Source organism: Panicum hallii, chromosome 6 (genome assembly GCF_002211085.1).
Source record: "Panicum hallii strain FIL2 chromosome 6, PHallii_v3.1, whole genome shotgun sequence".
In the NCBI taxonomy this organism is placed as follows: Eukaryota; Viridiplantae; Streptophyta; class Magnoliopsida; order Poales; family Poaceae; genus Panicum; species Panicum hallii.
Genome location: NC_038047.1, coordinates 33,914,412 through 33,984,946, shown reverse-complemented (window position 1 = coordinate 33,984,946; position 70,535 = coordinate 33,914,412). Strand labels below are relative to the sequence as shown.

Here is a 70,535-nt window from a genome sequence, read left to right as displayed (position 1 = left end):
GCGAAGCCCTGTTCATTGCCACCGGCTTCGCGTTCTGCGTGCTGGGCTCGGGCGGCGGTGAGCTAGGCAAGGCTGCAGCCGCTACCTCTGCTCGTTCCGGTGCGCTGGTTAGCTCGGGCGAGGGCTCGGGGGCTGGAGGAGCCAACTCGAGTCCTGGCTCGTCCAGCACCACTGCTGTTGCGGGCCTGTTCCAGACAACATAAAGTTTTGATATTTTGAATCTCATACATGGCTAACGACGAGATCCAAAGCAGTGCTTACACGTGAGATCGGGTTATTGCTGGATCCCTGAACGCCAGCCTCAATGGCTTCTTCACCATGGCGTTTGCAGTTGGAGGTGAAGGCGTACAAGTCGAGGGGGCTGGCAATGCCGACGTGATGCTTCTCGCGGTGATAGCCACAGCACTCATCGTTGGATGCTGGGCAACCCCAACCGAGGGCGCCAGCAAACCGGGCGTAGCGCCCGTTGTGGCAATGGCCACGGAACCCACCGCTAGCGGCGGTGCTGCCTCAGCTGAGGGCGCGAGCTGCCCCGATACGGCGATTGTTATGTCATTTGCGGGAGAAGGCGACGGGTCCGCCCCATCAGCCTCTGTGGATCTGGCTTTTAGTGCATCATTCCCGGTTGGGGGTGTTTCGACTACCCTCTGTCGCTGGGGGCTAGGCAAAGAAGACGAAGGACTACAAAACAGAGTTGTCATCAGTATTCAGCAGAACAACTCGATACCTTTATAGTTTGACAAGCACTTACCCGGCGAGGTCGGCGGTGCTGGCTTTGCGTTTCCGCATCTCCCGGCGCCGCCGGGGGATTAGAGGCGCGTCGTCGGATAACTCCACGGATGATCCGGAGGAGTTGTTTGCTTGCGCCCTCTCCCCGGTTGCCCGGCTGCCCTCGGCCGACTCGTTGCTAGCGGTTTTTGCTCTCTTTGCTTCGGCCGCGGTGCTGGGCAACGAGTGATAGGGTCAGGCAGATCAGGTTGCGGCGGGTAACTCTGGTACAAGGCCATTTGATCCTATGTCAAGTTAATCAATCAGTCTTAGCTCTCCATATCAAAGAAGAAGTCGAGAAGTCGAACACTTACCGACGGTGGTCGATTCTGGGCTGTAAATCACGCTGGAACATAGGGGACGGTTTCCACATCCAGCAGAATTCACTTGACGCGAACAAGTGCGGCATTGTCTCCAAGTTCCTCTGCGCACATACGAGATGGGTCTTCAGTACCCATGTACTCGAATCCTAATGTATGACAATTTTGGATGGGTTGAATTCGGCGTTTGAAGAATGACAACATCACGGATGCCCCGGTTACCCCCATCTCTTTGTGTGCGGCGATCAACTCTAGCAGCTCATTCACTTGGTCCATCTCTGCTTCAGCGGGCTCTAGTGTCCATTCGGCGTGCTGAACAGGAGATTTGCCTGAACGCACAGGGAGTTGGGGTGCGAGGTTCCACTCGGGGATATTGGAAGGAAATTTGTAAGATATGTATTTATCACTGGCATGTTGCCTAAGTTGGATACCAGCACCCCCTATCACAGATGGATTTTTGGCGGTTGGCTGGGGCTTCATGCGGAAAAGATAGCGGAAAAGAGCCCAATGGGGCTCAATTCCAAGGAAGGCTTCACAGAAGTGGATGAAAATTGAGATGTGGCAAATTGAGTTAGGGTTGAGGTGTTGCAGCTCAATCCCATAGAAATAAAGAAGGCCACGGAAGAACGAACAAGTGGGGATGGCCAGACCCCGTTCAGAAAAAGAGCAAAAGGATACGATCTCGTCGACATTTTCCATCCGGAAAGGATTGCGAAGGGCAAGGCGCCAATTGATGAGATTTCTCTCTTGAAGCAGACCCCCCAGCACTAAATTTTCGAGATGGTGGCGAGAGCACTTACTAATTGACCACTCACTGGTTGCCGCTTGCGCCTCTTTCAGTTCCTTCCGGTTGATTTTCTTCGGCGCCATTTCGGATCTGTTAAGCCATGAGTTGTTCACGAGACGCTCGGGGGCTACGGTCGATGGCTCGAAGGATTTTGACTATGCAGGGCGGTAGAGGAGTGGCAGCAGGGTGAGATTTAGTTGAGGTTTTTGTTTTTTCTCTGGCGGCGGCGTGAGATCTGAAGGTACGGGAAGAATCCTAACTGACTGCGAGGTTAAATAACCAGCGGTCAGGCAGTGGTTTACTGTGCAAAAGGTGAAGCGTCGCACAAGGGGAATACTTGGAATACGAACGGTTTTTTGGTGGATTTTTTGCGCAGTTATTTGATTAACCATTTTTTCAGGGTTAATTGTCCCGAAAAAAGAGATTTTTTCAATTTTGAGTTCAATTTTTGCCAATTACATCATCTTGAACCATATTTTCTCAACAGGGAACATTTTTTCCACAACTTTTGGGATCCTTTTTTCCAAAATTTGAGAGATTTGGATTCAAGGCTCGGGGGCTGTGAGACACGTGGCATCGACTACTTATTTTTCGAAAGTACTCGAAGGATAAGAAGAAAAGACTCAAGACTAGTTTGATCCTCAGCTTGATTTTTCGATTCAACCTAAGGCTCGGGGGCTACTCCATATGGAGTGCGATTATTCATCGCACCCCATACAAAAGAAAGAATTCGGGGCATGAGCACCTAATAGCTTCGATGCAGTCAGAAGAGTACTCGAAGAGAAATTTCAAGATGGAGCTTCGAAAGAAGTCGAAGACTGCTTCACATGTACTCGAAGAGCCTGCAGTACTCAGCTACGAAGAGCTCGGGAGCCTGTGTACATCAAGGAGTCCATATTGGGCTAGGGGATAGGACGTGTCATGTACCTTATTTATGTTGTATTCTACCCGCAAGCGGAGTAGAACTAGTCGATATAGAAGGAAACTACTCGAGTTGTACTTGAGTACGATTCCTAAGCTAGTATCAGGCTAGGATTCATGTAACCCTGTCCCCCTGTATATATAAGGGCGGGCAGGGACCCCCTCAAAACCAAGATCACCAGATCAACATCAAAGCAATACAAACCATCATACAGGACGTAGGGCATTACGCATATTGCGGCCTGAACCTGTCTAAATCTTGTGTTGTCTGCACCTTCGAGTTCCTGATCTCGGCGCATCCCAACCCAAAACCTACCACCTTGGGTATACCCCTCGGTGGGCAGCCGGATAAAACCCGACAGGAGGTATATACTCATTCTAGTTGTATAATTACTTGAAAATAACTATAATTTAGGAAATATTTCTTAGGGTAGTTATGTTTTGAATAGTTTTTAGTATTTTCAATTGTTTTTAGTATAATTTATATTCTGAATAGTTTAGAATCTGGAAAATGTAATCTGGGAATTGCTGAAATTTAGGATCGTTGTGTATTAATATATAGTATAATTAGTTTATTAATGATTGACATATATGTCTTCCGAGAAGGGTATTTTCTGTATATATTACGGAGAAGGAAATGTGATTTATGGGCCGAATGGGGTAGATTTAAGTGAATTCAACTGTGCGGTCAGAGGAATTACCAGACCGCACGAGAGGACATTTGAATCACTATGCAACTAGTTAATGAGGGGATTAAGGATTAATCAGGAGACATACACTGTGAGTGTTCAGTGCGTCATAAATCGTACCGCTCACGCATTAATCTGGGAGCTGATGCCACTTGCAAGCAACGAGGACTGGTTAACTTAACTGCAAAATGCAAGTCATTGGCAATGGCCACTGGTACTCCTTGTCAGTGTGCACCAGAACTCTTTGATAGACTTTGAAGCTGCTCTGGGGGATGAAAATATTGATGAAGAAGTTGAGGAGCCAAACATTGAGGCAGGTGGCACCGCAGCACCTCAATGCGTGGCTGATGAGGGGGAGAACATACCCTTTATTGTTGAATAGCTGCAAGACGAAGAACGTGAATTGGATGAAGCAATGAATACCGATTCATCTGATGATGATGAGGATGTGCCTGAAGAATGGGTAAGCAGCGACTTCAGTCATCTTGTCGTAAATGAGGGATCCAACGTGCCTTCAGATTGCAGGGAGAACGAAGTTGTCCAGGGTGCGAGGTACCACTCAATTGATGAGGTGAAGGAAGTTGTTAAGTGTTGGTCTCTCTCTCTTATGCGAGAGTTCAAAACAGTCGAGTGCAAATCTCGTAAGTACGATGTGGTATGTGTGAAGGAGGGCTGTCCGTGGCGGGTGCATGCCTATAAGGGCAAATGGAAAGATTATTGGGAATGTTCAATTGTCACTCAGCACACTTGTCATTTGCCGGGCGTGCAGAAGACCCATCGCAACCTTACATCGCAATACATCGTAAATGAGATGTACGGGATGATAGTAGAGAACATGTCATTTAAACCAAAGTCTATTATCACGCATATTCAGGAAAAGTACAAGTATACCATCTCGTACAGCAAGGCATGGAGTGCAAAACAGAAGGTGTTGGAGATGAGGTTTGGGATGTTCGAGGCTGGATATGATAATATTTCTCGATTGCTGGCCGTCTGAAAGGATCCAACAAGTGGCCTAGAGGGGGGTGAATAGGCCTTTTTCTGAAATCAACAAACTTCACACAACTGTCAGACCGCGGAGCCTCCGGGCCAGAGCGCGGAGCCTCCTAGGGCATGGAACCTCCGGGCTTATGCCTGGAGCCTCCGGGAAACAGAGTTACAAATCGATCTACTGCGGAATTTAATGAATGAAAAATAGATCGAATGTGATACCAAGGTTCCTACGAAGTATGTCGATCTTTCTAACCAGTAGGTTGCACCAAGATGATAGAAGCTTCATAGATCGAATGCAAACCCTAAAAACAAGTGAAGAACAAGTAATAACAAGAACAATCTCAAGCACAAGTGATGCAGGGATTTTTCCCGTGGTTCGGCTCGCCACCAAGGCTGACCTACGTCCACGTTGTTGAGGCACGCCACAAAGGCTGCCGAGTCTCTTTCAACTCGACCCTCTTCTCAACCTATCACCAAAGCAATAGACCGAGAGTTTGCACTAAAATATAGGGTAATACAAACTTCCCGGTGCTCAACCACAGCGAGCTAGGAGCTACCGGGCAACCACTAGCCGTCTAGGAGCAAAGCTCCAAGAGTAAAAGACACACCAAGAAGCTAGGGTTTCTCCAAGTGCACGGGAATGGAGGAGCACGATCCTTTCTCACAGTCTCACAAGCTTAATCCCTCAAGGAATCACTGAGATTTTAGTTTAGGAGCTTGGGAGCTATGGAGTTGGGAGAGAGAGCTTCTGTTTTTCGCGAGTCTGGAGGTTGATGAAAAGAAGATGACCGTTGGGGGCGACAGGGGAGAGGTTTTTATACCTCCTGTCACCCACAAAACGGTCGGGTCATTGCAGACCTCGGAACCTCCGCGGTCAACCATGGAGCCTCCGCGCTTGCCAGAACAGAAACGAGTTGAGCTTTGCTGGCAATTTGTGGCTGGGAAAATTTGGTATGTGGAAGATGTTTTGTGCACTTGGTTCCATTCCTAACCACCATTAGTATCCCCCTTGATAGTACGGCTTGTCCTAACTCAAATTCAAAGTAGAAAATGAAGTAAACTAGCACTTGAGTCCTTGAAAGCCATCCATTCGAGTTGGTGGGTCTCCTCCAATGCTTAACTATACTCATGATCAAAGATACACTGCAAGCACTTGTCAAAAGTCATTAGTCCTTTATTTGTACCGTCAACATCACCAAAACCCACTTAGGGCTTGATTGCACTTACAATCTCCCCCTTTTTGGTAAATGTTGACAACACAATTATAGCTTACATTTAATTTAAAGATTGAGCTTTTGACATCATGAATACAAGAGCTCCCCCTTAATATATGCAAGTTTGATTTGAATTCAAGTGTATGTCTCCTCAAGACATGCTTTGCATATATTAAGAGCAAAAGTGAATAAAAGCATTGTATTCATGTCATCGTGGGGTGCAAAAGAACTGTGTCAAATAATATCCGTGATGCATATGACAGAAAATGCACAAGTGAAAACTTTTTGGTTCAGCAGACCCTGGAGCCTCCAGGCCTAGGCGTGGAGCCTCCGCGTTCTGCAGCCTCAAAGAATTTTCAGCAAGACAGGAAAAAGCTTCAACCATCACACAAAGCTAAACATGCTAGTAATAGATATAAAAGAGTAGTTCTAACAACCCATTACAAGCATTAAGATCCACATCCATGTCCATAACCACAAATCACCACAAAGAGAGTTCGAAAACAACCTCGACTCTCACAGCTCACACACATAACTACACACGAAGGTGAATACGACATCTCAAAAGATACTCTCAATCTTGCTCTTCTCCCCCTTTGTCAACAAGTACCAAAAAGGAAAAGAACAAGATAGAAAAGGCGTTGCAGCCAGCTGAAGATCACTCGTCTCTGCTCCAGTCACTGCCAATATCGCTGTCTGAAGGAGTAGCTAGCTTCTTCCCACTGGAAACTATCCTCCTCTTGGACTCATCCTCGCTGTCTGTCACAATAGCCCGACCTGCACGATGAGTAGTAGCAGTGTAGCGTTGTGGTCTAGCTGGCCTTCTCTCAGTCCTCCCCACATATATATTCTCTGCAAGTGTCTCCTGATCAGGTGGAATAGGTGGAGAAGTAGAGTTGTCATCGGAGGACGCCTCAAGACTAGGAAAGGTAGGAGGAGGTGTAACTTGTCTAGTCTTAAATCCCATATCCTGCCTCATCTCATTTACCTCTTTCCTGCCCTTATAAGCTGTATTGGCTGCGTATTGGCATAAGCAAAAGATATTCTTGATCATGGTCTTCAGTTTGTCGCTCCTGAACTTAGAGCGAGACTCAAAGGGTCTGCTCCTGCTGCTATGTCTCTGAGAAGTGCCTGGCTCATCTTCTGCAGCTACTGTTCCTGTACAAGAAATGAGTGCATCCCAACCACTATGCTGCCACTGAGTCAATTTTTATGGCTTATGCTCCACATCCTTCTTGAACACAACTCGTGAGACTCTCTCAATGACATACATGATGTAGGGAGCATATGGGAGATCATATCTAGCATCATCCATAGAGTAACTCAGCTCATCCCAAATAAATCTGCTAATAGAGAAAGCATCACTCCCAGGAGCCATTCTAGCAAGCAAATTTGTGGCAAACTTGCTAAGAGAGGGGCAATCGCCATCCTTTGGGTTGATAGTCTCTCGAAATAGGTTATTCATGGCATAGTAAAAAGGCTTCAACCCAACTGTCTTCCCACCAGCAAATTGCTTCCTTGCATAGGCGAATGCAATATCCTTACCCTTCTTCCACTTCTCCAGAGTAATCCTGTCAGCATACCTATCTCCACTCCCAAAACCAAGAAGGCGGGCAAAAGTGGTGAAATCCACTTTGTAGTGAACTCCTTCTGTCATCCAGTGAGTAGAATCTGCCTCAACCTCATGATGATAAGTGGCATGGAATTGACCCAAAATCTCCCTGTTCTAGTCATACTGAAAGGCCATGATGTCCCTCAATCCATGCTCTGTCACTGTAGCTAACACTCTTTGTGACTCTGGAGTGTCCACGCTCTCAATGTGATTCCAATCAATGTACTTCATCTTCACTATCTTCTTCTCCTTGGCAAGAATCATTGTCTTGTAGAAATCAAACTGAAACACTGACCAAAACCTGTAGTCAATGCCTTTGTCATTTATCCACACATATGGATTCTCAGCCCTTGCTTTCTTCACTTGAATATATAGACCCTGATAATTGATGTGTTTTCGCTGCACATCACGATTGTAAATTACAGGCTCTCTCCTCACAGGTGATCCCTGAAACTGCCTCAAGTAGGATGGATCATACTCAAGAAGAAGAGGAGGTGTCTCAGGTGCACCAACAGCAGGTATGGTTTTCCCTTCTCTACCTTCATCATCCGCAGGGCCTTCTCCCTGTCTGGCTGGACCAGCAATGCCATGGTCGGCACCACTGCCACTAGCTTGGCTGCCACCAGTACCACGCCTAGGTGTAGCTTTCTGACCGCCTCTGCCTCTGCCTCCCCCTTTCTGCAGACCACCACTGCTACCAGCAAGCTCTTGAGCTACCAAGCTGCGAATATGCCTGTCACCCGGATCATGATCATGCTTGGATCTCTTTTCATTCCTTCGGCTCGAGTCGCAATCCATCTAAGATGAAGATTGTAGAACGTATAAGGCACTACTGTCAAACATACAAGAACATTTTGAGAGGTTTTAGTTGAACTTTGAATTAAAATCATGGCTTTCATCTCTCAGACCGCGGAACCTCCTCACAGTAGCCCAGAGCCTCCGCAGTCTGGCAGTTTCAACACATGAACCTTGATTCAACTTTCAACTAAATACTAGCCCAATGTACTAGCATATTCAACACTAGAAGACTAAAGCAACATGGTCTACTCAAGGAATTGGCAGAAAGATGCCCCAATATGAATCCATGGTGAGATTTAGGGTTTCACCTTGGATGTGGAAAATCGAATCGGAGACAATGGAGAGGAGGAGGCCGCAGGTGCAGAGGGTGCTCCTCAACCACGAGAGTGGCCAAGGAGCCAAGAGGACGATCGGCGACGGACTTCCTCCAGACGACAAAAGGAGGCGTTTCCTTCACTTGCTTCACGGGCTCCCCCTGAGCCCCGGCTCCATGGAGTTGGATGCGGTACCCCTGAGCATCAACAGGAGAAGACGACGACGGTGCGACGGCGAGGGAGAGGAGCAGCGCGACAGCAGGATGTCGGCTGTGCTGGAGAGAGGCGAGCAGCGCACGGGACCGAGCGAGAGAGGAATGTGGCTCGAACAAACAAAAAATGTCCTAGTAACTTGGAGGGGTAAAAGAGGAAGGATGAAAACGATTTTAATTTTACCCCAAATCCTAACCGTTCTGCAGAGCGCGGAGCCTCCGGGCAGGGATGCGGAGCCTCCGCGGTCTGAACCGAGGGCAAAACATGATCTGTATTTCAAGGATATCCTAAGTGTTTTGATTATGGTCATGGACTTCTTGTCTCTTGTAGCTAGCCAGCAAATCAATCAATATGTAACTATAGCTACTGGAGACAAGATATGGACATAAGAAGCAAAATTTTGAAACACTTATAAATATTTTGCAAGCCTAGCCAGTGAGTAAACAGTAAACAATCAGAGGCGTGCATGATTTCAAACCACGTTACGGGAGTCAAGAATATTTAGTTCACTCCTCAAGAAACAAAACCTTGACTCATCAAGCGGCTTGGTGAAGATATCGGCTAGTTGCTTTTCGGTGCTCACATGGCGTAAAGCGATATCTCCTTTGGTTTCATGGTCTCTCAAGAAATGATGACCGATGTCTATGCGCTTGGTTCTTGAGTGGCTTACGGGATTATTTGCTAGCTTGATTGCACTTTCATTGTCACATAAAAGCGGAATATGGGTAAATCGACATCCATAATCATTGAGGGTTTGCTTCATCCAAAGTAGTTGGGCATAGCATGCACCGGCCGCCACATACTCGGCTTCAGCGGTGGAAAGAGCTACGGAATTTTGCTTCTTAGAGCTCCAACACACAAGAGACCGTCCAAGGAATTGACATGTCCCCGATGTACTCTTTCTATCTACTTTGCAACCGGCGTAATCTGAATCCGAATACCCAAGTAGATTGAAATTGGAGCCCTTAGGATACCACAAGCCAAAGTGAGGAGTGTGCACTAAATATCTCAAGATTCTCTTAACGGCCATTAAATGACACTCTTTCGGGTTAGCTTGAAATCTAGCACACATGCACACGCTAAGCATAATATCCGGCCTAGATGCACACAAATAAAGTAGAGAACCGATCATGGAACAATATACCTTTTGGTCGACGGCTTTCCCTTCTTCATTCAAGTCTAGGTGCCCATTTGTTGGCATAGGTGTCTTGATGGGCTTGGCATTCACCATGTCAAACTTCTTGAGCATGTCTCTTGTATACTTGGTTTGACATATGAATGTCCCTTCCTTCATTTGCTTGATTTGAAAACCGAGGAAGAATGTCAACTCGCCCATCATAGACATCTCAAATCTCTTGGTCATCACCTTGCTAAACTCATCACACAAGGTTTTATTAGTACTACCAAATATTATGTCATCGACATATATTTGGCATACAAATATATCATTTTTAATCTTTCTTGTGAAAAGAGTAGCATCGGCTTTGCCTATTTCAAAGCCTTGCTTGAGCAAGAAATCCTTAAGGCATTCATACCATGCTCTTGGAGCTTGTTTAAGCCCATAGAGCGCCTTATGGAGTTTGTAGACATGGTGTGGATGCTTGGGGTCTTCAAATCCCGGTGGTTGCTCTACATAGACTTGCTCGGAGAGTGGTCCATTGAGGAAGGCACTCTTGACATCCATTTGATATAGCTTGAAATCATGATGGACAGCAAATGCTAGAAGCATACAAATTACTTCAAGCCTTGCCACGGGTGCAAAAGTCTCTTCAAAGTCTAGCCCTTCAACTTGAGTGAACCCTTGAGCAACCAATCTCGCTTTGTTTCTTGTCACCACACCATGTTCATCTTGCTTGTTGCGGAAGACCCACTTGGTGCCAATCACATTTGTCTTGGGTCTTTCCACCAACTCCCACACTTGATTTCTCTCGAAATTGTTCAACTCTTCTTGCATAGCCATCACCCAATCCGCATCCCCGAGAGCTTGTTCTACCTTGAGTGGCTCTAGAGAGGAAACAAAAGAGTAAAATTCACAGAAGTTTGCTAATCGAGATCGTGTTGTTACCCCTCTTCTTATGCTCCCAAGGATGTTGTCAACGGGATGATCCCGTTGAATACTTTGATGAACTCTTGGGTGAGGTGGCACGTCGGAAGGTTGATGTAGGGGTTGGTCTTCATCAACATCATCAGCTTGAGGCTCATTAACTTGTACTTGATCATCCTCTTGCTGATTATAGTCCCAGACCTCGGAGCCTCCGCGTTTTGGTGCGGAGCCTCCGCGTCCTGTAGATCAGCAGGACCAGAGATAGGTGTTGGCCCTTGGATTGGTGTTGAAGCTTGAACTTGTGGCTCATCTTCTTCATTAGCTTCAACTGGTCTTACATTACCTATGGCCAAACGCTTGATTGCTTCACAAGGCGGCTTTTCTTTACCTACAACATCTAGATCAACTTGCTCTACTTGAGAGCCATTAGATTCATCAAATGTCACGTCTACCGTGATTTCAATTCTTCCGGAGGAATTACTGAAAACACGATAGGCGTGCTCGTTTGGACCATAGCCAAGAAGAAAACCTTCATCAATTTTAGGTGCAAATTTAGAGCTTCGGGGATTTTTGTTAAGTATGAAACATTTGCACCCAAATACTCTAAAGTATGACACCTTAGGCTTGTTACCGGTCAATAGCTCATATGAAGTTTTCTTGTATAGCTTGTGAAGGTAGAGGCGGTTGATGGCATGGCAAGCGGTGTTGATTGCTTCGGCCCAAAAGTTGTCCGGAGTCTTGTACTCATCAAGCATTGTTCTTGCCATGTCGATGAGTGTGCGGTTCTTCCTTTCAACCACTCCATTTTGTTGAGGGGTGTATGGTGCGGAGAACTCATGCTTGATCCCCTCTTCATCAAAGAACTCTTCTACGTTGGTGTTGCGGAACTCGGACCCATTGTCACTTCGCACTTTCTTGATAGACATCCCGAACTCTCTTTGTGCTCTTCTAATGAAGGTCTTCACCTTCCCTTGAACTTCACTCTTATCATGCACAAAAAACACCCACGTGAAGCGAGAATAGTCATCAACAATAACAAGACCATATTTGTTACCGCCAATGCTAATGTAGGCGACCGGTCCAAAGAGGTCCATGTGGATGAGCTCCAACGGACTTGTAGTGGTGACGATGTTCTTAGGTGGGTGCGGTGCGCCTACTTGTTTTCCAGCTTGGCATGCTTTACATATCCTATCTTTCTCAAATTGAACATTCGTTAGTCCAAGGATGTGTTCCCCCTTTAGAAGTTTGGCCAAGTTCCTCATCCCAACATGGGCTAGTCCGCGATGCCATAACCAACCCATGCTAGATTTTGCCACTAAACAAGTCTCAAGCTTTGCTTCACTTTTGTTGAAATCAACTAAGTAAAGCTTGCCCTTCAAACGACCCGTAAAAGCAATAGAGAAATCCTCCCTTCTAGTGGTGGTCACACCCTTATCCGTAAAGTGACAATCATAGCCCATCTCACATAATTGTGAAACGGACAGCAGATTGTAACTCAATGGATCAACATGTAAAACATTTGAAAGTGAATGCTCTTGAGTCATAGAGATTTTACCAACACCATGAATTCGTCCTTTTGAACCATCCCCAAAAATGATGTTTTCATTTGAGTCATACATTGGGGAGTATGATGAGAACATACTCTTCTCTCCGGTCATATGATGTGTGCATCCGCTGTCAAGTACCCAACTTGATCCACCGGAGGAGTATGCCTACAAAACAATTTTAGTTCCTTCTTTTAGGTCCCCAATTTACATTGGGGCCTTGAGCGTTAGCTACCAAAAACTTAGGTACTCATAGAGATCTCTTCACATATATGTTGGACTGATTTCCAACATACGTGGCAACAACTTTACCAAGGTTGTTGCGTCTCAACACATAGCTAGTAGATGTACTCTCTTGGGATGCATGGGTCTTGGACTTGTGGACATACTTGTTTCTCTTGGGCACAATTGGATTCTCCTTAACCTGTAGACGAGTGTTAGATGCCTTAGAAGCTTGCTGCTTTGGTTGAGATTGTGCCTTGACCCTGTTTTCCTTCCAAACCCCGGAGCCTCCAGGCTTCTTCCCGGAGCCTCCGCGTCCTGGAGCCTTCATGGTCTGCACAGACTGCACTTCTCCAATAGTCTCTTTCTTCTGAAAGTTGATGCAGGGCACACCATTTATAAGCTTCCTTTCACCAGTTTTGCCACCCTTCTTGTGGCCAAGAGCATCCTTGATGAATGGATGTCTTCCTTGGATGTACTTTGGCTTTTTTGCTTGCATCATCCATGCATCCACTAGCTATGATATTGTTGAGTCTTGCTATTTCCTTCTTCATAGCTTCCATATTAGCAAGGTTAGTAGCATAAGCATTTATATCAAATTTATAACATCTATCACAACCTTTGCTAGTAGAGGCACTAGAGATCTCACTTGCTTTCGGAAGATGTTTGGTGCTATCCCAAAGGATGCTATATTGCTCCTCAAGCTCCTCATTTCTGTTTTTGAGGGCGTTGTTCTTTTCTTGGAGAGCATTAAGGTTATCCTTTAGGGTAGCTTGGATAGTCTCCGCTTGGTCAAGTTCCAAGCGTAAGGCTTCCACCTCACTCCTCTCCGAAGCAAGATTCTCCTTGCAAGTGATGTAAAGTTTCTCTTGCTTGACAAGGATGGCCTGAGTCTTCTCTAGTTCCTCTACTAACTTGGCTATGAAATTTCTAGATTTTTTATCCATTTTACTAACCAAGTTATTTATTTCATCATCACTAGATTCATCACTAGAGTCTATGTCTGAGAGATCACTAGGTGGTGGGGTACTCTTAGTTTCAAGTTTAGATTGTTTTACCTTTTCTCCTTTTGCCATAAGACAAAAAGGAGTGGTGTTGTCCTCATCATCGGTTAAGTTGGTGAAGAGCCTTGGTGAAGAAGACTTGTTCTTGATAGCAATGGTTGCAATCTTCTTGCCTTCTTCTTCACTTGAGCTTTCATCATGTGAGTCCCATTCATGACCAATGTGAGCTTGACCCGAGTAACTTTGCTTCTTCTTGTTGCGGTTCTTATCTTCTCTCTTGTAACTCTTCTTTTTGTGTCTCTTTTCTTCTTCATTGTTAAGAGGACACTCGGCAATGAGATGCTCTGTGCTTCCACACTTGTAGCATGTTCTCTTCTTCTTGTTGGTAAACTTTCTCTTTGTGAACATGTAGCCTTCTCTTTTCAATACTTTCTTGTACTTCCTCATGAACAAGGCAACATCTCCAATTTCACCGGAGGACCCACTATCATCTTCATCATCACTTGAGTCACTTGATGAGACATCTACTTTAACTTTGCTTGATGCTGGTCTTGAAACACTTGAAGTAGAGGCTTTGCTTGACTTGTTTGCCTTGAGAGCTACCTCCTTGACCTTGAGATTTTCCATCTTGGTTTCAAGCTCCCCAAACTTCTTTCTTTGTTGTATTTCCATCTCCATAAGCTCATGAGTTAGAATCCTTCCAAGTACATCACTTGGAGAAAACTGCTCAAACCTCTTCTTCTCTCTAATCAATGTGACAAGTGTTGGATTCCTTGGTGCAAATGCTTCCAACATCACCTTCACTACATGATGATCCTCCAAGTCATCTCCACCCAATCCTCTAATCTTACCAACAATTACCATCAATCTATCAAACATCTCTTGAGGCTCTTCTCCTTTCTTGATCACAAACCTATTAAGTTGAGCCATCAATAGATCAATCTTGGACTTCTTCACCTTGCTAACCCCTTCATGTGCAATATGAAGAGTGTCCCAAATTTCTTTTGCTATCTCCAACCCAATCACTTTGTTGTATTCTTCCGCACTTAATGAGCTTAGAACAACACTTGTGGCTTGAGCATTGCGGTGTATGCTGCGGATGTCTCTTGGAGTGAGATTGTTGGGATCTTCTGGATCATCAAAACCTACACACACAATGTTCCACAACTCCGGGTGGAGACCGGTGAGATAAGCCTTCATCAAATGCTTCCACTTGGCAAAGTTGGTCCCATCAAATGGAGGCAACTTGCCCGTGGGAATATTTATGTGGTTGTTAGTAGGCAAAGCAATGGAATCATAATTGAAGGATACATTAGAGTAGGAATTTTTCTTGTTTAGTTTGAGAGCTCTCTTTGGAATCCTTTGCCCATAGTACTCATCATCATCATCTCCATTCTCTGACTCGCTGCTTGGTGGAGGACTTGGCTGCACCTTCTTCTTTCCTTTGCTTTTCTTCTTCTCTTTGCCCTTATTCTTTTCCTTTTTCTTGTCATCCTTGGAGGATCCCACCTTACCTATCTTGAGCCTTGAAAGCTGCTCAAGTGCTGCTGTGGGATCATCATCAGATGACTCTTGTTCCTTTTCGCTGGGAATATCTTCAAACTCCTCACTCTTGTCTCCATCTTGTGTTCCTCTAGGACTTGTCATTTCCTCACACGGTTAAGTGCTTATCACAAGGAAACCGAGCTCTGATACCAATTGAAAGGATCCAACAAGTGGCCTATAGGGGGGTGAATAGGCCTTTTTCTGAAATCAACAAACTTCACACAACTGTCAGACCGTGGAGCCTCTGGGCCAGAGCGCGGAGCCTCCTGGGGCGCGGAACCCTCGGGCTTATGCCTGGAACCTCCGGGAAACAGAGTTACAAATCGATCTACTGCAGAATTTAATGAATGAAAAATAGATCGAATGTGATACCAAGGTTCCTACGAAGTATGTCGATCTTTCTAACCAGCAGGTTGCACCAAGATGATAGAAGCTTCATAGATCGAATGCAAACCCTAAAAACAAGTGAAGAACAAGTAATAACAAGAACAATCTTAAGCACAAGTGATGCAGGGATTTTTCCCGTGGTTCGGCTTGCCACCAAGGCTGACCTACGTCCACGTTGTTGAGGCACGCCACAAAGGCTGCCGAGTCTCTTTCAACTCGACCCTCTTCTCAACCTATCACCAAAGCAATAGACCGAGAGTTTCCACTAAAACATAGGGTAATACAAACTTCCCAGTGCTCAACCACAGCGAGCTAGGAGCTACTGGGCAACCACTAGCCGTCTAGGAGCAAAGCTCCAAGAGTAAAAGACACACCAAGCAGCTAGGGTTTCTCCAAGTGCACGGGAATGGAGGAGCACGATCTTCTTGAGCTTTCTCATGGTCTCACAAGCTTAATCCCTCAAGGAATCACTGAGATTTTAGTTTAGGAGCTTGGGAGCTATGGAGTTGGGAGAGAGAGCTTCTGTTTTTCGCGAGTCTGGAGGTTGACGAAAAGAAGATGACCGTTGGGGGCGACAGGGGAGAGGTTTTTATACCTCCCATCACCCACAAAACGGTCGGGTCATTGCAGACCTCGGAACCTCCACGGTCAACCGCGGAGCCTCCACGCTTGCCAGAACAGAAACAAGTTGAGCTTTGCTGGCAATTTGTGGCTGGGAAAATTTGGTATGTGGAAGATGTTTTGTGCACTTGGTTCCATCCCTAACCACCATTAGTATCCCCCTTGATAGTACGGCTTGTCCTAACTCAAATTCAAAGTAGAAAATGAAGTAAACTAGCACTTGAGTCCTTGAAAGCCATCCATTCGAGTTGGGGGGTCTCCTCCAATGCTTAACTGTACTCATGATCAAAGATACACTGCAAGCACTTGTCAAAAGTCATTAGTCCTTTATTTGTACCGTCAACATCACCAAAACCCACTTAGGGCTTGATTGCACTTACACCGTCCTATGTCAGAGAAATCCTGGAAGCTATTATGACCTGAAAAGTCTAGACAGAGGAGAAGGTCCGCCCTTCATATTGCAGCAGGGCTTTTTCAGCTTGGGTCGATGCAGTAACGCATTCCAACATTGTCGGCCTCTCCTGTGCATCGATGGGACCTTTCTCACAGGAAAGTATAGATTGCAAATGCTGAGAGCTATTGGAGTGGATGGAAACAATCAATTGCTTCCTGTTGCTTTTGCTTTTGTTGAGAGTGAGAACACAGACAGTTGGTACTGGTTCCTGGAATGGGTTAAGCTTGCAGTCGTTCGGGATAGGGAAGATGTCTGCCTGATTTATGATCGTCACGCCGGCATACTAAGGGCAATACTAGATTTGCAGGAGGGGTGTGTGGAGACCGGAGAGCCGCCCAAGTGGCGTGATGTTCGCAGTAGGTGGTGCATGAGACACATCGGTGCAAACTTTTTCAGGCAATTCAAGAACAAGCACCTTATGGATATGTTCAAGAGACTATGCAAGGAAACAAATCAACAAAAATTTAACAAGCAGTGGCAGAAACTTGATGAACTGACCGGGAAGAAAAGAAGCGAGGACGCAACAAAAACCAGAACTGCACAGGACGAAGCAGAAGCTTTGTGTCCTTTGCTAACAGATACTGCATGTACTCGCAGAAGGTCTGGGTCAGCGGTGAAAACCTTTTCTGAATGGATTGAGAACGAACCGAAGGAGAAGTGGGCGTTGCTTTACGATACCGATGGTGCAAGGTACGGCATAATGACCACCAACTTCGCCAAGGTTTACAATTGGGTGATGCGAGGTGTTCGTGTGCTTCCACTGGTTGCAATTATGGAATTCATCGTCCGCGGGTGTACCGATTACTTTAGAGATCGGTTCACTAGAAATTAGGCATATATGCAAGATCCTGACAGATATTTGGGAAAATGATGACAGAATATATGACCAAGAAGGCAGCTAGCGCCCAGCTACACCACGTATGGCAATGTGGTACACAGGAGCTCAAGTTTGAGGTAGGTTCCAAAGACAGAGCACGACGTGGCATGAGATGTCAAACTCCTGTAAAGGAGTGCATCCTCAAGTTTGATGGAACTTGTTGTTGCTCATGCATGAGGCCAAAGTTGCTGCACATACCTTGTTCTCATGTAATGGCTGCTTGTGCGGATATTCGACATCCTGTGGATATATATATTTTCCATTACTTCAGAAAGGAGATAATTGCCAGCACCTGGCAGTATGGGATCTATGGGTTCCGTATGGTTGGATCGTTCACTGAGACAGCGAATCATGTGATATATATTCCAGATCCGAGAACAGCTCGGGTTAAGAGAGGGCGCCGTCAGACACGGCGTATTCGTAATGACATGGATGAGTCAGAGCTCCATCCGAGGATACAGCGCTGCAGTGCATGTAATCAGAGTAGACACACGTATAAACGTTGTCCAAACAATGATGCTGGGCCCAGTTCTGCTGAAGCTGGCCCTACAGGTGATGCTACAAATGGAAGACCTCCAGTTGCATCAAGGAGTGGGAGACGTCGACGATCGAGTGCTACTACGACATCAGGCATCGTTTAGTTGTAATTTTATTTCAACGTTGTTTGCTCATGTGTAATATTTGCCGCGTTGAGTTTGTATCAGACCTGCATGTGTATTTGTAATTTTAACAGATCATTATGTGTATTTGTAATATTTGCCGCATTGACTTGGCATTTGTATATTTAAACTTTTTTGTTATCATACTATTTTATTTTTAATAGATTGATGTATCGTACTATCGTAATATTTGAATTCTACGTTGCAAAATATTATCGCTTAACCATCTTCATACGAGCTTTACATACCGTAATCTTCTTCGTAAAATTGAACTAAATTCTATCAAAACCATCAAAAAACATAACCATCAAAAACCAAAATCAAAAAACCAAAAACCATCAAAAACCATAACCATCAAAAATCAAAATCAAAAAACCAAAAATAAACCAAAATAAAAAAAACCATCAAAAACCATAACCATCAAAAACCAAAAATAAACCAAAATCAAAAACTAAAAATAAACCAAAATCAAAAAACCAAAAATAATAAACCAAAATCAAAAAAGCAAAAATAAGGAACCTCCCGCCCAACGGGCGGGCGGGATGCCTCAGGGGCCTCTTCGCGAATAAGAAAAATTTCTTATTCGTGAAGAAAAAAGTTTGGAACCTCCCGCCCGTTGGTTGGGCGGGAGGTCCCCGGCCCCGTACCTCCCGCCCGATCAACGGGCGGGAGGTACCCATTTTTCGAAAACTTCCGAATCGGTACTTTTTCGAATTTAAGTTTTTTTAGCTTTTTTTAAAAAAACTCCGCTGAGCGGCCATCTGGGGTGAATTGAACGGCCATCTCCTGGAGGCTGGATCCGATCGGAGAAGACGACAACCCGCCGAACATTCTACACAAGACCAAGCGACGCAGCGCGCGCGAATCTCAGACAGGTTTCCTCGCTAGCAGCCACAAGATTCGTCTCCCCGAGCGCTCCCCGCCACTCCCGACTGCCGCTAACGGATAGCAACACCCGGGCGAGCTGAGCATCAGCAGCAGCCAGCAGCACAAAGGAACACCTGCAACAACGTTCATCTTCTTCTTCGGGTCCGAGAAGGAGCTCCCGAGGGAAAAAAAGAAAAACAAAATGCAGGCGTTCCTCTCCTCGTCGATCCCCGCCACCTCGTACTCGAGGTCGTCCTTCCTGCCGCAGCCGCCTCAGGCTCCCGCGAAGCTCGCCATCCTCCCGTTGTCGGGACCCAGGGCCGCCGCCGTCGCGAGGAGAACGGAGGCGGGGCGCCCAGCAGGCCGGTGCGTTGCGGCGTCCGCGTCCTCGTCCCCGGCCGCGACCGCCGCGGCCACGGCGGAGGTGCCCGCGGCCATGAAGGCCTGGGCGTACGACGCGTACGGGGACGCCAGCGTGCTCAAGCTCGACGAGGCCGCGGCGGTGCCGGCCGTGGGCGAGGGCCAGGTGCTCGTCAAGGTCGCCGCCGCGGCGCTCAACCCCGTCGACGCCAAGCGCCGGGCCGGCAAGTTCCAGGCCACCGACTCGCCGCTCCCGGTCCGATCGGCTCTCCTCCACGGATTGGAATTGAATTCACCGTCGCTTTCGCTCGCTCCAATTCTCATGCATCCGCTGACCTTGCTGGTTCATCTCATGAGCAGACCGTGCCGGGGTACGACGTGGCCGGCGTCGTCGTGAAGGTGGGCGGCGGGGTTAAGGGCCTCAAGGAAGGCGACGAGGTGTACGGCATGATCAGCGAGAAGCCCCTGGAAGGGCCCAAGCAGTCCGGCTCGCTGGCCGAGTACACCGCCGTCGAGGAGAAGCTGCTGGCGCTCAAGCCCAAGGGCCTCGACTTCGCGCAGGCCGCCGGCCTGCCGCTTGCCATCCTCACCGCCAACGAGGGCCTCGAGAGGGCGGGGCTCGCCGCCGGCAAGTCCGTCCTCGTCCTCGGCGGCGCCGGTGGCGTCGGGTCCCTTGCCATCCAGGTCAGACACCGACGATCGCCGCTGCTGGATCGGAGTTGTGGGTACTGAACTGAACTTTCTGACACGATGCTGCTCTTGATGTGGAACGAAGCTGGCGAAGCAAGTCTACGGCGCGTCGAAGGTGGGCGCCACGGCCAGCACCAAGAAGATCGAACTGCTCAAGAGCCTGGGTGCCGACGTCGCCATTGACTACACCAAGGAGAACTTCGAAGAGCTGCCGGACATGTACGACGTCGTCTTCGACGCAGTTGGTAAGAATGCCCTCAGAAAACCTGACACAACCTGACCAAGTGAGATGTAGCCCTCGGTTGAGCAATCTGCCCTGCATTTTTTTTTCGTGGTTTCAGGTCAGGGCGACAAGGCTGTGAAGGTGGTGAAGGAAGGCGGCAGCGTGGTGGTCCTCACCGGCGCCGTCACCCCACCAGGGTTCCGGTTCGTGGTCTCCTCCAACGGCTCCACCTTGGAGAAGCTCAACCCCTACCTCGAGTCCGGAAAGGTGAAGCCGCTCATCGACCCGACCGGGCCATTCCCCTTCTCGCAGGTTGTGGAGGCTTTCTCCTACCTTGAGACCGGAAGAGCAACCGGCAAAGTCGTTATTTTTCCCGTCCCTTGAGAGCTGTAGACTGCAGAGAGTTTGTTCACTGGCCATTTGAGTGCCGGCCTGAGATTCTCGAGTGTCAAATAGTCTAAAGGGACGTTTATTTCAGCACAGTCCATAGAATTACAAAGAGGTGTACCTTGTGCTCATTGCTGAGCCACTTCTCAAGGTTCCAGTCTCTGTGTGAAACAGATAAATACAGTAAGGTCCCTCTGTTGTTACATGAGTATTCTATAGCTATGAAATTGCTGATCCTCGATGATTGGTTGTCTCGCTCACTGATGAAGGGCTGAAAAAGTTTATTGCTTCGGGGACAACCTGATTGGGCAAATTGCAAATGCCATCCGGCGTGCGGCGAACGCCAATGAAAATCGCTCATCCTCAGTTAGCTCCCTTTCTATTACCTTGACAACGGTTGGGTCCTGCAATGAGATACCAACATCTTTTACTGTCTGCTTGCTGGCTAAAGCATAGACTACTGATTCCACAGTTTCTACACTACTAACTCAAAAGAAAAGGCATGTATGGTTCAATGATGGAGCGAAACTGAGAGAATGTGCCTAAATTGCAAATGAACAGGCAGGTGGCATAGCTATAAGCTCAATCAGAGCCACTGAAGCCAGAGGATTTACATACCCTTATATGTAGCTGGCTAGGAGCAGGACGAATATGTGCAATGTCACCAACTCTGATCACGTTGTTGACATTCCCATGTTCATCTGTTTCTGCTGGCAATGCAGTCGAATGCCTCCACTGGCCCCCAACTATGAACTTGTAGTAGTACCTGAATGAGTAGGGGATTAGTTTCAGTTAACTCCATAACCATCAGCATTACACATATATTAACAAATGTTTCAAGAAAGAACAAATAAATGACAACTTACTTTCCATGTCGAAGTCGAACTTCAGCCTCATATCTTGACCCACCCTTGTGGCTGCACTTTATTTTGTCTTTCCAGTTACTTGTAAAATCCCCAACCAATTCTACATCCTCACCCTGGAGTAATTGATTTGTCAAAACATATCGTGAATTATCACAGTGAATTGAAGAAAGGAATTTTCATGTCAAACACTCACTCAGTAACACTTCTGCACCGAAGGAACTTACCTCCCGACCACTATTCCAAACAAAACATACTGAATGTGTGGGACTACCATCGTGCCTTCCATTTTCAACTAAAGCAATAAGATCCCAAGTTGCCCAAACAATTGCAGCTCTGCATGTTAAACAAATCCCTTAGTTCCAAACTGATAATCATAACAACTGCAATAGCAATTACAGTAGGCTGCTCTTTGAATTAGTATCAAATCAGTTATCAAATATAACTTTTCTCAACAATAGTTACCTGTCAGGCCTACAAGAGTGCAAACCAGTGATGAATTTATGAGCAATATGGAGAGGTGTATCTTGAACCCAGTGTAAGTATGATATCACACATGCTGGTGATCTATCATATCCGGTGGTACAAGTCACATATATACGGTAGTTCTTCCTTATAAGGCGCAACAGAAGACCAACACAGAAAGGAAGCTTCTTCCTAAGGTCCATGGAATCCACCTCTCTGAAAAAAAATCCACCATCGACAGTTTAGTGAATATTGGATTGCAGAAAAGGGTTTTAGGGTTTCCTATCATATCTAAGGACCAAGAAAGAATTTCACCAAAAGTCCATTAGAACCTCCTTCTGTTCAAATAAGAATTAAGGTGAAACTGGATGAGCTTGCAAGCTTGAAAGAAATAGTACACATAGAAATAACAGTGAGCAATAAATACTACAGTGGTGAAAATATCAACTAGACTATTGTGTGTGTAGATAAACAATAATTCTAACCTATGAGAAACTAAAGCTTGTTTGGCAATCAAACGATGTTTTCTTTAACTAGACAGTAAGGGTCACATAAACAATTAACAGTAATCGAAAAGAAAGCTACTGCGGTTATTCAGATAAAGCTACAGCTGGTTCAATGTAACTGTTGCAAAGATCAAGAATCAAACTTAAACTATCTTCAAAACAGAGTGAACTACAGCATACCGTATAGGATAGTTAACCATCAAGATGTTATTCTCGCGACAAGAATTGTTGATTGCCTCAGAATTGATTCCCCAATTAACACGCTCACTTTCACTTTGGAAATTCAGAACAGCAGTAATACCCTGAAGCCTTTTGAAGTATCAGAAACTTAACTGGATAATAAACAAAAAGAATGTATAATTGCAACAAATCAAATCATCAATCTGACAAATTTGCTTATTGCATATGTCAAGAACCTACCACAGTTTCTGATAGCATCTTCACATCTCTCTCTGTTTGTATGCATGATCCAACAAATATTTGTTCAGTAATCTGTCAAAGACACCATAAAAAATAAATGGCATCATTATCGATACTTACTGATAAAGTAATCTTGATTCCTGAGCTGCTTAAAGCATATTGACGCGCCCTTATAGAGGTACATATCATGCAAAGAAAAACAATAAAGAGCGCACACAAGCAGTCATCCCTACCTTACTGAATTGCATACCAAGTGAATGATTGTAGTATAGTTCACCTTTAGCACGGTCTAGTGCTTTAATGTACTCCTCCAAAGGAAAGCTACCATGCGCCCATTCAGCATTGGCATCATCTTCATCAGAATATAAACCAACAATCTCACTGATGCGATTTGAAAGGTTAGTGCTGCTCTGATTGAATCCACCTTTCTCACTCGACAGAAAAGACCATCCTTGAGAACTTAGCAACCTTGGGGAGAATATAGCAAAACCAGATTTCCCGTCCCCCCTGGAAGACTCATTCAGCTTTGTGGACAAAAGACCACTGTTCCAGGAAGCAACAGCGACCCGCCCTCTGTTAAATAGGATGTGGTAATCTTCATTTTGGTGTAACTGATGGATCGGAAAAGGAGCAAATGGTCTCTCAAGGACAAGGCTGCATGGTCCTGACTTGTCCCTCAGCGCAATCCTGGATAGAAGTTAAAAGAACATATGAGCAAAGTGTAACCATATAGTGTTATGACCGGCATCACATACCAGCGCCGCGGCAAGCGTCAGCGCAGCTAGAGGCCCGAGGTGCACGGCGCACGGAATCAGCTTGTCAGCTAGTTGTTAGGATATTTGGGTTCTTGATAAACACTCATATTGGTTTGTTAGGATATTTGTTAGCAGGTTAGCTCGTGGTTTGTTAGGAGTGCTTGGGCTATAAATAGCCAAACAATTGCATCTGTTATCTTTAAGCAAGAATCAACAAGTTGTTGCTTCTTTGCAACCCTAGCATCTACGTTTCCATCTCTCTCTCTCTCTCGCCGGGCGACAACACGGCACCACCTCGCCGCCGGGGGTTCAAGCCCCGGCCTCTCGTCACGCACCGCTACACCCTTCGCAACATCCCCAGCTCTATCATATAGTAGTTCCATCACACATTTAAATCGTGTTTATGAATTTTTCTACACTAAGAATTTCCTGAGCTAAGTGCATCTCAGGACATTGTCACAATAGTTTAACAAAAGTGTTGAACTACTGATGTCTTGACTTTGAGGAAGGTGCTTCTCCAATGGTAAATACTTCCTGAAGGAATTGATGAGGGCTTGGTTACCCAACTGCTACAGTACTAAGGATTTATTTGCTTCAGTATTTGGGAAAGCACAGAGCTGAAACTTGTTGTTCAGTGCATTGCAATACTACTGTGTGCCATGAATTTTTTTTGCTGTAAATGATTTAACATTTCAACTGAGCCATTGAAACAGTCTTAAATCATTAGTTCCAAGTACATTTTAAGGCTCCTTTGGAACATAGGAATTTCTCTACGGCATTATCAAAACCTTATAGCATAATAGTTCCAGTTTGAAATAGCAGAGGCAACAAACTAACACAAGTAGCAAAAGCACCTCCGATCCCAAACAAACTTATATAACACACTGACGGAAGGCGATACGGAGGGATCACCCCCTAAATTTAAAATTGACCCTTGTGTATGGACGAATGAAACATAACGACATTACTGGTGCCGTACTCCGTGTCACCTAGGTCTTTGATGGTGACGAGGCCCTGTTCGCTGGCGCCCGCCTTCTTGAGCGTGTCGCCGACCATGATGATTCTGGACTTCTCGGCGTTCCCCTGCGCCACATGCAGCAACCGCAAGTCAGTCGGGTCGGTCAGTCACTCGCCCGCCGAAGGCTCTCTCCCCGCCCACCCGGGGCCGGGAAGGACTTCCCACCGCGCGCTTACCCCTTTCCTGAGCGAGTGGACAAAGACGCGGCCGTCGACGCCGAGCGCGAAGCGGACGCCGAGGGGGCGGTCGACGGCGACCATGTACTCGTTGAGCCGCATCGCCCCCGCGGGCCCGCCCGCGCCCGGGTCCGCCCCTTCCGCCGCCGCCGCCGCCGCGACGCGGAGCCTCCTCCACCTCCGCCCCCTCCTGCAGGAGACGGAGGAGTGCGCGCGGGCCCTGGGTGGCGCCCGCGGGCCCGCCGATCCGGCGCCGGCGCCGCCGCCGCAGCCTCGGGCGGCGGCGGCCGTAATGGTGAGGGCCGGTGGGGTGAGGAGGAGCAGGTGGGGCGCCATGGGTGCGGAGCGGGATGGGGATCGGGTCCGCGGCGACGGTGAGAGCGGTGCACGGCAGCACGGAGGAATGGCGGGCACGGGATCAGAGGCGGAGTGGAGTGTGGGGGGGTGTGGGGATGGGAAGTGTGTGGAACGGAACCGGAACTGGGAGGCGGAGGCGTTTGGGAGTTTGCGCGGGCGTTTGGGGGGGGGGGGGGGTGGGAGTGGGAGTGGGACCCACGCCGCGGTGCAGTTAGTTTTGATATTTTTTTCCACCCCGCTCGGGCTCCTCACTGACTCGCGGGCCCGCTCCACGCGAGCTTCACGTGACGTTGCGCTCCAGCGAGCGCTGCTGCTTTTTTTTTGGCAAAGCTTTGTTTTGCTATTTATTACTCGTACAAATTTTTGATCGGATAAGAAGTGCTTTTGGTGTGCCGTGACTGTGGATTAGCACAGCACAAAAGAAGGAATCTGCAAATAAACATGTTTACGGGATATTTCTGTTATGCACATCATGTGCCATGTGGATGATAGCTGATGTGATGGGTACATGATAGCTCATGCCTGATGATAAGACTTCTGAGAAGAGAATTGATTGGAATGCTTGTGACAAGGATAGGGTTGGAAAAATTGCTTATGGTTCACAGCTAGCTCGGCTCGACTCGATCCAATTCATAACGAGCCGAGCAAAATTTTATGCTCGTCAGTATAACGAGCAAGTAGGAGTCAACTCGTGAGCCTAACGAGCTACGCCTCCATATTATCTAGAAGCCCAAATTTGTGACCTAATAGGTCCAACTTGGTCAAATCCCCAACCTCCTCACTCCAGGTCCCAATCCGCTCCCGCACGGGCGCACGGCCGCATCCGCACCCGCACCTGCCGCCCTTTGCCTGGCCCCTGATGGCCAAGCCCTCCGTACGGGCGCACGACCGCACCTGCACTAGCCGCTCCCTCCCCGACGGCCAAGACCTGCCGCCCTTCACCCAGCCCCACAAACCAGCTCCCTCCCTACCGCTGTGCCCCGAGGCCCTGCCGTCGTGCCCCTGCCCGTCGATGGCCTTGCCTGGCAGCAGATCCACTTATCGATGGGCCGTTCCTGATCTCCGAAGGCAACTACCTCCTGCGTTGCCGCGACCCTGACCCCTGCCCCGTGCTGCGCCGGCGCGCCGCCGTGCCCTTAGCCGATGCTGCGTCACCGTGATTCCAGCCCCGACCTCTTCTTGCGCCGCGCGCCGTGGATGAGGACTCTGCTATCTTCAACATAGAATTAGGCAGCGGCTCGCGAGCTGCCTGAGCCAGCTCGCGAGCTAGACTGAGCCGAGCCGAGCAGGATTTTGTGCTCCTTACGATAACGAGCCAAGCCGACCCACCTGGTTATCCACCCATAGACAAGGAGCTCGCGGACTGAACCAACGAATTTCTCCGGCGTGTGCCAGAGTAAGAGGCAAGAGCACGATGAACCACATGAACATCCTTGGTGGCTTTGGTCTCTGGCGTGGCATCAACCCACGCTCAAGTGCTTTCCGCTCACCTTCTGAGATCTCGCACACCACGTTGCCCTTCGATTTGCCTCTCAAGCTAATGGCAAACAAGTAAAACTGCAGCAGCAGCAACTATTAAGCAAGGATTCTCACGCGCAAGTTAACTTGTGACTTGCTGAAGGCATGCCACTGAATCTCGTTCCGGGTCCGTGGGAGCCTGGGAGATATGATGGTCATTCGATATTCAATGATGAATAAAGTTTACTGAAACGATATGCTATATGTTACCTTTTTACTACCATTGCTCGACTCTGAGCTAATTTAACATCTGGTTCGACTGAGTTTTAACTTCGATCAATTTTTATATATTTCTTCTGATTTTTACTGACTTCTAAATTTACTACATCACTTACTAAAACAGGGGATGGAAGTGCCGAGAAGGAATGATCAAAAGAAAATGACGTCGAACTGGACATGCCTAAGAAAATACTAGTATGTCAGAACTCACATGCCCTTGGGGGCCATTGTAGGACATTAACTTGTTCGCATAAGTCCACTATTTTTTTTTCCTAATACAATGCTACATACACTATGCTATGGAAATCGTATTTGCAGCTTCCGTCATGCCATACATCATCCTATGGAAATCTTCATTGAAGTTTGCTTCATGATGAATTGATGACCCACCGAACACAAAACATAGAACGTCCGAGAGGGTATATCCATTCTGATGCTTGGCAGACGCACTGTATAACCTGAACCTATAGCTTTACGGGCATAAACCTAAAAGTATGTACAGAATCTAATAAACTGACACCTCTCTGTTTATACACACTGCCGCAGACATCATGATCTATAAAGTCAAACATACTGCATGAATACTGACTGTACAATTTTTCACTCGGTACCATCTTATACCACTGGCATCACCAATTCTGAGTTAGTTTTTTGAACTTGATCGCGGTACTGTGGGTAATACAGTGTCCTCGATATTTTGTACACGAAGAATGGGAGCAAGGCCGTGACCACAATCATTAGAGTTGATAGCCAGTACAGAGGGCTCGATGCACAAGCTTCCAAGAAAACGTGATATGCTGAGGTTGATATTGCCGGGGGGAATAGTCCATAGATTACCAGAAATGCGTACCAGATTAGTATGCTGCCCCAGATGACAAAATGCTGTATCCAGGTGAAATAGCTGATGTAGAGAGCTAGTTGGCAGTTCACAGTCCACACTACGCAAGTGTACATGGTCACTCCAAGGATGTCAAACCCAGCGACGCGACCATCCTGTCTGACAGCCTGAATCAGAACAGCATTGAGGGAACCAAAGTATATGATTATTGAGCAGCACATCCCATTTAACATCCAGCTGAGTATTCGGGACCAACTGAAGAATACATTATTCACACCTTCTTGATGTAATGAAGGGACCTGTGATATGCAAGGGAATTAAAAAAATGATTAGGCAAAAAAGAAATGAACCAGTGCAAGGCTACAAACATTTTATTACAAGACCAAATTATGTATGAATCTGATTGGAGATTACAAACCTCAAGACAAACACGGGAAGAGACATCCTTGTCAAAAACACCAAGGGCGATGACAGGGAGAGATGTGAAGGCGACATTATAGAAAGAAATGAACCAGTCATTGTATGCAGGCTGGGCTGAGAACATAGCATGGGCCTCGAACCAGAAGAGTGTAAAGCCGAATGTGATATTCTTGAAGAAAAAATAGCATATCTGTTCATAACACAAATAAAATGCAGATTGTCAAAAAAACAAGAGCTAGACTAAGAGAACATTGCTACTTAGTGTTGAATAATACAAAAACAACATGAGAAAGTTAGATATATTGCACACATAGGAAAGGTTGATATCTTTTTTTCGCAGCACACAAGCTTAGCCAGATACACAAATAATATTCTTTTGGGAGGTAAAAGGAAATACGAAGAGAGACATGATCATATTGCAAGGAAATCAAGAATTTCTTTGCATTTTTTAGGTGAATATGTTATAGCATGTTAGATTACAACCTCCAGTCTAAAACTAGTGTCATCTTAGGACATGTACAATCAGCCTTTTTAAATGCAACTGCATTTGATTTTTAACATTAAAATTATATTAGTATATCAATTATCAAGAGTTCTTCTACACCAATAGAATTAAATGTACCATTACATAATGACAAAAGCTGTGTCGTGGAGACCATGTCAATGCCCGAAAGGTGAAAAAAATGAGACTGGAGGGACTAGTTCACTGAAGAATTAAAAGAAGCAGAAGAGGCAGTGCTTTACCATAGCTGCAATCCGACGATAACACCAATGTCCATGCACAAGAAGTAACCGCTCTAAGAAACGAAACTGTGCTATTGCAAAGTCACTTGCCATCACAGCCTATAATAAAAGCACCATGAGCTGATAGATAAACATAAAGAAAATAGAAAATTCAGCACTATGTGCTAAGAAGGGAAAAATGAATGAAGCTAGTTTGAGTAAAACTGTTGAAATAAAAGGACTGTTGAATATGATTCTATCGGATATTGCTTTGCAGTTTCAATGCATAACAATAGCTCAAACATGAAAAATATGAGCAGGTGATTTTCAAAAAAAAAAAGTTGGTAGACAACGCTGCTCGATTCATGCAAGAAGTGCTCTTTTCACAACACAAATATCTAAAAGGTAGGAGGTCAACTGGTCATCAAGATATTTAATATGATCTGTAGCACTGTCCTTAAATTTAAATACAATACAGGAAAACTTGAGGCAGCAGGGAAGTTCCTTCTAACTTGACTTTCAAGCAAATAATTTTGTTAATTGTCATAAGTAAAAAACATGATAACTTATGGTTGTAGTTCTTTTTAGTCCATTTCAAGAATCAAAGCAAAGGCAAAATTCGTAACAGTAGAATAAGTGACAGATCCAAAAAGGAATGTAGTGCACAAAACTACAGACCTGCATTCCTTCAGCGCCACTTATTCCAACCCCAATGTCAGCCTCTTGTAGCATACCGACATCGTTTGCTCCATCGCCAATAGCCAGAGTAGTTTTACCTGTCCTAATTTTAACCAGCCTGGTGACCTGAAACATACCAAGTAGCTATTGAACTTACAAACCAGTGCTTTCTGTTCTGGACAAATTTAAACACATGTGTGAACTTAAGAAGTAGTCAAACAAATGCAATATCTTGTGGTTGTTACTGACCAGTGCTTTCTGTTTTGGAGAAATCCGACAACATAAAACAGATGCACAGTTGACTGCTAGATCCAGAAATGAGTTCTTAAGGCTGCTCGTGAGAGCATGTGTCAGAGCATTGCCATCAATGATAAGAGCAAATGAAGTTGAAGTTCCTTTCTGGGAAATTATTGCGCTAGCATCTTGTAATTTTCTATCAATTTCGTCATACGGAGCCTGTATGAAAAGATACAAAAAGTTACAACAGTGGAGTTTACATGACATAAGCTGGCTTTATACAGCCCATCTGTTTCCCCTACACTACTCAGATGATCTAATAATATTTTTACTTATTGGCATCATGTATGTGCATTGAAAAAGCATCTTATGAATTTGAGTGCATTTCAAAAATGGTTTAAAAATTCAATATTATTTATATTTTATACATAGATGCAAACAAAAAGTGTCTCCTTTTCTTGATTCCATACCATTCTGTTTTCTTCTCCACTGCACCCCCCTGAAGCACTTGTACTTGAGTTATCCAGCGTGATAAAAATTTCCTCCATCTCTTTCCTCAGTAGGTTACATGAGTAACTAGATACCAAGCACCAAATATACATTTAACTTTAAGGTAGTGAAATATCAGTTTTGAGATATGTAACAGCATATCGAACTAACCCTATGTTGACAGCTGTCTCCAACTTGTCTCCAGTTAGAATCCAGACCTTAATTCCAGCTTGTGCAAGTTTGTGAATACACTCAGGAACCTGAAGGAAATTAGAGTTGATACGAGCATTGATCATGTACTGTATAAGATTTGAATATTTGTAAATTTTCCTCATCGAATATCAAAGGAAGAGACAAGTGAAACTATATGATAGACTATCTAGAAAACAAACAAACTTTGTGACAGTAACCAGATAAAAGCCCAATAAATGTTTTTTTTTTGTTGGCATAGGAGAGAGGACAGGAGAATCTATTCCTCAACAGGCATGGAAGCATGCTAACGAATCGAAAATAGAAAACAGTGTGTTATTCAGATAAATATATTATTCAGAAAATAAGAAGCACAATGTAGCAGTCAACACACCCCGTTTTGCAATCTGTCCTCCACTGCAGTAGCACCTAAGAGAACCAAATTCTTCTCGATATAATCAGATGCCTTCTCCACAGCTTCATCATGATCAGTATGTACAGAATTCTTGGCAGCTGAGTACTCTTCATTCCATAGAACATATTGTTCTTCAGTAAGTTCACGATATGCAAGTACCAGGGTCCGGAGACCTGCCTCAGAATACTCATTGATATGACACTTCGTTTTGGTCAGACAAGCTTTTCCAGTATCTTTGGAGAGCCGTTCGAATATTACACTGAAGCACAAAGATGAAAAGACAATGATACACATTTCAACAGAACTTGGAGAAATCTTTAAAATATTAGCATGTGAAATTCGCAACTTCAAACGGAATAGTTCGAATATGTGCCAAATTTTAAGGCTAATACTATCATGATATGTACATTAAATAAGATTAAAAAAGTAAATACAGTGTCGAATATAAAATATTTCCATCACATGTAAAAAAGATTATCAAACCTATCAGCTCCTTTGCAGAACAGGAATAGCCGACCCTCTTCTGTCCTCACAATAACAGACATACGCTTACGAGCACTGCTGAACTCTAAGATGTTGAGTAGTTTATAGGTTCTGAAATGAAAATAAGGCATCATGAACGAGGCCATCTTGACCGTTTTGAAGAGTAATCACTAAGAACAATGGAAATGATAAGCACCTATCCACCTTTCCACCAGAAACAGGATCATATTCATGCACTGATAAGGTCGTCTGTGTCCTATGATAAAATTCAAAACCAAACTCTCTTGCAGCTGTAACAAGAGCTCCTTCATCAGGAGACTCAGCTTCATAAGGCATACCAGCAGAATTTTTATCTGCCACAGGAATTGCAGTATGACAAACAGCTAACACTCGGAAAAACATCTCTACAGCATCCCTAGAACATTCTTTGGCCCATCTTCCATTCATCAAACGATCATCAGTGAAGTTGAATCCCTTGACTAATCTCTTGAATTCAGTAGCATCCTTGTGCTCATACTTGCTAGTAGTTTCAGCTATTTCTCCATAAGACATCTCAACTTCTGTAGGACTACTCCCATAAGCAACACCAGCGATGGAACATTTCAAGAACTCCATCGAGTTGCATGTTAATGTCCCTGTTTTGTCAGACAGTATAGTATGAACTTGACCAAGTTCTTCATTCAAATTGGAAGTGCGAGCTCTTGCAGGTTTATCAGACTCTGCACAATACATATTCTGGTCTTGATTTATGAATGTGCTCTGTAACACCTTGACAATTTCTATCGATATATACAATGAAATGGGCACCAAGCACACATACAACATAAGGCTTGTGAGAAAATGGCAAAAGGCTGCAAATGATGCTCTATTTGGATCAAAGAATATATTTGCTTGATCTGGTCTGAGGTACCATGCATAGTTTCCCGGACTTATCTCATGCTTTGTTTTCATCCCAAACACAATCGACCCGAACGTTGCAATGACAAAGAGGATCACAAAAAGGAGATATATTATTTTATCCATTCTTCGTTCAACTGAACTCCTCTTTGACGGTGGCTCCATTGCATTTTGCATCACCTTGGTATCATGCCCTGTGAATATTACAGTGCCATATATATAGCTTGTATTGCGAAGTTTTGAGTCCCTTAGCAGGATCTGTTGTGGAGACAAAGGATATTGTTGCTCATTGTAGTACAATGTCCCTAAGAAAGAATACAGTTTCTCATTCGGATCCTCGCATTGAATGAAAGCCTTGAAGCTATGGAAACAGTGCTCGTCATTCAAGCTCAGAGTCACCTCTAATGCTTGTTTCCTCTTCAAGTTTGTCTCTCCATCAAGGTTCATCGTCTCAACATAGCATATTCCATCGTCATAGCTAGACGAGAGAAAAAGAAGATCAGCAGGGAAGAACTCATCCTTTTTAACTTTCACTATATCACCAACTCGAAGCTTCTTCCATTCTGTCTCATGAAATGATTGGGTCCCATCATACACCTCAACCTTCCTATTGTTCACTTCTATGTCCTATGTAAAAGGAGATATGTAAAAGGAGAAAATAAGCTTACTGCAGTAAATATTTAAGAAAAGAATGTGTATACATTGCTGAAAAAAATACTCCAGCACAATATGTTTCCGCCTAAATTTCATAATAATTTGCAGTAGAATCATGCAGGTTTAAAGAAATGTTTGTGTGGGCGATTTTACAGTTTGGTTATTGAGAAAAAAGTACCCACAAATAAGCCTTGTGTGGGTAACAGAAGATTCCGCAGTGCATGAGGCAAAGAACATTTCACTGTGGCAGTTCTGGAGGAACTACTGAACAGAATGCCACCAGATCACTACCCCGAAATTTATGGTAGCGAAGATAAAAAGAAAAAACATAGTATTTGCTGAAGCCCTTGTCACCAGCAGCTTGATAATAGAGAATTATCACGGACATGTGAACAAATATGTCCTGGCCCAAGTGCAATGCTACGGTAGGCAATGAGTAAGCACAAGTAAACATACAGTTGTCTCTCTCTCTCCCTCCTACATTGTGACCACAAACCAACCATTCCCATTGTGCCACAGCAGCTATTAATACCAAGCCCTTGGATCACAGGCACAAACTAAATATGGCCCTCCGCAGTCCCGTGCACATAAACATGCCATGATGGCAATGATAGAGTGTTCGCAGGACTTAAATAGCAATTGACCTCTCTAAGTACCTAGAGATCTAGACACTGTACGTCAGTACATGTGAGTCACAGAAGATGCCTCAGAGATCAACTAAAACTTCTAAGCTGCATAGCAAGTGCACAAAATTGTTCTAGTCAGGAGACGACAGCGCCCCATGTCAGCGCACCAGAAACCAGTCGCCCCGAGCATTTAGTGTGTCAAATCAAATCGACCCCCATCTGCCGATCCCGATCCCGTGAAGCCAACCAATCCAGCCACCCGGTGGGCGCGGGAGATCAGCAAACCACCAGCACCGTACGCCATTCCTGAACCCGCGGAGCAGAGCAGAGCAGGGCAGAACAGACAGCAGAGCGGCGGCTGACCTGCTGCTTCCGGCGCCAGTCTTCGACGGCCTCCTTCGCCATGGCGGCGCTGACGACGACGACGAGCGGGAGCAGGACGGAGACGGCGCGGTAGGGCGCGAGCGGGCTGAAGGAGACGCAGGCGACGACGAGGAAGAAGCAGTTGGCGGCGCGGCGGAACTGCTCGAACAGCGACTTGGGCACGAAGCTCGCCGGGGTGTACTTGGTGGTCGAGATCGCGTTCCCCGGGTACGCCGCGCCGCCGCCGCCGCCGCCGCCGTCGGCCGGGAACGAGGAGGGCGCGTTGCAGCGGACGGCGCGGGAAAACCCCGTCGCGGCGGTGGCGGGGGACGCCGGGAAGGGGGCGGGAGCGGAGGCGGTGGGGGTGGCGGCGGAGGCGGAGGCGAGCTCGACGAGGGGGCGCTCGTCGGTGTCCGTGGCGGGCATGGTGGCCGGTGGCGACGCGGGGCGGGGACGGGGAGGAGGATCTGGGTTTGGGAACGGTTGTTGTGTGCGCGTCGCGGGCTGCGCGTCGAGCGCGTGGGTGGTGGCGTGCACTGGCGGCCGGGTGGGGGTGAGGAAGTGGTGTGGTGGGGGAGTGTGGTGCTGGTGCTTGCGTCGCAGGAGCCAGGCGCGGCCGGCGTGGTGGTGGGGAACTGGGGAGCGGGAGCCAGGTGGGGTGGGGCCGGGGGTCTTGGGCCCCGACCACGTGGCGACGCGCTTGTGCTTTTACTACGGCTTTCTAGTGGGGTTGCCTTGTTCTTTCTTCCTCGGAAAAGAGGAGGCGTGTGGGGCCAGGTTCCATGGGCGCCCTCTTTTTTTACTTCCTCGTGGGATGTCACCGCGGACGGGTTTCGAATCTAGAATAACTTCGGACTCGAGCAAAGCAATCCATCTTTGAATCTAGTCTGGGAAACGAACATAACCGTATAGAGCTTTAGAGTCGCTTTGGTTCAGCTATGAAGTTCAGATTCACGTTCCAAAAATCAGATTCCTAATTAAAGGGTTCCCTCAAACTAATTAAAGGTTCCCTCAAACGAATCCATTCTCGTAAGAGTCCCTTTGGTTCACCTTTGGTTCAGCTGTGCACCTCAGATTCACGTTCCAAAAGTCAGATTCCCAACCAAAGGGTTCCCTCGAACGAATCGATTCTCCTAAATCTACCGATTCCGGCTAGCGTAAACTGAAATCGGGGGGCACCCCAGATTTCACCGCTTCTCAGCGGTATTTACCCGCACTGCCATCCGTTATGCGATTGAATGTTTTCTTTCTTTTCCCCCGTGACCTTCTCTTTCCTTATCCACAAGCTTCACCCGCCGTTGCAGGTCCTCCCGCCGCCCCCTCCCCCCGACGCGCCCGCCGCCGCCGCCCGCCCCCGCCACTGCAGGTCCTCGTTCCTTCCCGGTTCCTTCCTTCCTGACTGATTGACGCCCCCAAGACAACGACCACCTTCTAGACTAGACAAGTGCTCACGGTCTCACTCCTGCATGCAACACTAATACAAGTATCCCTTTGACCAGGTTACCCTTTTGACATCCAAACACGCTAGCCAGAACTTCAAGTCTCTCGTCTGTAACATTTAGCGGGACCATAATGGATTTGCTGTAATTCACTCTCAGCCTAAGCACGGACAACTGCGGGGGCATACTTCATTCACCACAAAGTGTGTAGGGTAAGAGTATTATCCTATAAGAGAGAGTCATGCATTCCTTGATTTTATTTTGCCTTCTCTAGACAAATTAGTGAGTGCTTCAGCTTTGTGGTGAATGAATTAATTTTATTAAATTGTTAATAATGTTTTCATGTTAGAATGGACTTAGCTCTATAGGATACTTCTATGTGCATTCATGTGGGGCTGTGACTTCTTTTACAGTTACATTCTGGCAGCTTGATAATTCATGACCTCATTGCACAATGTGGTTCCTCATCTGTGATTGAAGTTTCCTTGAACCACCCACTAGGGTTGGACCTCCCTCCTTCGGCGCGGGAGCCTCCCTCCTCCGCGGGGCGTCCCTCCGACGACGAGCAAGCCTCCTCCGACGCGCGGTGCTCCGTCCTTGACGCCAGGTCCGACACCCTCTCCTGTCCAGATCCAGAGACGCTACCCTCCCCTGCTCCACTCTCGACAACGGGCGCCCCCACCCTCCCCTGCTCCGCCCCCCAACCCCTAGCTAGGGTTGCAGTGCCGCCACCCTCCCCCGGTAGAAGGTAATTTCTCCCTCCCTTCTTTCCCTCCCATCCCTTCTCTTCTATCCTTGTGATTGTTAGCACTGACGAGGCTTCGAATTAGCACCTAATGAGATGTAAATTATGACTATTTTTGTTCATTCTTTTTATTGACACTAGTATGGTTGAGAAGGCGGTGTGGGATAAGGAAAATGTGAAGCACTTATGTGGCATATGCATGCGTGAGGTTAATGCTGGGTATAGACAATTAGGTCATTTGAATAGAGTCGGATGGAAGAATGTTGCAGAAAAGTTTGAACAGAAAACTGGTCGGAAACTAGAACATTTGCAACTCAAGAATAAATGGGATGGTCTCAAAAGAAGTTATACTATTTTTATGGAGTTAAAAAATGCTGCCACTGGACTTGGTTGGAATGATGTAAAGCAGACTGTAGATTGTTCAGATGAATGGTGGAACGAGCATCTTGCGGTCAGTGTCACAACATTTGTCATTTTTTAGTTTTCTTGGATATTTTGTAGTAGCTAATTTTACCAATGTACTGCAGAGATGCGACGATCCAAGTAATGGAAGGAAATGCAAACATGTTCAGTTTAGAAAACGTGGTCCGGACAACTTGGAGGCGATGCACATCATGTTTGGAAGTGCACATGTTACTGGGGCATCTGCTTCCACACCTGGAGATTTGTCTGATAATTCCAGTGATGATGACGTGCATGAGGTTGAGATAAGCCCCTCAAATATCCACATGTCCACTATGCTCCAACAGAAAGGCAAGAAGCGTAAAGCCCCTTCTTCTACGTGTGCGGATGACAAGGAAGAGAAAAGTCCATTTTTACGTATGTACAAACAAACCTGCAGCAAGATCGAAGACGGAGTGAACAAGATTACCACTAGTATAAAAGCTTCATCGGCTCCTTATATGACCAGCCACATTCCTACCCTTGCGGAGGCCATGAGGATGGTGAAAGAATATGGAGTACAGGAGAAAACTGTCCTCATGCATACAGTTGGATTATTGATAATGAAACCTGAAATTAGAGAGCTCCTTACCTTGTTTGAGACAAATGAAGGAAGACTTGATTGGCTGTAAAGGGAGCATGAGATGAAGAAGTTGCCTTGAATCATTATGTTCGTTTTTGTTATTTGAATCATTATTATTTTTTGGACCATTATGGCCCTGTTTGGGATAGCTGGAACTTGTTCAGAAGCCAGCTGGTAGCCAGCTGGCCAGAGAAGCAGCTGGTTGAAGAAGCAGCTGGTCACAGAAGTTAGATGTTTGGCAGATTGCTTAACAAATGGGCTGAAACCCTGTCAAAAATGGGAAATGACTGAAATACTCTCCCTGTTGTCTGAATACATGTATTTAGTATGTATAGATGTATATTTATGTATTTATAATAACAAACTAATAATAAAATAATTAACAACACAAATTAAATAATTATATATTAGATAATTCATGATTGTTACATAAGTTATTTGGGAAAATATTACATATCTAGTAACCTCCCATCAATGCTTGCGCAATGGCATCACGTACACCTTCCATATCTTCTTCATCCACAAATTGACTTGTACTAGCTCCCATGTCCCCATCCTCATCGATATACGTCTCATCTGCTGCCATTCTATCAAAATCCACATCACTCAAATTACTATCTCTAATAAAGTTATGTAACACCATACAAGCAATTATGATCATTGTTTGCTTCTCCATTGGGTAGCTTGGCACATTTCGAAGAATGCGCCATTTCATTTTCAAGACTCCAAATGAACGTTCAATAACATTTCTAAGTGATGAGTGAGCATGGTTGAACACCTCTTTCAATCCAATCGGTTGCCCTGCATTTTGAAATTCTGGAATGTGGTACCTTTGACCTTTGTACGGTGCTAGATAACCCTTTCGATTTGGATAACCTGAATCAACAAGATAGAACTTTCCTTGAGGAGGATGTGGAAATTTATCCTTGTACTTGCCATACAAAGTGTCCCTCCATATACGTGTATCATGAGCAGATCCAGGCCATCCCGCCACCACAAATGTGAATCTCATGTCAAAATCACAAACAGCCATAACATTTTGACTACAATATCCATGTCTATTCATATGTACTGCCTGCTCTGATGCTGGTACAGTGACTTCAATATGGGTTCCATCTATCGCGCCAATGTAATTTTTGAAATGAGGCCAAGATCTATGCTCTCTAATTTTTGGATGTACCACAGCAAAAGAAGGATCTTTAGGTTTAATGTTATCAGCAGCCAAAATGTGAACACTTTCCAAAACATCATTGAACCTCCTACTAATAGTTTCTAAGGAATGCGTAAAAATATGTTTTGCTTGGCGAACTGACTGAGGGGCACCACACATCCATAGAAACATGCCAAGAGCTTCTATTGAGCACATCTTATCCGAAGATGCTAAGCCATAATTATTCACCAAGACCTCATGCAAGCTGAAGAACACTGACCTTCTCATTCTAAACATGTCGTAGCAACTTTCTGGATCACTTAGCTGCCTTTGAACCCACTGAAAACCTGTCTCCTTCGGCACTTTCCTTGGCTTCTTTGCAGATGAAGGTATCCCACAATCAACCATTGCAAAAACTGCAATTGCAGCAGCTTCATACATCCAATCACTTGATTCACTTGAATTACTTGCTATCCTAGTTTCATTAGACTCGCTTGAAGTGAATGCCATCTGTATAAATGAGCAGCACCTCAGCCATAGAAAATATTTAATAACAATACACAGATTTCAGAACTGATTACAACCATACAAGATATTTCATATCAGCCATAAATTATTGATATCAGGTTCAACATTCAAAACCAAGTTCATCATGCAACAAGATAAAATCAAAGTACAATACTAATGGTACAATGCAAAGCTAGTATTGTCTAGCGTGTCTTCCTCTCCTCCCAAGTTCTCTTCAGCCATGCAAGCTTCCCAGCTGGGGTCTTAAGAGTGGTAAACACATCACGGTACTCCTTCTTGACGAGGAGTTGTGTGGCATAGAAATGTTCATCACTTCCTTCGCATGCTCCAGCCTCAATAACTGATTCCAACATTTCTGCTATCTCTTGTCTAACATAATCATTAGGAGATGAAGTTGCGGAAGACTTGCTTGAACTAGCTTTTTCCACAAATGAATCCACAAACCATTTGAACTGCAAGTCTCTAAAATTCTTCTTTGTTTTCTTCATTGGGGATTTGTGAGCAGCACCTCTTTTCTTAGCATTTGCTCCTGGCGGGGAAAATGGAAGCACCTCCTCAACCTCATCGTCAGTACCATCTGATCTCTCATTTGCTCCTGCTGTTCCCTCCTTTGCTCCTGCTGTTCCCTCCTTTGCTCCTGGAATAACAGCATATACATTGGTGCAAGACGCACCACTAAACATTATTTCAAGATCTTCTTCATTCTCCAATAGAGCAAGTCTAAATTTTTTGCATGCGGGCATGGCCTGAAACACAATTAGTTGTAATAGTTAAAATCAAGCCATGGAACTAATATAATATAACAGAACCTAGCACAAGATTGCATACCTCTATTTTTTCTTTCCACCATCCATCATCAGCTGCAATAGAACCAGTCCTTGGATCTCTCCCTAAACCAGATGCGGTCAGGAGTAGTGTCTTCCATGTTGTATAGTCATTTTTCAGTGCATCCCAACGATTTTTCATTTGAGAACGGTTGTAATTTCTGCCAGTCCGTTCATTAAACTGGGCAATAAGATTGGCATACTCTTTGTTGTTCAAACAACCTTGTGGTCTATTATTTGCCAACACTTGTTCCACACATATCTCATTAAAAATTTTAGCAGCAGTTGGATCCCATTGTGCATTTGGTTTCCTGCTCTTTGACGTGTTCTCCATCTATGCAAGTGACTAAATTACAGCTACTCTAATTGTTTAAATTAGCACAAAGTAGATCACAGAAACTAGTTGCGTTGCCTTACCTTGCTGGTGTCGATCTTGAAGAAGTGGCAGCAGGGGCGGGGCGGGGCGGGGCGGTCCTGGCCTACCTTTAAAGAAAGGTATGATAATTCCTGCAACTCAGTACCTGCAAAACTGTATAAGATCATCGTAAATATTTACATCAATAATACCAATGAACTCGCACCTATCGAACGTGAGGCCTTCCATCAAAGCTGACATCCTTTTTTGGATAAACAAAAGAATTGAAGAGACCTAACTGAAGTATGCGTACTACCAGCAGCAACTAGGAGGAATCCAGACGAGGTACAGATAGCCATCTAGAGTAGTTCGTTTAATACATGTGTAACCAAACTTAAAAAGAATCAATTAGTAAACTATAGGCTGTATCTGCACAACAGCAAAGTGTTCCTTGGAATCCATAAAAAAGTAAGCTAAAATAGATTAGATCATGATGCGCATGGCTGGACCTCACATTACACATCAGGAGCAAACAGGCTACTACTAGGAATGCAATCTGGTACAACAATATATACACTTGTGTATGCAATATGCAGGAATCTCAAGATCATATCCTATTAGCTTCTAATTTCTATGCTTAATTGAACTAACTACTGCCACAGTGGATCTTTTTTTAGCACACACAACTAGCCATAAGCTAACTACTAGCTATCTAGTAAATCATTTTCTTTGGATCTTTGCACGAGGGATGCGCAGTGCTGGCTTTCTTTTAGGTCGAACTATAATAGCCTAATAGGTGAAGAGAAAAGACACTCGAGGATATGAAATATGAGCATGGTGTCCACGCATGCATCATGCTTATAAATTATTTTCTCTTATCACAAATAGATCTCCATCTAGATTTATACTAAGTCAAACCCATCTTGCTTTGACCGTCAATGTCTAAAATTTCACATACCTTGACAACAGCGGCGGAGGCTGCAGCGGGGCGGCGCGGGCTGGGCGGGGCGGCGCGGGCCCGGGGCAGGGCGGCGGAGGCCGCAGCGGGGCGGCGCGGCGCGGCCGCGGGCTGGGCGAGGCGGCACGGCGCGGCCCGGGCCCCGGGGCGGGGCGGCGGAGGCCGCGGCGGGGCGGGGCGGCGCGGGCCCGGGGCAGGGCGGCGGAGCCCGCAGCGGGGCGGCGCGGCGCGGCCGCGGCCCTGGCCGGCGCGGCGCGGCCGCGGGCGGGCCGGGGCGGCGCGGCTTGGTGGAGCAGGGGGCGGGGAGAACCCTAGCTCTCCATGGAGCAGAGAGGGGGGCGCAGGAGGGAGGAACGGGATGAGAGTGGGGTGCAGCTGAAGCGTCCCCCCATCAGGGAAGACTTAAAAGTGATGCTTTATCAGTCCCAGGAGGCTGATAACACTTTTATTACATTAGATGGTACATCACCATACAGCTCTACGCGGTAATGGGCAGTGAAGCGCCACTATCGCGAGGATTACAACTAAAGCCCACACTACTACACTAGCTGCGAAAAGAGGATCATCAGAGTTTTGCACCATGCGGAACTCCAACGGTGGCATTAACCACAGGCAAGACTGGGTGCAGGACGAAACCCTACTCGATGTCTTCGGGGACGTAGTCTGGGTCTTCCACTGTAAAAGTAAGAATGGGGTGAGTACAAACGTACTCAGCAAGTCCAATCACACCCACGGAGGGGGTATAACAGAAACCAATGCACAGGATAATCCAAGGATAAGGTTATGGTTCATTTGCGGAAAACTCGGTTGTATGCAAGGGTTTGTTTTAAAACATTTCCAAAATGAGTTTTCTAATACCAAGGAGCACACGATGTCGATCCACACAGGATCCAAGTTTTAAATTGCTACCGGACTCCCCGTCCGCCGTAGCGCACGGCACAACTGCCGGACACTTTCCAAACAACTCACACCAGCCCAACCATTCCTGGAGAGAAACACTAGTTGTGTGACCACACCATAACTTTCCCAATACCGTGGGCACGGCTATTCAAATAGATTTTAACTCTGCAGAGGTGTGCAACTTTACCCACAGGTGGGGTACCACAGCACGAACACCTTAGTGTCGGTGCAGATCCCAACAAAGCCATTACCCACCTTAGCTAGTCCTGAATAGCCACCACGGGATCCATCAAGGGGTCATTCGACCTACCTCCGAGGTTTAACCGGGGCATAGTCACACAGAGCTTATCCCTTCTCCTTGATTACCCGTTGCTCTCAGCTCTCCTGATGGCTATCAGGCTAACTAGTGGGATTTATGCTAAGCCGTTGCCCATACAACGGTCAAGTGGTTTGCACGACAGGAAGCTAGGTGAGAAGACACATCAACTCGGTCCTTAGGGGTGACAAGATGGATATCTCCCTTCCTCGCTCAACCACACAGGTACGAGTACACCAACGGCAATTCACACAGAAATGCCATCCATCCCGTCTGACTCATCTTTCAAAACCACATTTTATCCCTTCCCACACGCACACATTTCTTTATAAAACCAGGTGGTCAAGGTATGGTTATCACAAACAAGGGTGGCTATCCTACCATGTTTTCAGCAAGCAAAACCATGCAATTTTATAAAACAGGCCACTGGGTTGTGTTTATAAAAACTAGGACAGAAACATGCATCAAAGGGCGGGATTGAACTTGCCATCATCAAATCCCTGCGGGAGGTCCTGATCGAAGCACTGTCCCTCGGGTTCGGGGTCGCAGAACTGGTCCTCGTTCGCTTGGTCACAATCGGGACCTTCCTCGTTCACTCCGGGTCCTACGGCGCAAACAAACAAGCACACAATCAATCGAAAGAACTAAAAGCTTTTATCGTTGAGCTTGTATCGGAAATAATTTAGTTATAGAGATAGGGTTAATATTTTTGGGTGGTTTCTTAATGGCATGGCTAGAACTATACTAGAAAGGGTGTGGTAAAGTTTCGGGTCCATCGGAGATCGTTTGGCGCATAAAATGACAAGTTAAAGATGGTTTCAGGGGTTAAACGAGGGTCCAGAGACTTGTTCGTAATTATCTAAAGCGGGTAGGGGCTTATTTGGGAACCCTAGAAATATTCATGGTATGCTACAGGGTGTCGAGTATGATTGGGTTTACGTAATGGAGGGGCTTGGTTTGAAATGTTAAAAAGAGCAGGGTCTCTTTAGCAAAGAGGAGTAACTAAGGGAGGGGGGTTCTTTTTGGGGAATATAGGAAAAAGGGGGGGCTATGGGCAAAATGCCCCCTTCTCCCTCCTCTCCCCGCACAGAACAGAGGAGGGGGGGGGGTAGGGCGCCGGTGGCGGCCCAATCCGGCCGGCCAGGGCCAAGGCCAGCTCGGGGTGAGGGGGATGAGAGAGGGGGGGTCACGGGGAACCAGTTCCCGGCCTCACCTCGGGCCGGGGTGGCGCGTGGAGGCGTGGCGACGGTGGGCTGCGGGCGGCGGCGGCGCTGGAAGCGAGGGAGGCGGCGGGCGGTGGCAGTGGAGGCCGTGGGGGGAAGAGGAGCGGGGCGGGGGCCTATTTATAGGCGGGATGAGGCGGTGGGGAGGCCGGAGTTAGGCGGAGGCCGGCGAGCGGCACGGATCGCCATTAATGGTGCTCGGCCGTTTGCTTATGTCGCGACGCGTCGTGCGGCGATGGCGCCGAGGTGCCGTACGTGGGGCTGTGCCGGCACAGGAGCAAGGAAGCGACGGTGCGCGCGGCGGGGCGGAGTGTTGGCGGCGGGCGGCGCGGCACGCGCGGAGAAGCGCTCGTGCGCGTGCGCGTGCGGCGCGGCGAGGTGCGGGCCGGGGGCGGTGTGCGAGCGACGGGCGGCACGGCGCGGCGCACGGCCACGCGTTGCGCGTGCACGTGCGGCGCGGCACGGCCGGGCAGGGGGGCTCGCGCGTGGCGCGGCAGGGGCTCGCGCGCGGCCGGGGTGAGCGCGCGGGGGTGCTCGGGCGTGCGCGTGTGCGCGGCGCGGGTGCGGTTGACCGGGAGCAGGCGCGCGCGTGCGTGAGGGAAGGAGGGGGGGGCGGCGTGGCCTGGAAGCCGGAGGCTAGGCGGCACTCGGGAGCAGGGGATGGGGAGAAGAGAAGGGAGGAGAAGGGAGGAGGAAAAGAAAGAAAGGAAAGAGAGGGAAAAAGGAAAGAAGAGAGAAAAGAAATGGGAGAGAGAAAAAGGAAAAGAAAAAGGAGAGAGCAAGAGAGAAAGGAAGGGGAGGGGGGGGGGGGTCGCGTCGGCGCCGATCGCGGCGGTGACCGCGTTCGGTCGGCCATACGCGTGCGTCTTCCGCGCACTGCGCGAGAAAAGAATCGCGCCGGCGTTGATTGCGGCAAAGCGGTTGCGCGTGGTCGTCGGCCGCCGAGCGGTGCGGGATGGGACAGCGGTCAAGTCTGGTGTTGGTCAGAGAGGGTTAGGGCTAGGGTTTTGACGACGAATGGCTTTTAAACGAGGCACTCTAGCGCGTGATTTAATTTTGGTGAATTTTCAGGGCGTCACAAACCTACCCCACTTAAAGGAATCTCGTCCTCGAGATTCGGCTGGCTCCTAAACAGATGGGGAAATTTCTTCTTTAGAGTCTCCTCGTGTTCCCAAGTTGCTTCTTCTACTCCATGCCTGCTCCATTGAACCCTGCATATCCGTACTTCGGAGTTTCTTGTCCTCCTAGTGACGGTGTCCAGAATTTTGACCGGTACTTCCTGGTATCGCAGATCCGGTTGCAGGTCTATTGTTTCTACCGGCACGTGTTCACCCTCGGGTACTCTCAAACATCTCCTTAATTGCGAGATATGAAATACTGGATGTATATCCAACATTTCTTCTGGTAACTCCAGTCGGTATGCCACTGCTCCGACTCTCTTCAGAACCCGATACGGTCCAATGTATCGAGGGGCCAATTTACCTTGTATCTGAAATCTCCGTGTTCCTCGAATGGGTGAGACTTTGAGATAGACAAAATCTCCTGGGTCGAAACTTATTTCTCGCCTTTTCTTGTCCGTGTAGCTCTTTTGTCGGGACTGAGCTGCTTTCAATTTCTCGAGGATCTCTGCTACTTTTTCTTCTGCCTCTTTTATAAGTGCGGGTCCTACTAGGGTACGTTCTCCAACTTCTGACCACATCAGGGGAGTTTTGCACTTCCTTCCATAGAGGGCTTCGAATGGTGACATGCCTAAGCTGGCTTGGTAACTATTGTTGTACGAGAACTCTGCATAGGGTAGGCTCTGCTCCCAATCATTTCCATAGGTCAGGACGCATGCTCTCAGCATATCTTCCATGACCTGGTTTACCCTTTCAGTTTGACCATCCGTCTGTGGGTGGTATGCGGAGCTGAAATCTAACTTAGTGCCCATGGCTTTATGCAGGCTTTTCCAAAACCTAGAGGTGAATTGGGTTCCTCTATCTGAGACAATTCTGCTAGGCACTCCATGTAACTTTACTATATTCTCCACATAAAGCTTTGCCAGCTTTTCTCCACCGTAATTGGTTCGTACGGGTATGAAATGAGCCGATTTGGTGAGTCGGTCCACTATTACCCATATGGAATCGTGCCCCTTCTGCGTTCTGGGTAGACCCACTACAAAGTCCATTCCTATCTCTTCCCATTTCCAGACCGGGATAGGTAAGGGTTGCAATAATCCTGCCGGCTTTTGATGTTCGGCCTTGATCCTTTGGCAGGTATCACAATGAGCCACAAATCGTGCAATATCCGCCTTCATTCCATTCCACCAATATTTTTGCTTTATGTCCATATACATTTTGGTGGATCTTGGGTGGATGGAGTAGGCCGAGTTTTGGGCTTCATCCATGATTATCTGCCGGAAGCCTCCATTCTGAGGTATACAAATCCTATCCTCGTACCATAACGTTCCCTTATCGTCTACTCTGAATCCCGGTGCTTTGTTTTCTCCAATTTGTTTGCAGATCTTCATTAACTCCTGATCCGAGCTTTGAGCCTCTCTAATTCTATTCTCTAGTGTTGATTGGACGTTTAGCACTTGGCTGGAACCTCGAGGAACAATGTGCACATTTAATCGTGCCATTTCCTCGCGCAGATGGTCATTTTTGGGCCCATAGGATTTTCGACTTAAGGCATCGGCTACTACGTTTGCTTTCCCGGGGTGATACTGAATTTCCAAATTGTAGTCCTTGACCAACTCCAACCATCTTCTTTGCCTTAGGTTTAAATCCGGCTGGGTGAAGATATACTTCAGACTCTTGTGGTCGGTGTAAACCTCGCACTTATTTCCAATCAGATAGTGTCTCCAAATCTTAAGGGCATGCACTACGGCTGCCAATTCCAAATCATGGGTCGGGTAATTCTGCTCATGAGTCCTGAGTTGGCGGGAAGCATATGCAACGACTTTCCCGTCTTGCATCAGAACACACCCTAATCCTTGTCGGGATGCGTCACAATAAATGACAAAATCCCGATGATTGTCTGGCAGGGTCAGCACTGGGGCGGTTGTCAATCTTTGCTTCAATTCTTGAAAACTCCTTTCACAAGATTCGGTCCAGGCGAACTTCTTCTCCTTCTTAAGAAGTTCCGTCATGGGTCGGGCTATCTTAGAGAATCCCTCAATAAATCTCCGATAGTACCCGGCTAATCCAAGAAAACTTCTGATTTCACTAACATTAGTCGGTCGCTGCCAGTTGGAAACTGCTTCGACCTTTTCTGGGTCCACTGCTACGCCTTTCGCGGTCAGAATGTGACCAAGGAAAGCTACTCTCTCCAGCCAGAATTCACACTTGCTAAATTTGGCATATAGCCTATGTGTCCTCAGCTTTTCCAATACTACCCGCAGATATTGCTCATGTTCCTGAATACTCTTGGAGTAGATAATTATGTCGTCGATAAAGACTACGACAAACTTATCCAGCTCATCCATAAATACCTTGTTCATGAGGTTCATAAAATAGGCAGGGGCATTGGTTAGTCCGAAGGACATTACGGTGAACTCAAATTGCCCGTAGCGGGTGACAAAAGCCGTCTTAGGGATGTCACTTTCCCTAATCTTGAGCTGAAAATATCCTGACCTTAGATCGATCTTGGAAAAATAGTTGGCTCCTTTTAGCTGATCGAAAAGGTCATCAATCCTGGGGAGGGGGTACTTATTCTTAATGGTAACCTCGTTCAGTGCTCGGTAATCTACACACAACCTCATACTCCCATCTTTCTTCTTGACAAATAAGACTGGGGCTCCCCATGGGGACGAGCTTGGTCTAATGAAGCCAATTCGTTGCAGTTCTTCTAGTTGCTTCTTTAATTCTGCCAACTCAGAGGCTGCCATTCTATAGGGTCTCTTGGCTATGGGGGAGGTTCCCGGGATGAGGTCAATGACAAACTCTATGTCCCTGTCTGGTGGCATACCGGGAAGTTCTTCAGGGAAGACATCTGGGTATTCATTTACTACTGGAACTTCTTCTAAGGACTTGGCTTCCATGCTAAACACCATTGGGCTAGACCCACTTTCCTGGGTATGGCAGGTTATTCGTACTCCCTCGGGGTTTGTTAAGTGTACCACTTTGTCAGCACAGCCTATGAGGCCATTGTGTCAGCTTAACCAGTCCAGTCCAAGGATCACGTCTATCCCCTTAGACTTAAGTACTACTAAATCTGCTAGAAATTCTACCCCACTTAAAATGATCCTTACCCGTAGACAACCTAGTTGGCATTTGATGTTGCCTCCAGGCGTCCGGGTTAATAGGGGCGTTTTCAGTAGTTCTGTAGGTATTCGGTGTTGTTCCACAAAATTTGAGGATATGAACGAGTGCGATGCTCCAGAATCAAATAATACTGTTGCCAAAGCTGAGTTGACTAGGTACTCACCGAGTACTACGCCCTGAGCTCCTTGAGCTTCCTGCGCGTCGATGTGATTGACGCGGGCTCGTCCAAATGATTGCTGGGACTGCTTCGTCTGCTGACTGTTGTCATTGTTGCGGATGGGTACTCGGTTGGTGCCGGTCAGGGCTGGTCTGGGTCAATTCACCGAGTTGGAGAAGGCTGATGTGGCCGGCTTATTCTTGGCATAAGGGCAATTGGCAATGAAATGCCCTGTCTCACGGCAGTTGAAACAGGCCCTAACATTGGTGTTGTCGGATGCGACTAGGCTGGCATTACTCTGCGGGGCCTTCATGGTACTCTGGCTCCTAGGCTGTGTGTCAGAGGCCCGTGGTCCTGTCACTTGGGACTGAGTCCTATACTGCATTGGGGCCTGAGATCTTGGTGCAGTGTAGCCGAAGTTCCTCGGCTTTTGGAAACGATCCTGTTGGCGGGCCTTACTTTCCAGGAACTTGCGTTTGTTGTCCTTCCTCTCTTCAGCTTTGGCCCTTTCCGTAAGGATGGCCTTGTTCATCAGGGTATTGAAGTCGGGGTAGATCTGAGGGGTAAGCAGGGTCCGGAGTTCTGGGTTTAGCCCCTTCTTGAACATGTCTTGCTTCTTGTCATCGTCGTTCACTTCCTCCGGTGCATATCGGGCCAACTCAATGAACCGGTGGGTGTACTCTTCCACCGTCATGCTTCCTTGCTGCAGTGCGCGGAATTCATCCGCCTTGCGCTTCATGGTGGCCGAAGGGATGTGATAACGGTGGAATTCCTTCACGAATTCCTCCCAAGTGATGGTAGAGGCATCTTCGGCTGCAGCACAATAATTTTCCCACCAGGATAATGCTGTTCCGGTGAGTTGGTGGGCTGCCAAAAGGACTTTGTCTCGATCCTGGCATTCGAACGGTTCGAGTTTCCTCTGAATTACTCGTAACCAGTCGTCTGCATCCAAAGGGTTGCAGGATCTAGCAAAGGTGGGTGGCTTGGTCCTCAGAAAGGCTGTCAGCTTGTCGTTCATGTTCTGCCCTCGTGGTTGCCGGTTAACAAGAGCGTTGGCCAGTGTTTCCAGTATGAGGGTCTGGTTGTGGATTATTTGTGCCAGGTCTCCGAGGGGTGGGGGTGGTGGTAGTTGCTCTCCTCCTTGATTTTCTCCTCGGTTCTGGCTTACTTCCTGTTCCCCCTGAAGATTCTGTCCAACAGGCTGTGGTTCGGCACCAGTGGTTGCAGGGTTCCGGCTACGGGAGGCCCTAGCGACGCTCCGGGGAGCCATCTGTTGATTGGGTAGAGTGGGGTTACGATTATGTGATGTTTAAGTTGTTTAATTTGTATATAAGGCAGAATCTACCTTCCGCCAGTAGTCACATAAACAAGCAGCACACAACAAACCAGCACACAGCATCACAAACAACAAGCACAAACAACTTCATTACTGCAAGGGGGCGCAGCTTGGGGGTAAGACTAGGTCTCGTACTACTCGTCCGGGGTCATGCCTAAGGGCACGACTCAAGCAAAGAGGCTGGGGGTACATCACTTAGGGTGGCGTCGGTTACTTTACTCGCGGGGCGTGCCTTCTTCTGGGGCGGGGAGTGTGAGTAATCCTTGCTCGGCATTTTCTGGATTCCCATCTGTCAAGGGTTGCGCAGCAGCATCCCTTTCAACGGCGGCAGCAGAACTTTCAGGGTTCTCGGGTGGGGCTTGTGTGTTTCCAAAGAGAGGTCCCCATCCTATGACGGGTGTCCCGAGTAAAACATGGTCTTCTCCAATTGCCGGAACTGGTGTTCCACTTTGGGTCCATTCTTGCATACGCCGGTCTCGGGCCTGCTTGAGGCTTTCTTGGGCGACTGCTTCGCTGCTGACCGCGGCTGCGGCCCTTGCCTCAGCTTGGGCGGCTCGGATTTGCTGCAGTCTCACTGCGAGCTCTGCTTGCTCGGCTCGATGGATCTGCTCCCTCAGGAGGTTGGCTTGCTCATCGAAGAGTTGGTCCAAGGCGGCTAGATAAGTAGCCACTTGGTACAGAGGGCCTTCTTCATGGCGGCGTCGTTCCAGACTTCTCATGCGTGCTTCCCAGACTGGGGTCCTGATGGCCGGCGGGAAGAACCTCACTGGTGTGGTGGCGAGGTGGCCTTCAAAAATCCGGCATAAATAACGGAGCGCTTTTCTGACGGTCAAGGGGTAGGCGTCCTGATGCCTAAATCCTGTGGCAGTCACTCGCCAAGGCTGGATGTCGGGGTAGCGGTTGCTCCTGGCGATGACCAGGATCACCCTGCAGCGGAGGGTACCATGGTGTTCGTACTCTCTGCTGTAGTACCTTGGGCGTTCCGTAACGCCAAGGCTTTCCAGGGTGTTGATCAAAAGGCTGGGAAAGCCAGGTGCTGCTTGGCAATCGCCCTGGGTCCATCCTTCCTCAGCCATCTGAAACAAGGATAGGGTAAACAATCTGGCACAGGTACAAAAGGATTAGGTACATTTATTATTGCAACATGGAGGGTACAGTTTTCGTGGTTACATGGTTATTAGGGTAGGGTTCTAGCTTGGAGTGCTACTCCTATCATGGGGATTCTTCCTCGATTCTGATAGGGCGCTTCTTTATTGGGAGGTTCATCGCCTCGTCTTCGGTCTGAGTATCTTTATCCCAATGGGTTTCCTCGGGTTCCTCTTCTTCTTCTTCTATCCATCCATCTATTCCTCTACGGTTTTCGTATTCCTGCATCTGGGCTTGGAGGGCGGCTAAGGAATACTCGGCGCGTGCGGCTCTTATCCGTTGTTCTTCCAGTTCCTGGGTTGCCTTTTCTACCCCATGGATTAACTGCTTCAGTTGTGCCGCCTGTTCGCGGTAGAGCGCATCCAGGCCGGTAAGGTAGATGGATAGGTGGGAGACCGGATCTTCTAGGTCCTCTTCTTCTCTTCCGAGTCCTCTCATCCGGGCGATCCAAGTGCGTCCCCTTCCTTCAGTAGGTGGGAAAAATCCCATAGGGGTCCGCTGAAGGTGGTGCTTGTAGATCACACACAGTCGTCGCAGGGCTTTATGGGCGGCCTTTCGGTAGGTGTCAGGGAAGCGAAAGCCAGAGGTGGAGATGAACCAGGGGTCCATATCAGGGTAACGGGTGCTTTTTTCTACAAAGATCATCATGTCGCACCGAAGGATGCCCTTGGAGGTGTATTCTCGATAAGCATACTCCGGTGGTTCCATGACTCCGATGTGTTCCAGGCTGAGTATTAATAACTTAGGAAGGCCGGGCTCTGCGTGGCAGACTCCGTCAATCCATCCATTGTCAGTCATCTGGAACAGGGCAAAGACCAGTGGTGAGTGCTTGTGTAGGAAAAGAACTAAGTCAGAACAAGTTCTAGGGCCTGGAAAAAGGGTCTCGTTCCTAGGGTCACGTCCTACGGCCAGCCTACGGCTCTGATACCACCTGAAGCGTCCCCCCCATCAGGGAAGACTTAAAAGTGATGCTTTATCAGTCCCAGGAGGCTGATAACACTTTTATTACATCAGATGGTACATCACCGTACAGCTCTACGCGGTAATGGGCAGTGAAGCGCCACTATCGCGAGGATTACAACTAAAGCCCACACTACTATACTAGCTGCGAAAAGAGGATCATCAGAGTCTTGCGCCATGCGGAACTCCAACGGTGGCCTTAACCACAGGCAAGACTGGGTGCAGGACGAAACCCTACTCGATGTCTTCGGGGACGTGGTCTGGGTCTTCCACTGTAAAAGTAAGAATGGGGTGAGTACAAACGTACTCAGCAAGTCCAATCACACCCACGGAGGGGGTATAACAGAAACCAATGCACAGGACAATCCAAGGATAAGGTTATGGTTCATTTGCGGAAAACTCAGTTGTATGCAAGGGTTTGTTTTAAAACATTTCCAAAATGAGTTTTCTAATACCAAGGAGCACACGATGTCGATCCACACAGGATCCAAGTTTTAAATTGCTACCGGACTCCCCGTCCGCCGTAGCGCACGGCACAACTGCCGGACACTTTCCAAACAACTCACACCAGCCCAACCATTCTTGGAGAGAAACACTAGTTGTGTGACCACACCATAACTTGCCCAATACCGTGGGCATGGCTATTCGAATAGATTTTAACTCGGCAGAGGTGTGCGCGGCGCGGGTGCGGTTGACCGGGAGTAGGCGCGCGCGTGCGTGAGGGAAGGAGGGGGGGGGCGGCATGGCCTGGAAGCCGGAGGCCAAGCGGCGCACGGGAGCAGGGGAAGGGGAGAAGAGAAGGGAGGAGAAGGGAGGAGGAAAAGAAAGAAAGGAAAGAGAGGGAAAAAGGAAAGAAGAGAGAAAAGAAATGAGAGAGAGAAAAAGGAAAAGAAAAAGGAGAGAGCAAGAGAGAAAGGAAGGGGAGGGGGGGTCGCGTCGGCGCCGATCGCGGCGGTGACCGCGGTCGGTCGGCCATACGTGTGCGTCTTCCGCGCACTGCGCGAGAAAAGAATCGCGCCGGCGTTGATTGCGGCAAAGCGGTTGCGCGTGGTCGTCGGCCGCCGAGCGGTGCGGGATGGGACAGCGGTCAAGTCTGGTGTCGGTCAGAGAGGGTTAGGGCTAGGGTTTTGACGACGAATGGCTTTTAAACGAGGCACTCTAGCGCGTGATTTAATTTTGGTGAATTTTCAGGGCGTCACAGCAGCGCCGTGGGGAGTCGGGAGAGGGGCGCTGAGACCGCATAAGCGGTGGGAAGCGGGGTGGCCTCAGCTTTTCCCAAACGCTGCTTTTACGAAGGCCAGAGTAGCGCTGGTTTCTGAAGCGCGGATAGAAGCGTGGTGTTTGGCTGTCTAAGCGCTTAAAGATGTTGAAACGCTGGTTGAGAAGCTGCGCCAAACACCCCCTATATTGTTGTTCTTGTGTAAGCAAACCATTATGTTTGAGTTCTTGTATGTTCAGACCCGTATTTGTATGAATAATGATTTGTTTGAGTCCTTGTATGTTCAGACCTGTATCTTAATAATCTGAAATGTGGCTTGTGGTATGTACTTGTATGTTTCATCTGTGGAGTCACTAGCTATATTTTTATGGATTGTTGGAGGACCTCAAACTTTTTCTCAAGCTGAAAACCGCTTCATTCGGTCTCTATGGATAGTTCACAATAAATTTAAGAAAGTCTTGAAATATTTGTGAAAATTAGCAAAAGATAATATCACACTGAGGGATCCTACTTTTAGTACCGAGCATGCAAAGGTTAAAGAAAACCGTTTCTGGCCTCATTTCAAAGGTGCTATTGGAGCTATAGATGGATCACATGTAGAAGTTTCGATGCCTACAGAGGATGTTGTCAACCACACATGTCGGCATGGGTACACGTCGCAAAATATTCTAGCAGTTTGTGATTTTGATTTGAGGTTTACTTTTGCGGTTACTGGTTGGGCGGGCTCTGCACATGACACACGGATCCTCAATCATGCCTTAACAAATTTTGGTGATAAATTTCCAAAATCACCTGCAGGTACAAATGCTAACTTTGTGTATACTTTGGTATTATTTGAAGTATATTTCATTGACTTGTGTTCTTTTTCAGGCAAATACTACCTTGTGGATTCCGGTTATCCGAACCGAACCGGATATCTTGCTCCTTACAAAGGAAGTACATATCATCTACCCGAATTTTATCTTCGCAGACAGTGAGTACCTCAAGGGAAATATGAGATATTCAATTATTTGCATTCATCCCTTCGCAATATAATTGAACGTGCATTTGGAGTCCTTAAGCAAAAGTGGCGTATATTGAAGTCGATGCCAAGTTTCTCAACTCGTACGCAGGCACATATCATTATGGCTTACATGGCATTGCACAATTTCATTCGTGATAGCGCGTTACAAGATGATGCGTTTGAGAAATGTGATGAAGATGAGAACTATATGCCGCGAGATGAGGACGACACCGAGGAACAAGAAGTGGCGCAACCACAAGTGGATGAAATTCTTGAGGAGGAGGATGAGGTTACCATAAACACTGTTCATGATAACATAGCTAATGCTTTTGTTAGTTGAATATAATATTTTAGTTAGGTTGAGGTGGATCTATGTATCTTTTGTATTAATTATATATGTCAAATATTTCTAATTATGATAATTTTCTTTCCAAAACGGTCATCTACATATACTTACAATTAATCAGCATATAAACAGTCTTATACAGTCTCAGGGGCATAACTGATATTTCTCACAGAATCCCACATTTGACAGCTGTTTCAGCCAAACAGCTTTCAGTTTTCCCACAGCTATCAGCTCACAGCAGCTTTCCCACAGCTGATTCCAGAAATCAGATTTTCAGGAATCCACAACTGAACCAAACACATCCTTAGAAACGCCATCATATCTGAACGGGAGACTTCTACGGGCTCAAGTCAATTCACTGTAAGTTGTGAAATAGAGAGGTTGGATCAATAGAATCATTTGTTGCTCTCTCTACAATGTTGGAATAGTAAAATATAGCTATTTCGGATTTTAAGTCAAATCTTTTAAACTTTCACTATAAATAGTAAAAAATATAAAAATTGATAACATAAAACTGATATTAGTTGATTTATTAATGAAACCATCATAGTATGTAATCTTTTCTATTTAAAATTAAATTTTTGAAGATATTATTGATCAAAGATGAAAATATTTGATTTTGACCAATTCTAAAGTTGCTATATTTTGGAATAGAGGTACTCTAAGATTCAAAATGCTCAAGTGGAATAGTGAATTAATACAATTTCAGTACAGATCACCTCCTTCATGGAAAAATAAAATTTTACCTAAGGAAGGACCGCCCCTGGCATTATATTAAGAAGAAGATCTTCTCATACAAGATAAAAAAGTTACCGAACTTCTGCCCCATCCGTACACAGTGGCCTATCGCGAGAAAGGCCGGATCCCAACTGTTCTTTGGAACGGGAATAGGCGAGGGGATTTTTTTTCCTTTTTTTGCACGAAACAGGAGTCGAACTCCCGAGTTGGTGAGACCGCATCCGGCCATCCACCAACCGGGCTAAAGCCCTTTCGCACACATAGTTGAGATGGCTTCGTGGAAACAAAGAATAATCATCCATAGTGCACACATACGTATTCTTTGTGGCAATAGTTGAGATTAGGGCTGAAAAATTGCTCGTGGCTCGTTAGCTCGCTCGATTCGCAGCCGGCTCGGCTCGGCTCGGTCCAATTCCTAACGAGTCGAGCATAACTTCATGCTCATTGGTATAACAAAGTGAGTTCGAGCTAGCTCGCGAGCCTAACGAGCTACGCATCTACAGTGTCTAGAAGTCCAAATCTGTGATCCAATAGGCCCAACTCGGCCAAATCCCCGACCTCCTCACTCCAGCTCCCAATCCGCTCCCGCATGGGCACACGGCCGCACCCACGCTTGCCGCTCCTTGCCTGGCCCCCGATTCCCGAGCCCTCCGCACGGGCGCACGGCGCACGACCGCACCTACACCAGCCGCTCCCTCCCCGACGGCCGAGCACTTGCCACTGCCGCCGGCCGAGCCCCTGTCGCTTCTGCTGCCCTTCGCCCAGCCCCCAAACCACCCTCCCTACCGTCGTGCCCCTAGGTCCTATCGTCGTGCCCCCAGGCCCTACCATCGTGCCCCCGCCCGTCATTGGCTTTGCCTGGCAGCAGTCCACCCGCCAATGTGCCGCTTCTGATCTCCAAAGGCAACTGCCTCCTGCACCATCACGACCCTGGCCCCCTACCCCGCGATGCACCGGCGCACCGCCGTGCCCTTGGCCCCCTGCCGCGTCGCCGTGATTCCAGCCCTGACCTCTTGTTGCGCCACCGCCATGGATGAGGACCCTGCTATCCTCAGCGACATAATCAGGCAGCGGCTCATGAGCTGCCTGAGCCAGCTCGCGAGCTGGAGCGAGCCGAGCCGAGCAAGCTTTTGTGCTCGTTACGATAACGAGCTGAGCCGAGCTCGTTATCTTAGCGAGCCGGGTTGAGCCGAGCCGAGCCAGCTCGTTATCTTAGCGAGCCGGATCGAGCCGAGCCGAGCCGAGCCGAGCCGAGCTAGCTCATTATCCACCCCTAGTTGAGATGCAAACTTATTTTTTAAAAAAATCATACAAAAATAATATTTTTGAGGTGCACGTGCACTAGCAGACAAATTCCTAAGTATTATGCCTTCTAATGCACATGCACCTGGGATTTATCACTTTCATATGACTTTTTTCCAGATAAGTTTGCATCTCAAAATTTGCTATGTTTTTCCAGATAAGTTTCACATTTTTTTAACAAAATTATAACTATGTTTTTCAAGAGGGTTTTCAGTTTCTGTCGAAGAGGATCAGGATGTACTTAGATGCTGTAATGTTGCGAAAAGATGGTATACTTTGAAACAATTGTAGTTTTCTGAAAAAAATATGGTAACGAGAAATTATAATTTTAAAAGTCTAAGGAGCTGTAAAACCATGGTTTCGAAAAGACTACTATAGTTTTAGCAATATCATAATTTCAAAACTATAAGTAGCTTTTCCAAACCAAATATTTTGAAAAAAATCATAATATTTGTTGGACCTAACTTGTTTGGCGTCTCCCTACTTCTGTTGCGTGGCCCAACCTGATTTTGCCGGATGCTGCCTTTGCCGTGGTCAATTTGTTTTGGAGGGGAGCTTTGCTAGTGGTAGCCGAACAACCAATTTCACGCTCACGGTCTGCACGTTTTGGTGTGTGGAATGTTTTTTCAATCTCTAGAGCTAATAAAGAATTGATTTGGAGGTCTTTTGGGGGGTAACATATTTTTTAATGGACTGGTTTGAAAGGGTTACAGAAATATGAAAACCTTGCTTGAATCGATCTGAAAGTTGTTGTGGAGTCCCGTAACAATAAATTAATTTATTATCATAAAAAATCAAAAGGCGTAATGAATTGGCTGAAGTTCATCTATAGTTCACACATGGTTCAGTCACTAACTTTCTAAAGCATCGATCAGGTTTAAAAGTAGAACTGATCGGTTTGTCGTATGTTTCAATTTAGTCTTAAATATTTCGAATCAATTCCCAGGGACGAGCGCTAGAGGCAATGATGCGATTGTTTGTTCCCAACGGTCTAAGGAGATGTTACATGATTAATAGGGAAATATAAGAGACGCATCTATCTGGTAATCACAACAATCATCTCAATTCGTGTACCATTTTATTGCATAGCTTAGAAATTAGAGTGACAAATTTTATGAACTGCACATTTAGCATGACCCCTCTTCCCAAACACACGATGTCTTTGGATCTCCCTTTCTTCTTTCTCTAGTCCTCTTTTTCCTCCAGCCTTCCCCCTCATGCGGCCATGGTGCTCAAAGCAAAGCCCATTGCGCTCTCTCCTCCAGTCCGGCTACTCCCGTCGCAGGAGCCGCCACCACCACTCTCCACTGTCATGCTAACATTACACATTGGAGTGACCTTTTGCCACCTAAACTCTACCCGCCGGTTATTCTGCATCAGCCTGCCGATGCCGCTCCTGCTTCCTCAGCAGCCCTCCACCGCCAGACTCGCTTTCCTCCCACGGCCTTCATGTCAAAGCTTCAATTCTTCAAATGTTCAATCCCTAATTCCAAAATCCCCTACTCCTAATCTGTTGGGGAGGCTTGATTTCATTTCAGCAGAGATGGAGAAGGAGGCTAATTTCACTAGAGACTAGAGTTGGAGACTAGGGTGAAGATTTTGAGTTAAGATGAAATTCCAGTATGGCTAGTAAACCAAATGATTAACCGAGTATGATACAGCTTCTCTTTGATCATATGGCATGAGGTATGAAACATCAAGCATCTTATAAAATCATCGTACGGGCAATGCAAACTAACAGGTCGATCCAATCCAGTGTCATAACGCAAACAACCTTTGTTTCTTATAGGTAATCCAATGCAAATGCATTCATCTTAACTAAACGATCCAATCCAGGATCATAACGCAAACAACCTTTGTTTCTTGTAGGTAATCCGATGCAAATGCATTCAGAGTCTAAGACTTCACTTTGTCCGATCGAAGCTCCTCGTTTGAGCAAATTCACAATTACGACTTCAGAAATCAAACACGTTCAGACTTGTGGAACGACGTCATGAGGCTTTCGAGGTTGCAAGTGAGCCTCTCCTCCGGGATCATCGTGCCGCTCCCCGTGCCCTTAACCATGTACTCGTCGAGCGCCATGTGAGGCCTGTGCATTGAACAGCACACATGCATCTGTCTATGTTACTGGACCAGACACAATCCGAAGTGGATGATAGATAGATTAGGAGGAAGAACGGGTGCCGGAGTCCCTGACCTCGCCATGTCGGCGACGCGCTCCGGCGACCGGTCCTGGAGGAGCTCCCCGAGCATCCGCACCACGAGCGCCCTGTAGGACTCCATCCCGGGACCGCGGTCCTCTGCACTCGACGTGAACACGATCGTCCCTTCCGCGACGCTGCACGGCCTGCCGACGCGGATGTCGACGCGCCGCGCCAACTGGTTGCGCCAGCACAGGCGGCGCAACCGCGGCGACCGCTGCGCGAACGACCGGTACTCCGCCGCTTTGAGCCGCCAGGCGGTCCTGCAGCTCACCTCGAGCTCCTCCAGCTCCGGGGCGTCGACGGTGACACTGGCGTCTCCGAACACGGAGAGCTGGCGCAGGGCGTCGTTCGTGCGGAAGTCGGTGTCGAGCATGGCAGGCGCGGCAGGCGGATGTCGAGGCATTTTTCTATCCAGAAATGGGAGTCGAGGAGAGCGGCGGCGGCCGCCGGGAACGGCGCAAGGACGACGACGTCGTTGAGGGTCAGGGCGCCCAGGGACGGGAGGGGCGGCCATTCGCGGAGCTCCGCGGAGCCGAGGGATAGCTCCCTCAGGAAGGCGGCGCCTGGCCCGGCCGGCGACGGCCGGCGAGAGGTAGTAGCTGAACATGACGACCTCCAGGGCGCGCGCCGCGGGCGGCAGGTCCAGCGCGCAGGCGTCGTCCGCCCACCTGCCACGGCCGTCGTGGACGATGCGGATCTCGCGCGCGTCGGCGAGCGCGATGATGCTGTTGGCGTGGCGCCAGATGCAGGAGTCGTAGATGCCGCAGGTGAGCCGGAGGGTCTCCACCTTGCATCCGCCGGACTCGTCTAGCGCGCGGCGGAGGAGGGCGGCCTCCATGCCGGCGAGCGCGTCGTCCTTGACGAGGATGTCGCTCCTGTAGAGGAAGTCGCTCAGGTTGAGCTCGACGACTGGCGTGTGGTGGTGGACGCGGCGCCAGGGCCTGGACAGCGCCGACAGCCGGATAGCCTGCCGGTACGGGAGCAAGGCGATGCGCGCGCGGAGCTCCGCCGGCAGCGCGGTGATGCGGTCGGCGCCCGCGCCGGCGGCGACCCCCCTGGCCTTCTTGCCCGTACGCCCGCCGGCCATCCCCATCGCGCCTCCCGCCGTCTCGCTCCCTCTTGTCCCGTCGTCCTCGATGCTGCGGGCAGGAGGATACCAGATATACTCTGGATGCCTGCAGTTTTGGAGGGAAAACACCGCGCGTCTCCGTCTGTTCCCGCCATTTTCTTCGCTCTTTTGGTGCCACGCGGCCATGTAATCGGGCAAGGTTAAGGCTTAAGGCGCATTTTACTATTCACGAAATTTTGGGATGCTAGATGTAAATTGATCAGGCCGCAAACTTGGTCTAAATTAAGGAATTGAAAATGGACGGATATTGGCATCAATCAAAGAATATTATTTGAACTTCAATGAGATAGGCACAAGACGCACAATCTATCACTTTACATCTATCTATTATACTAATAAGATGTTCACCGAGAGGGTTTAGAAATTTCTATATTAGTCTAAAAAAGATAATGATTTATACCATTGGATTTTACGAAGATCTAACGGTTAATCACAAGAGTCCATTTCAAATGCGATTAATTAATAAATAGCTAATTTCGAAATTAAGAAACTAAAAAAATTAGAACATAACCGTCCAGGCCGAATACAATTAGTAAATAGCTAAATTCAGAATTACGAAAATATGAAAATTAGTAGTTGATCAAAGAGTCCATATCAAATACGAGTAATAAATAGATAAATTTAAGAATAAAATATAAAAATTAGTAGTTGATTTGTATTGCGATCAAGAAGCAAATTAGTAAAAAATAGCTAGAAGATGCAAATTAGGAAAAAAAATAGCTAGAAGATGATCACCGTGGCTGAGGTGCTCGCTCAAATGCATGAAGCATCGAGCATGCGACTTTTCTGCGGCACAACAGATGAGATCAAGATCAAAGCTCCAATTTTAAAATTTGACCTCCATGCGCTGGGATTCCCCCAAAGTTGATCGTGTTCAAGCTCCGTTGGTGAGACCAGTAGACATATGTTGTGATGGTCGTAAATGTGAGCAGCAGAGCAGGGCAGCATGCCGAATTTTTCACATTTTTGGTCCTTTTTTTTCACATTTTTGGTCTTTTTTTCATGTTTGGATCTCTAAGCAACGTAAACTTATTTTTGAACCCTGAGAGTCGACGCCATAAGTCATGGCGTCGAGCTAAAATGTCTTGGCGTCGTGACTCATGGTGCCGTGGTATCTGCCCCTGTTGCACGAGGCAGCTGAGTTGGTGCTGGCATGGGGCCAGATACCTCGGTGCCATGAGTCACGGTAGCGAGACGCTGTTAGCTCAGCGTTGTGAGTCATGGCGCCGACCCCTGGAGTTCAAAGTTGAGTTTACGTTGTTCAGGGGTCCAAACGTTTAATTTTTTGAAAAAAGGACCCAATTGCAAAAAAGACCCCTAGATCGCTTATAAAGCGTTCCACAAAATTGTGTGTAGATAAAGGCCTCTGGAAAGTACCCTCATAAATTGCCTTCCTCCTGGCATACCAGATCGCCCACATGTTGATAGCCACACGAACGAGATCGTCCTGAGGCAGCGACGAGAAAGCATGTGCGAGCCATGCTCTAGCATCCCACTTATAAATGCTAGTTGTGTACAATATAAAGTTTTGATCTCGTCTATTAGGCCAAGCCCAACACTCCACACTTAGATGTTAGCTCGATCAGTCCATGGAGGCTCGGACGCAGCATGCATGTAAAGTAGTCTATGTAGGCTCGTATGCGGCATGGATGTAAAGTAGTTTTTCTCACGAATGCTCTATGCAGAGAGATCATGGTCAAAGAGAAAATAAGACTAAGCAATAATCAGAGGCATCATATAAGTGAGTGATGTGAGTATGTGAGAGAGGTGAACCGGATAGTAAATGGAAAGGCATTACTTGGATGAGGGAATGAGCAGCCTCAACTGAACCTATGTGGGATGCCTCTTTTCATGTGAGACCATCTGCTACACCAATGTTGGGCTTGCCCTTAGTCCCATCTCTCCTCAGCCTAAAGGGGTTCCCATGTATTTCCACCATCTTGCTGCACATAAAAACAACTAGGATAGAGAGGAAAATGCAAAGAGGTAGGGTTGCGAACTGTGCCATTGACCTATATGAGAGAAATGAAATGTATTATTAGAGAGGAAGAGGAACAATTATGGGGTGCAATTTATATAGAGGGGTGTATATTTTCGGTGACGTATCGGAGTACAAATGTTGGTTATGCACTTTGGCTCTCCAATCATGCCATTTAGCCCTAGCCATTATATGGAGCATATTGGTTGGAAAAGGAGAAAAATACTCTACATTGCAATTGGTGATGAAAATTTCAACTGATACATCATTTATACCATTTCATCACATAAATTGTTATTAGCAGACAACTAGTTTTTCATTAATGTGTTGACTATCGTGCGAGCCACGCACTCACGCTGCAAGGCTGAACTCCATGTGTTTCACAAGCTCACCTCATCACGGGCAAGCAAGGCTCGGTGAAACGACATACTGTACTGTGTTGTATTTGCTGATAAGGTGTGGTTTTGTTTTTCATACATGTGTAAATGTCTTGTGCAAACCAACAATGTGCAGATGGCCAGATGTGCTTGTAGGATAACGTTGTGTGCTCACTACGCTGCCAGAGCGTGGTCACGGTGGAGACGGTTCCCGCCTGTCAGGGCCACAATGGTGCAGAGTACCATTGCACGGTGTAGCATCGTGGGATCTGTCACCCGCGTTAACCGTTTTGCAAGGAATCATCGATTGGTTGCCACTTTGAATGCCAATCAGTGGACCACTAATCCACAGATCACTATGAGGGTTGCAGACCGATGGTACATTGTTGGATGAAGCACCATGGCTAGGAAGGAAGAGAGCCGTGCAAGTAGAACTAAGCGTGTGGTGGCCTAGAGAGAGACTAGGGTTCAAAGTGGGGTAGTGGTGGGAACATGGTTCGTAGGGAGGGTTTCTATGAGAGATGGCACCGATAGGTGGCCGTGCTCACTAAAAGTCAGAGCATGTATAAAAAATGTCCATGCTGATCCTGGATACGAGCTTGTTGACGCGAAAATTTTGCAGAACTATTTATTGAAAAGAAAATGGAGCAGATGAAATATCTGGAAGAGCCGTTTGAGTCAAAGCTAGAAGAATCCGATCAAAGATGATGTGACACCGGTCAAAGAGCAGCACGGTTTGGTCAACAAACCAGTAGGGCTATCTCCAACCGTCGTTCTCTGTATCCTTCTCTATATCCTTTATTTACAGAATTCTCTACAAGATTCTCTCCTCTATATCTCATTTCTCTCCAACAACGTTCTCTAAATCTCGTTCTCTATATATTAAACCCTATATTAAAAACGTATTTTGTTCCAAATTTTTGTATGTACGTATTTATCATACCTCAAATGCTATGGATATATTTTATTTTTATTTAATTCAATATTTAAAACGTAAAGAAAAAATAGAGAAGAGGAGAGAGAATCTCTATATATAGAGAAAACCTATAGCGTTCTCTATTTTAGAGGACCATTTAGAGAACACTGCTGGAGCAATAGAGAACGGAATCTTCTCTATATATAGGGTAGAGAACGGTTTAGAGGGCAGCGTTGGAGACAGCCTAAGAGGGAGCTCGAATTGGACTAAGAGGTGACGTCTGCATAAGATTTTATGGAAGTCCGGTTTCCTTTTGTATTATTTTTATAGATATAGTAGTTTTTATATTTAACTTAAGTTTGTAACAGATCGTGATTGATCATGAGTCTAGCTTTAGAGTATAAATAGTAGCAGTCAGAATTTTGTAAAAATAATCATCAATCAATACAACTTTTCTCGTCACTTCCCAAAACCCAAGGAGCAAGAGTAGAAGTACTTTGTCGTCGAATTCCTCAGCAAGTAGGGCTGCATCGAATCGATCTCCGGCTTGCTGGTAAGTTTATGTTTATCGGATTCTCTAGGCTTTAATTACATGCGCATCGTTGTAGTTTCATCTAGATCAATCTACCAAGTTATCGATATCTGTTAAGTGGTTGTGTGCTTGTGAGGCCGCATCATTTGATCTCTTGCTAGTTCTTAGTAGATTTCACAATATATCCGGTGACAATCATCGAGTTATCGGCTTTATCTAATCCTTTCGTGCAACAATACTATAGCCGATTTCTTCTTTGATTCTCGCTAAAACTATCAAGTTATCTGCAATTTTGGATTTCGTTGTTGGTAATTCGATCTACTGGTTCATTTGTCCCGCCACTATTATTTCAAGATGTCTCAATTAAGTCCAATCCTTGGGCGCTAGTGTCAGGCCAAGTCTTATTAGATAGATTTGTTTACCAAATAACGGTTGCATGATTGCGATGACTAGGTAGTGACAATCGGCTTCCTTGGCCAATTTTGGGCTTAATGATAAGTGTAAATTTCGATATGATTGGATGCTTCGTTTAATTGTACCCGATTTATCATCTTTCTGTTAGTGCTGTCTCGGTAAGTCCGATCTGATTAATAGTCGACATGTTTTGTTTAATTGAACGTGTGTATTTAATTATGAAGTTTTTATCCTTAACCCTGCTTCATTACGAATCGACTCTATAGCTGATATCGGATATCTGTATCGTGCTTCCGGCCGATGCTCTTCTCGGAACTATTCGGAACTCTAGCCGATACGTTCCCTATTATTTTAATGATTAATTTTTTTCCCTTATCAATTGCAGATCAAATTGACTGGCACACCCTAAACCCGATTTGCAGGACCTGCATTGGAGATAAGCAGAGCTCCCAGGCCTTAGCGTGCCGTGCTGCGCAAGATTCATCATCCGATTTTTTACAGCAACACGCTTTTTTGCTCGCCCGGTTGGACACGACAACAAAATCCCCATGCTAGAGAACCACAACGCGGAGGACGTCATTGAGGTCATCTTGGAGGATCCCGATGAGTAGCAAAGGAAGCTGATCGAGAACAACAAAGATGTATACATCAACTTGTGTTTGGATTCCTTCAGCAAGATCAGAGGCAAGGTGATCCAGAAGAGTCAATTGCCGAACCCATCCGTCATGGTGACTGTGGGGGATGGATCGGCTGAAACCTCTGGCGTGCAGAACTTCCAAGAGATAGTCGACATGGCTGTTCATCACGCGCTGATCAACCAGTCTGGTGTATTGGTCAACACATTGGCGATTTGATTAGGCAAGTGCGGTGGACCCGAGAGCAGCAAATAGGTTCCGCATTCTTCCGAGCCAGTAGTTTAGGGGCGAGTCGAACACCTACCCTAACATGCAGTACTATGCTTAAGATGTCCCTGACTTGTACTTTTAGGCTACAGAGTATCGGGCTAATTCCACATGGCGTCCGATTACAGAGGATGTTAGGGTTAGTATCAGCCTATCAAGGAACTGCTCAAATGCCAATCCCAATCCTAGCATCATCGATTCCTCAACCTGTGACATGAAAGGAGGACTGGACCAGTAGGATAGCCGATGTGATTCAAAATCACTTCAGGCTGAAGCCTAAGGACCAAATGTACATATATCAGCATCCTTATCCCGAGGTGTTCGACCGTGTACCTCTGCCAAATTGGTACAGGGTGCCGGACTTTTCCAAATTTTCTGGCCAAGATAATGTGTCTACCATTGAGCACGTCAGCCAATTCCTTGCACAGTGCAGAGAAGCCGCCGTGGAGGATGCTTTAAGGGTTCGGGTATTTCCCTCTCTCTGTCTGGTTCGGCCTTTACATGGTTCGCATCCTTGCCTACCAATTCTATCCATAGCTAGGCCAATTTGGAGAAGCAGTTTCACAAGTACTTCTTCGTCGGCCTTCATGACACGCATCTGGCAGATTTGATCGCCGTCAGACAGAGAAATGACGAATTGGTCTCAGAGTATATTCAGAGGTTCCGTGATGTTAGCAGCTGGCGGAGTTAGGAGTTAGCTTTTCAAGGGTTATTGCCAGCTATCAAGGAGATATATTCCGCTCAGGATTTTGAAAGCCTTGGGCATATCATGCAGAGGGTTTTGGCTCATGAAAGCCGTTACCAAGACTGTACGCTACACCAAAACAGCTCAATTTCGTCGGGCACATTTAATTTCGTCAGCCTAAGGCACGCCGGTGAAAATTACCAAATTAGTTCATCGGCTTGTGTAAGCCGACGAAATTATACTTATTTTCATCGGCCTGGCTCGGGCCGACGAAACAAAGTCTATATTTTCGTCAGCTTAGCTGAGGCCAACGAAAATAGGTTTAATTTCGTCGGCTGAAATTTGGCCGACGAAAATAGCGGTGCCCTAAGTAGCTGGCTCCCCACGTTTTGTTTGTCTAGCTTACCCGCGCGCCGCCGCCGCACCAGCGCCCCGCCGCCGCACCGGCGCACCACGGCCACCGCCCCCGCGTGCCGCCCCCGCGCGCCGCCTCTAGTCCCGGCCCCGCGCGGCCCCAACGCCAACCCCGCGGCCCTCCGCCGCTACCGCGTGCCGCCCCTGCGCGCCGCCGCGGGCCCCAGCCCCGCGCGGTCCCGCAGCCGCCCCTGCCCCTGCGGCCCCCCGCCACTGCCGCGCCCGCGCGCCACCACCACTGCCCCCGCGTGCCGCCCCCGCGCGCCACTGCCACCCCCGGCCCCGCGCGCCCCCTTTGTTTCATCTCCTCCCTCTGTTTCTTAAACTTTTCTATCCTCCCTTTCTCTTCCTTCCTTGGCAGCAACGACTGGTCGAGCAGCGGCGCCATTTGTCCTGTGTTTGCGCAGCATTTTGCTGGCCGAGCGCATCCTTCAGGTATGCCCGCCCCTTCTCTTTCCTTCTACTGTGCGAGACGGATCGAGCACCCCAACCCTAACAAAACAGCTAGTGCTAGTTTCGAACTGACATAATAACTATTAAATTTAGTGATGCATTGTTGTCCATTACTCTAAGGGTTACTGTATTTTTAAACATCTCTCTGATTCCAAGAATATTGTGATGCTGTGGTAGGAATATACATTTTACTTTCATGGATTTGATGAAGTTATATGGTGATTTTATGGCTATTGTCTCACTGTTATATTTGCATGAACCGTAAGAAAAAACGACCACGTCCTGCAACCAAAGTAATGTTGACAACATATGAAACGAGGCATGATACTAGTCATGGTGACACCATAACTGAAGAAGATGACCCCGATGAATTTTAACATGTAACGTGATGTAAAAACTAGTTTTTCTTAGTAGTGTATCATTTGCAAATTGTTGATATGAAACTTGTTATCTTCTATTTACCTTCGCTTTATATGATATTAACTAACCATAATCCATTTCTTTCAGGATGAGGTTATTTGTGCACTCTTTGAAGGGAAAGAAGGATGTCTCCTCATCTTCAAGGACTCAAGGAAAGAAGAATGATACCTCCACATCTTCGGATAGGTCTTCTCTCTTTAGAGGTAGCAGTTCTCACCTCAGTCGAAGAAGTGCACTTCAGCGATGTCTCGATGTGGCTCAACAACTAATTCATATTTAGTTTGCATGTGTAATTTAATTTCTTTAATCACACTAAATATCTACTTGTCTTTGAACAGCAAGAAGAGGAAGGTACGGGTGCGGAGGAGGAAGAACATGTTGCGAATGTGGATGGTGATGGAGATGGAGGTGGAGAGGGAGATGGGTGCGAGGATAGAGATGGGTGCGAGGAGAGAGTTGGAGATGCAGAGGAGGAGGAAGAGGATGATACTGCTGCTCAACCTGTGTTCAGGTACTTATGATTATTTCATTAAACATTTTGTATGAGCTAGCTAACTAATACGATATATTTAGATTTAGAGGCAACAATGTGATGACTCCTGCAGCTACCAATCCGGCAAATCGTCGATAGATTAGGCCACATGGGGATTGGTAAGTAATCTATTTTATTCTTGTGATTGTTTCATTCAATATATTATATAGTTTAAGTAAGAAACATGATGGGTATCATGTTCTAATTGTAGGCAGTGGGATGACATTTGTTGGGAGGGAAGAAATAGGTTAAGACCTGTGAATGCAACATCGGAAACACTTTGTTGGTTTCACTTCCCAGGAATGGTCACTGTTGGAGGTGTGCTTCAGCCTGCATTGATAAGCTGCAATCAGATGATTAGGGCGTCACGATTGTAGTGAGGGTTTGGAATGAGTTCTGGGTATTATTTTTGTCATAACTTGTATAACTACTATCTATTTGATTTATTTATAAGTTATCTAACTAATTTATTTTCCTTTTTAGGAGAGGTATCGTTTGCCGGAGGGGAAGGAGCAGTGCCTACAAGCTAGGGATCGTTTTGTGTTTGACAAGGCAGCGACGAAGGTGGTTAGGGACATGATGTCCAATGCTCGTATACAGTGTGTTTGCTTATACTACAAGAAAATAAAGTAGCAAGATATGAACATGAAACTTGACGCTTCTGAGATATATCTTCGAGAGGATGAGTATCTTCAAGTTGATATTAGAGGTTTGCCTTGGTTGAGAAAGTGTCCAGATGCTTGGCGAGCACTTTGTGCTTATTAGGCTTCACCCAACTTTGTGGAAAAATCCAAGATGAAGAGAGCTAATCGTCAAGCAGGACCATGGGTTACACAAAGATATGGGGTCGATGGACACCTTCGTTTGGCTCGTCGAATAATAGGTGTTTATTATTTCAATTTGATTATTATGTACTTGCTTGCAATATCATAATTTCTTCTTTGGCAGGAGGCACAAAGTGGGGTGGCCCCAAGCTATATTGAGACATACATTCGAGGCCACCACAGCGCAGATCCTACAGAGCCAGAGTTGCTTTGCAGTGAGAATGCCACACAGACTCTGGTTAGTAAAATAATTTGATTTCAATTAAGCGATGATTCGAATATTATCGTAATATTGCTTGCTTGAATGGTAGGTGAGATATGGTGATAAAATGGTGGCACGTCATGGGGAGGAGTACGATTGGAGGAGGAGTGATGTGGATGTCGGTGCCTTATACTCAAGCTGGGAGGAAGAAGCATGGCAGGTTCAGCATGTTGAATGGCGTTATTGATACAAGTGGTGCTTTGAGTGAGGCAAGATCTTCTCAGTCCTCTCGGAGTTCTCGGGGCTATGAAAGGGAAAGTCGACTGCAGGAGGAGATAAGACAGCATGGAGAGGCAATGCAGAGGCAAGAGGAGTGGGCAAGGCAACAACACGAGTACATGCAAGGTTTTTTCGCTCAGCAACCACAGCTTCAGGTACTATGCAAGTTTTCATTGCTATAATCAGGGTTCGACGAGTAGTCATCCTCGAGGAGTTTCTGGCAGCCCGTCCACGCCACCATCGGCAGCGTGTAATATTTCTGGAGGTGACGGTGGCAGCAGACATAATATTACCCCTCATTGATTTGTGCTTTTGCGTTTGTTTGACATATATATGTCATTTAGACTATGGATTTCATGATTGCACTTATTGGATGTATTTCATGATTGTGTGATGATGTATTTCATGATTGTGCTTATGGATATGTTAATTAACTGCTATTTGTAATTCTGGAAAGCTATTATGTAGCAGCTGTTTTTTTTAGCAGGCGCCCAGTATTTTCGTCGGCCAGGTGGATGACGAAAATACTGGAGCGTATCCAGTATTTTCATCAGCTAGCGAAGCCGATGAAACTAACTACTATTAATTTCATCGGTCTTCGAAACCGATGAAACAAATTGTATCATTTTCGTCAGCTGCTCTAGCCGACGAAAATATGGTGTATATTTTCGTCGGCTTCGTTGGCCGATGAAAAGTCATGTATTTTCATCGGTTGCCGACGAAAATGCGTTCATTTTCGTCAATTTTATTCCGTCGGCCTATTTTCATCGGCCGACTGACGAATATATATATTTTCGACGGCTTTCTGGCTATTTTCAACGGTTTCTGGTCGATGAAATTAAGCTATTTTCTTGTAGTGGTAGGGTTGGCCGATATCAGAAGAAAGTGGCTCGTGTGGGCTCTCTGGAATCGGACTCTGAAGAAGATAATGAAGTTTGGTTGGTTGAGTGGACTAGGAACAAAAAGCCAGTATCATGTCTGTTGGTCAAAGCCAACATAGAGAAGTACAGCTTCGATGTGAATAAGGCCAATCAGATATTCGACTTCCTATTAAGAGAAAAGCAAATCCAGCTTTCCTCAAACCACAATATCCCAATGATCGAAGAGTTGAAGAACAAGAAGTACTATAAATGGCATAATTCCAATTCTCATAGTGCTAATGAATGTAATGTCTTCCATCAGCAGATGCAATCAGCTATTGAGCAAGGGAGAATACAAATAGAAGAGAGAATAAGAAGCCGATGAAGATCGACCAACATCCGTTCCCTACGGCAAACATCAACATGGTGGAGCTAGAAAAAGGAAAGGCTAAGGTGCTGACGTCACAAAGGGCTAAAGAATCTGGGTTAGTTGATCCGGAAGTGCAGATTTCAGCCAATGAGGTTAAGGGTGGTGACCATCGTGCTAATGGACAAGACGAAGCAGGATGAACCTCTGGAGTCACCCATCGCCGGAGATTTACATCACAAATGTTGCTGAACAAGTACAGATGGTAGCAGGAAAAGAGCCATAGGCGTCGGGAGGTAGAATAGCGTGATCAGGAGTCGCACCGGCATTGTCCTTTCTTCGCTTACTGCTGGAACAAAGGGTTGAGGCTGCCTTCGGTCCGTGATTGTCCAGAGTGCAACAAATATCAGGAGTACCATCACGACTACATGAGGCAGTGTCGCTCCATCCATGATCGGATTGACTACCGGTCATGTCGGTGTTTTATCGCCAAGCCCACCGAGGGATACCCCTAGGTGGTAGGTTGTAGGTAGGGTGTCGCTGAGATCAGGAACTCAAAGGTGCAAGCAACACAAGATTTAGACAGGTTCAGGCCACGATGTGTGTAATACCCTACGTTCTGTTTGGTGGTTTGTATTGCTTTGGATTGGTTATGCTTTGGAGGGGGTCCCTGCCCGCCTTTATACACTCTGGGGGGCAGAGTTACATGGAATCCTAGACTGATACTAGATTAAGAGTCTTACCCAAGTAGTACTTGGGTAGTCTCCTTCTGTACCGACTAGTCATACTCGCATGCGAGTACATTACAAGAGATATAAGGTATGGGGCACGCCCCATCCCTTATCTAGAATATTCTATGCCATGTGCGCAGCCCCGTGGCCACGGGTCTAACAAGCCCCTAAGCTCTTCGTAGCCGAGTACTTTAGGCTTGCGAGTACTTCTAAAGTCATCTTAGGTTTCTTCTGAAACTCCATCTTGAAGGCGTCCTCCGAGTACTTTCTTGGTTGCTTTGAGTCTGTGAGGTGCTAATGCCCCGAGTAGTCGTAAGTCTTCTTTTATACGAGGTGCGATGAAAATTGCACTCATATGGAGTAGCCCTTGAGCCTTAGGTTGAATCGAAGAATCGGGCTGAGGGTCAAATTAGTCTTGACTCTTCTTTTCTTATCTTCCAAATATTTTTGAAAAATAATCCATCGATGACACGTGTCCACAGTCCCCGAGTATTGAATCCAAATCCCAAAGATTTGGAAAATGGATCCAAATGAACGTGGCATACTTTGCAGTGTATTTTATAGATTTAAGTTGATGGTAA

The 70,535-nt window shown here is 46.8% G+C and overlaps 4 protein-coding genes and 1 pseudogene across 5 annotated transcripts; 1 reads left to right on the top strand and 4 right to left on the bottom strand.

Annotated features, from left to right (window-relative positions):
• Positions 1-12,467: 12,467 nt before the first annotated feature.
• Positions 12,468-15,090, bottom strand: LOC112898224. Its single transcript, XM_025966591.1, has 3 exons — positions 14,958-15,090; positions 12,919-14,588; positions 12,468-12,809 (listed from the first exon to the last, which is right to left on the bottom strand). The coding sequence occupies exons 1-3, from the start codon at positions 15,088-15,090 to the stop codon at positions 12,468-12,470; spliced, it is 2,145 nt and encodes a 714-aa protein (XP_025822376.1).
• A 3,857-nt stretch (positions 15,091-18,947) lies between these two features.
• Positions 18,948-20,718, top strand: LOC112896679 (2-methylene-furan-3-one reductase). Its single transcript, XM_025964749.1, has 4 exons — positions 18,948-19,469; positions 19,574-19,897; positions 19,989-20,148; positions 20,245-20,718. Exons 1-4 carry the CDS (start codon positions 19,056-19,058, stop codon positions 20,508-20,510), a joined length of 1,164 nt encoding a protein of 387 aa, XP_025820534.1. The 5' UTR covers positions 18,948-19,055; the 3' UTR covers positions 20,511-20,718.
• Positions 20,573-25,203, bottom strand: LOC112896678 (phosphoglucan phosphatase LSF1, chloroplastic). Of its 2 annotated transcripts, XM_025964748.1 has the most exons (10): positions 24,717-25,197; positions 24,502-24,605; positions 23,001-23,454; positions 22,768-22,839; positions 22,528-22,649; positions 21,842-22,057; positions 21,604-21,712; positions 21,380-21,492; positions 21,132-21,279; positions 20,573-20,917 (listed from the first exon to the last, which is right to left on the bottom strand). In XM_025964748.1, the coding sequence occupies exons 1-10, from the start codon at positions 25,050-25,052 to the stop codon at positions 20,795-20,797; spliced, it is 1,797 nt and encodes a 598-aa protein (XP_025820533.1). In that variant the 5' UTR covers positions 25,053-25,197; the 3' UTR covers positions 20,573-20,794. The 2 variants fall into 2 exon arrangements, 1 of the variants encoding a protein (XP_025820533.1); XR_003229534.1 differs by lacking the exon at positions 20,573-20,917 and having other exon boundaries at positions 21,251-21,279; positions 21,573-21,712; positions 24,717-25,203.
• Positions 25,204-26,944: 1,741 nt separating this feature from the next.
• Positions 26,945-34,368, bottom strand: LOC112896795 (probable phospholipid-transporting ATPase 8). The gene is made up of 11 exons (XM_025964924.1): positions 33,823-34,368; positions 31,479-32,806; positions 31,283-31,393; positions 30,779-31,058; positions 30,367-30,455; positions 30,177-30,282; positions 29,719-29,925; positions 29,470-29,595; positions 28,813-28,911; positions 28,067-28,258; positions 26,945-27,947 (listed from the first exon to the last, which is right to left on the bottom strand). The coding sequence occupies exons 1-11, from the start codon at positions 34,246-34,248 to the stop codon at positions 27,426-27,428; spliced, it is 3,486 nt and encodes a 1,161-aa protein (XP_025820709.1). The 5' UTR covers positions 34,249-34,368; the 3' UTR covers positions 26,945-27,425.
• A 3,119-nt stretch (positions 34,369-37,487) lies between these two features.
• LOC112898223 lies at positions 37,488-39,674 on the bottom strand (annotated as a pseudogene).
• Positions 39,675-70,535: the final 30,861 nt, after the last annotated feature.

Coding starts and splice junctions, on each gene's coding strand:
- LOC112896795 (XM_025964924.1), bottom strand. CDS start 34,248: ATGCCCGCCACGGACACCGACGAGCGCCCCCTCGTCGAGCTCGCCTCC. Junction 31,394..31,478: donor TCTGGTGGAAAGGTGGATAG/GTGCTTATCATT, acceptor TTTTCATTTCAG/AACCTATAAACTACTCAACA. Junction 28,912..29,469: donor GTGGCGCTGAAGGAATGCAG/GTCTGTAGTTTT, acceptor CTTTTATTATAG/GCTGTGATGGCAAGTGACTT.
- LOC112896678 (XM_025964748.1), bottom strand. CDS start 25,052: ATGGCGCCCCACCTGCTCCTCCTCACCCCACCGGCCCTCACCATTACG. Junction 22,840..23,000: donor TTGGTATGCAATTCAGTAAG/GTAGGGATGACT, acceptor TGTCTTTGACAG/ATTACTGAACAAATATTTGT. Junction 21,280..21,379: donor GTTCGACTTCGACATGGAAA/GTAAGTTGTCAT, acceptor CTACTCATTCAG/GTACTACTACAAGTTCATAG.
- LOC112896679 (XM_025964749.1), top strand. CDS start 19,056: ATGCAGGCGTTCCTCTCCTCGTCGATCCCCGCCACCTCGTACTCGAGG. Junction 19,898..19,988: donor TCGGGTCCCTTGCCATCCAG/GTCAGACACCGA, acceptor TGTGGAACGAAG/CTGGCGAAGCAAGTCTACGG. Junction 20,149..20,244: donor CGTCGTCTTCGACGCAGTTG/GTAAGAATGCCC, acceptor TCGTGGTTTCAG/GTCAGGGCGACAAGGCTGTG.
- LOC112898224 (XM_025966591.1), bottom strand. CDS start 15,090: ATGACAAGTCCTAGAGGAACACAAGATGGAGACAAGAGTGAGGAGTTT. Junction 14,589..14,957: donor GCTTTCAAGGCTCAAGATAG/GTAAGGTGGGAT, acceptor TTGTGTGTGTAG/GTTTTGATGATCCAGAAGAT. Junction 12,810..12,918: donor ATGCAAGCAAAAAAGCCAAA/GTACATCCAAGG, acceptor ATCAACTTTCAG/AAGAAAGAGACTATTGGAGA.